This window comes from Chroicocephalus ridibundus, chromosome 5, assembly GCF_963924245.1.
Source record: "Chroicocephalus ridibundus chromosome 5, bChrRid1.1, whole genome shotgun sequence".
Lineage (NCBI taxonomy): Eukaryota > Metazoa > Chordata > Aves > Charadriiformes > Laridae > Chroicocephalus > Chroicocephalus ridibundus.
The window spans coordinates 71321393-71393481 of NC_086288.1; the positions used below are offsets into that span (position 1 = coordinate 71321393).

Consider the following 72089-nt stretch of genomic DNA (forward strand, 5'->3'; position numbering starts at 1 on the left):
AATTATTGTACATATGAGAGTAATTGAAGTTGCAACTTCTACTCCCCTGACCTAAGCTCCATAGTTCTCTGAGGTAGATAAATAGTGGCATACCCATTTTCTAGGTGGGAAATAGAGGAAGAGAGAGGTTGCATTATTTGCCCCATCTAATACAATGAGTTCTTGATAGGGATGAGGTTGGAAGTCACAGACTCTCGTGTTCAGTCTGTAGACATTGCTGCTCTCCTGAACATCCTTTCCTGAAGGGTGAGTCCTGTGAATGTGCCCTATAACATTGGATATTAAACGGTTGCAAAATTCACGGCAGCTGGTGAACTGGTATTGCAAATCATAGAATCATTTTGGTTGGAAGAAACCTTTAAGACCACCAAGTCCAACTGTTAACCTAACACTGCCATGTCCACCACTAAACCATGACCCTCAGTACTACATCAACAAGTCTTTTAAATACCTCCAGGGATGGTGACTCCACGACTTCCCTGGGCAGCCTGTTCCAATGCTTGACAACCTTTTCAGTGAAGAAATTTTTCCTAATATCCAATCTAAACCTCCCCTGGTGCAACTTGAGGCCATTTCTTGTCCTATCACTTGTTACTTGGGAGAAGAGACCGACCCCACCACTACAACCTCCTCGGGCACACTGCTGGCTCATATTCATCTGGCTGTTGACCAACACCCCCAGGTCCTTTTCTGCCAGGCAGCTCTCCAGCCACTCCTCCCCAGGCCTGTAGCGCTGCTTGAGGTTGTTGTGACCCAAGTGCAGGAGCCAGCATTTGGCCTTGTTGAATGTCATACCATTGGCCTCAGCCCATTGATCCAGCCTGTCCAGATCCCTCTGTAGAGACTTCCCACCCTCAAGCAGATCAACACTCCCACCTAGCTTGGTGTCATCTGCAAACTTACTGAGAGTGCACTTGATCCCCTTGTCCAGTCATTGATAAGGATATTCAAGAGAACTGGCCAATACTGAGCCCTGGGGAATACCACTCGTGACTGGCCACCAACTGGATTTAACTCCGTTCATCACAACTCTCTGGGCCTGGCCCTCCAGCCAGTTTTGAACCCAGAGAAGCGTACACCCATCCAAGCCATGAGCCGCCAGTTTCTCCAGGAGAGTGCTGTGGGAAACGATGTCAAAGGCGTTACTAAAGTCTAGGTAGACAACATCCACAGCCTTTCCTTTGTCCGCTAAATGGGACACCTTGTCATAGAAGGAGATCGGGTTTGTCAAGCAGGACCAGCCTTTCACAAACCCACGCTGACTGGACCTTTTTGCCTGGTTGCAAAGTACCATGACTTATGGGGAAAAAAATAAACCCAAACCAATAAAAAGGGGGCAGAGTGTCATTTGGAATTACGCCAGGGAACCTACCTCTTGGGTTTTTTTCATTAAGAAAGCTGCATGAATTCAGGTTTAACAGAGGTTCAAGGTAAGAAATGTTTTGCCTGGGGTATACGGCTCATTTTCATATTACAGGGATTTTGAGTAAAATGCTTTTGGATAAATAAAGTTCAATTGTATGTAGAACATGGTGAATGGAGTGCTTTGTTTTCAGCTCAGTATCTGGAGGCTGGGATTGACTGCACAAGAGCGAGAGCAAGAGATTGAGTATATTAAGGAAACATAGTCTCTAGGTACATTTCTTCTACAAGTGTCATGGCAACTAAACGGACCTACTAAACAGCGAGCATTTATTCACTGCTGTTATTGCACTGAATGCTGGCTGCGCACCTTCTGTATTCTGCAGTACCGCTTGCTTTACGATAAACTGCTTGTCTTTCCTCATCCTCTGTAAATGCATTTGCGATCAATAAATGAGTATGAATGTGTAGCATTGCCATAAAATAAAGCTTTTAGATTTCTTGCATCACCTTCTCTAAGCCACTGTAAAAATAGAGTTTAATATAAATACTGAACACTGCTCTGAAGCATGATATTGCAAAAGTGTGTTTAATTCAATGTTGGTTGAAACCACTTTGCAGGATAGTGATGCAGTATGCCCAGAAACATCCCGTATATGTCAACAGTGGAATTAGCAACCTATACTTGAGCATTTAAAATTATCGCAGTTGTAAAGGTTAGGGGGAAGAATTTTGCTTACCTTTTGAGGTTTTTTTTGTCTTCAAGGCCAGCCTCTGAGGGGCAACTGTGCCATTCTGGTGTCTTAGCCAACACTGGTCTCTGCCTGAACTGCTCATCTTGCAGAATTAAAACAGTCCAAACTTCAATGACCTTGACTCAGAATACCTTTGTTCATCTGAAAATGTAACTGGAAATATCCCGAGTGAAGAAAGAGAAATAAACCAATTAAATCACATCATCCTCGCTTTGCCTAGTATTTCCTGCTAGGGCAAAATAATTAACAATTACTAGGGAGCAAAAGAAAGCTAATCCATTCCTTGGAAAGCAAAGCACCGTTATGACAAACTTCCCGCATAACCTCAGCTGCCCCACTGCATTCCAGGCAAGACAAGCTGTTTCGGAGATAGCAAGGGATCAGGTTATACTGGAGCAATGTGCTACAAGATCTGCACTTTGAACCACATCCAGAAGTGAATAGGTCATCAAGGCAGCTGCTGAGGAGCTGGTGAAAATGTTCCTACCAGTTACACTGGTCTAGCTGAGGGGCAGCCAGATTTAGCTGAATTTGTAGTTATCTAAAATATGTAGGGATTTTGGTACATATTACCCAATTTCTACTATTCTCACCAAATTAAGAGCTAGAAATTTATTCAGTTTTCTGGTAAACCATTTTGAGGATGAAAAATGCTTCATAAATGACAGTGAGAATTGTATGATTAGTGACTAAATAAAGGGTAAGATTTTGTGTTTTCAGAGAGTGGAGATAATCCCATTTGTAGTTCTTCTCCAGTGGTTACAGTATTACACGCATAGAATCACAGAATGGTTAGAGTTGGAAGGGACCTTAAAGATCACCTAGTTCCAACCCTATGCCACGGGCAGGGACACCTCCCACTAGATCAGGCTGCTCAGAGCCCCATCCAGCCTGGCCTTGAACACCTCCAGGGATGGGGCATCCACAACTTCCCTGGGCAACCTGGGCCAGTGTCTCACCACCCTCACAGCAAAGAATTTCTTCCTGATATCTAATCTAAATCCCCCCTCTTTCATTTTAAAACCGTTACCCCTCATCCTATCACTACAGTCCCTGACAAAGAGTCCCTCCCCATCTTTCCTGTAAGGCCCCCTTTAGGTACTGAAAGGCCACTATTAGGTCTCCCCAGAGCCTTCTCTTCTCCAGGCTGAACAACCCCAACTCCCTCAGCCTGTCCTCAGTTGCTCCAGCCCTCTGATCATCTTCGTGTCCCTCCTGTGGACCCATTCCGACAGGTCCATGTCCGTATGTTGACGGCCCCAGAGCTGGACACAGTACTCCATGTGCGTTCTCACCAGAGCAGAGCAGAGGGGCAGAATCACCTCCCTCGACCTGCTGTCCATGCTTCTCCTGATGCAGCCCAGGATGCAGTTGGCTTTCTGGGCTGTGAGCGCGCATTGCCTGCTCATGTTGAGCTTCTCATCTGCCAGCACCCCCAAGTCCTTCTCCTCAGGGCTGCTCTAAAGCCATTCTCCGCCCAGCCTGTATTTGTGCTTGGGATTGCCTCGACCGACATGCAAGACCCTGCACTTGGCCTGGTTGAACCTCATGAGCTTCACACACATAGGCCCACGTCTCAAGCCTGTCCAGGTCCCTCTGGATGGCATCCCTTCCCTCCAGCACATCGACCACACCACACATCCACGTCTTACAGATGCATGGAAAACACAGCTCTGCACACCAAAAGTTTTATAAGGATGTTGTAAGAAACTTTATTCCAGTTTCTGTTATTACTAATCCCGCTGTAAAACTGCAAACCTGTGTGGAGCTTCTCTACAGCTACACTGAAGTGGTCAACAATAGAATTTAGCTCTATCAGGTAGCCTCTTGGTTGACAGCTAAGCATTTGTGATGTCTAGTTTGCAATGTTGGGTGAAATCTGTATCTTCTGTTTCAACATCTTTGCTGTTCTGGAACATGACTTGACTATTTTTCCTAATATATGTGTGAAATGGAATCCAAAGGATAATGTTTCACTCTGGCTTATTTCAAATTTCATTACGGTATTAACCTCTTTATTTTAGCCTGCAGTGATTTGGCAAAAAATATCTATTGGTCTCACCTCTTGAACTATGTTTGATCCTGGTAGGTCTCTCCATGCATCCTGGGGCAACCTGCAAACTCCAGGTTGTTGCCTCCTCTGCTGTTTCTGTATTTGTGGTGAGATGGAACGCACTGTTAGCACCAGGTGAAGGGTTTGTGGCTGGCTAAACTGATATAGGCAAAGAGTACGTTCACTTTGATAATGATCACTCTTTACAGTGGTGAATGCCACCAATGGCTTCCTTCTCAGCCAGCCCATCCTTCACATCTGAACCCTAACGTTGTGCTCAGAGCAGTAGACGCCTGCTGTGGCAAAGCAGACTGAGAGTGCCTCCCCCCAGTCATATAAGAATATGGGGAAGGGAACCATACAGAAAAAAAAAAGGAAAAGTGATTATAGAATCATAGGACTGTCTAGGTTGGAAGGGACCTTTCAGATCGAGTCCAGCCATAAATGGTTCTGGTCTGGTGTGCCCTGGGAAAAAGGATCCAGGAATATCCAGGTCTCCAGAGGGTTGGTGACCCCAAAGCCTGTGCCACAGAGGTGTCCCAGAGACAGCAAGGAGATGTGGCTACAATCTCTTTAGACTGAGGAAAGCTTGAAGCTCCTGGGTGACAACAGGGCAGCCAAATGAGTCATGCAGTGAGGGTCAGTGAACTTTAACAAGGCGGTGGAGAAATCTACTATTTGATAAAAAATTAATAAGTGAAGAGGAAAATTTTTCAGAACAGACAATTGAAATGTTCTGTTACCATATTTATATTTATATGTCTTGAAAATGGTTGTCCTATTTTTCTTCTTTAAAAATTTTTACTTGATTTTTAAATTGCACACAGACATTCGAGGCAAGTAACATCTCCAGAAACATGGTCTTCCATGTCATAAATTTAGTCATGTCTAATAAATGTTGTTCCAAGTCTGCTGAGTGTATTTAAATGAGGAATCTTATCATTTTCTCCTACCATACCTGAGTTTTCAATCAAGATGAAATTATATTTTTAGCATTTCTCCGTTTATCTGGTACACAGAACACAACCCAATCTAATTGAAAATGATTAATCTAACTCATACCAAAAAATACAGAACAGAGACGTAGGTAAACATCATACTGCTTCTGGGAAAGTGCATTTCTGAAGTGGGAGCAATTCTAGTGGAGCCCACGTACAGTGATTGTGAACCCTGCTCTTGGAAAACTTTCCTCGGTTTCTTTAAATGTACACTATAAATTTTATTTCTTTAAAATGCTTTAAAAGTATGGATTTGCGATTTATTAATTTCAGTCATCTCCTGTGTTTTAAATTTCTGTCTCCGTCCTGCAGTTAAAAGCTTATGTTCTAATAACCTAGCAATAAATTTGGAAGTGCTTCAAGTTTTTAATTTGAGAGGAAATCTGCAGTGTAAGATGTGAAGTGCTTTTCAACCTAGTCCTTTGATAGTCTGATGTGTCATAAATCTTATAGCATGATAGCTATAAATTTAACACGCAGTTTGACAGCTATGTTTGATTTTGGTTCTTTAAACGATTCTGAAGGAATAACAAGAATCCATTTAGACGAGAGTAAGAAACTCCAGCCTTTTATTTACCTCACTTTTGAGAAAGTAAATTGTGTTTGCTAATGAATAACTTCAGGAAAATGAGCAGACTACAGGAACCTCACAGTTCTCTGACAGAATTTTAAACCTCATTAGCAAAAGCCTTTCCCATTCCGGTAGTCACAGGTAAAAATCCCAGGCTTGGGAATCTTGTTGAAGAATCCCAATCCTGCAAAATGTAGTTCAATTCTGGCTGCTTTTTATTCTCTTCAGTTTTAGCTGTTCTCAATAACGTTGGCAAGGTCAGTGACATGCTTTAGCCAGGTACAGCTCACCCACGCAGCTGTGTGTATATTCCACCAAGACGACTCACGGACTGCATGCAAAATTTGTTCCCTTGAGATGCTTCGGAGGCAATTAGCCCAGGTGGTGAAGTATTCTCTGAAGCCGCTTAAAATGCAATGACTCCGTTAAATGAAATAAAACGGGAGCCTCAGCAGCCTTGCCAGCTGTAAGAATGCAGGTACCTGCCATTCGGAAGCATGTTGTGTAACAACCAACACCGACGGGCGGCCTTAGCCTGGCTCCAGCTGAATTCAAAGCAAGTTGAATGGAAGCAAGGTCAGCCAGGGAGTTTATTTTATGTAAAATATAAACATGTTAACAGGAGAAAATACTGTTTTCTTATGTTACAACCTTAATAACCAACATGAGATTTATCTTACATTTCTGCAGGTAGTGCAGGGTTTAATTACATGTACATGATTAAAAAGAGCAGATACTCAACTGTACACGTACACCGTGTATTGTACGATTTACTAGAAATTCAGTATTTTTATGTATCCCCAATTGTGTGCCTAATAATTTTACTACCTCTTACTCCATTTAAAAAGCTAGCGCAAAATATTTCAGTTGTTTTATTATGATTGTATCGTTTTGACAAGGTAGAGAGGGACTATGTATTTACAAACAGATATACATATTCAAAGCCTCCAAAAAACCAAGCCTTTCTGTATTTCTTCCTCTTCTCTTTCTTTTTCCCCCTACCCCACACAAATATTTGAACAGCGTATGGTGACTTTACTCCTAAAGAGTCATGGATAAGTTATGGGGCTTGTGTTATCTTTTCTTTAACAAAAGCCACTGAAGCTAGAAAATTGTCTCCAGGGAAAGCGCTTGAACCTGCAACGTGGCTGCCCTGATGTTGCTCTTGCTGTTAGGAGAGTTGAGATGACTAGGAAACAACTTAGAATGTGGACACAGTCTGCCGTGGGACATCTGCAAATATGAACACCTTTGCAAATACAAAGCTGATGTATAAGCTCAGCCTCTCCAAGGAATGTACACCTGTTAATGAGGTTCTGGCGAGCGGGAAGAGAGGGTTTGCAAACATTCATTATCTGCTGTGGCAAGCAAGGTGTTTTGGTGAACTGCAAGGTGTCTTCGCAAAGGTCTCCTGCGACTTTGGAACCCCTAGGAGAAGGGTTAGGATTACCTAGAGGATGGAGCACCAGCTTCAGCGGGTACAAGCTGCAGTTTAGGAAGCTGTGTGACAGTCCAGCTCCTCCTACAGACCTACCGCGCTGTCACAGAATAGGTCACTTACTCTGTAACATTCTTACGTACAGCGAAGTTGCCACCCGCAACTGCCCTCATCAGAAGCTCTAGGCTGTTAAATTGACCGCTGCGAATGGCACACACCAGCTAATTTATTTTACATTGTGCAATAGTCCCAGTCTTGACAACAAAAAGAAGCAGAGTTAGTAAAGAATTATAGCAACTCTGAGACCATGAATAAAGGGAGTTATGTGCGGTTTCATATAAAATCATTCTGGCAAGACCAGCAAGCAAATCTCCTAGGGGTAAAGAATCATTAGTGTGTAAAAAGGGGTGGGCTTAGCCCAGATGGCCCCATCAGGTGGGCACATACCTCCTGATAGGTGTTATTTGACCTTGTATGCAAAAGGAGGGTGTTAATCTGAATAAGCCTTGTGGACAGGTTCAAGCAATCTCTTTGAAGTAATGCATGTTAACTGGAAAGAAATTAAAAGGGTGTCTTCCCAAGGGCTATTTAAATACTAAGTGCCATGTTAAATTGAGAAGAAATGCCTCAGCAACAGAACTGATGCAACAGGAAAAAGCCCTGGTTTTTTTCATTGATCAAAGAGAATACGAAGTCTAAAAAACTAATAACCTTTACAGTGACAACACAGAAACTCAGTGACTTTCTGATATGATACCACAGATGTTGGCCTCTAAGAAACATCCAGTGTCTTTGATAGATGGTGTGCGTTTTTTTTTACATGAGCACCGATTCTACTTCATTATCTCTTCCCTTTATACGAGCCCAAGTGAAGAGAAGGAGGATGCAAAAAGACTGCTCTCCTTGCTAGCGCTCACGCAAGGGCCAAGAATAAATGCAGTTCTTGAGATTATTCATATTTGAGACTGTACAGAGGACAGGTAAAATGGCAAAGAGTGCAGTATCTGTATCATCAGATGATTGACAGCTCGCTCTGTGTTTGGTAAAAGAGAATTCTCCTGTGAGAAATGGAGCTTTTCTAAATTATAATCATTGGTAACTGTGCCACGGATTAAAGTATTACAGCAATTCTCAGCTGGGTTAGCAGGTAGAGGGCAAAACAGGCAGTGAAACATGCACTGTGAGTGCAACTCGTCAGGTACACACTCCTACGTGTAGCAGAGACATAGTAAACCCTTGTTATGTACGAACAAATCTGGGCTTCCCAAATTTACAGCCCAACTAGGACTACAAGGCTAAAAATGGAAATTGGGTTGTAACTAGAGAGGTTGGATCACAAGCAAACAGCTGCAAAAGCAAAAAGACAAAGGCGAAATGTTAATCTGATTGGAATTTCACAAGATTGACATTGTTGCTTAAAGTGCTTGGGTTGATTACATTTTAAAAAAAAATAAAGTACGTAAAAATTAAAACAGAGAACTAATAGTATTAACTACATAAATTATTATACAAATACAATAACAGAGCAACAAATAAATTAAAACACACACTGATAAACGGTACCAGCAAAGAACAGGTCCACAGCCAAAACTTGCTACAATTTCCAGCACACGTTCAGCTGTAAGATGCTGCTCTCACTTGTCAGCCGCAAGCAGCAAAAGAAGAGACAAAACAAGAAGGGTTTGCTGCCGAGAGCATCACATCCCTGGCAGCTGGAAGCTGTCGGCTCAGGTCCCAGGTACACGAGGCTGTAGCAGATGGGGGAATGCAATGTAATGTCTGAAGACCAAAGACAGGTTGTGGCAGCACTTTAGGACCCACCACGTAATGTAAATTTCAGTTTCGGCTTAGTTAGGTCTTTAATATATTTATTAAACTTAATGCAAAGGAAACACCTACAGCTTTATTTTCTTTACTCCAACTGCTAAAGGAACAGGACTTTTAAGATGTAATCTAATGCTCTAATTTAACTGTAAATTATTAAAATAAAATTGACAGGAGTAATTAGGGGACTTAATTTCAACAAGGTGTTATGCTTCACTGGTATGGTTTCTCCATCACTCCCCTCTTCTGCCTCCCTCTGCTACGTCCCAAAAATAGAAATTACATAAAATCCTGACAGCCTGTTCTGTGAAACATAAAAGTTGAGGTCTGAGCTCATCCTCTAAGATAACTGATTCATCAGCACTGCAGTGCTTCATTGGCTTCGATGGAAAAACAGCACAGGACAAAAATGTTCATTTTTATAAGGAAGAACACAGTAATGAGATTTATAAATGGGCAAATGCATCTCAGCAACTGTGTGTGAAAGAAGTAGAAAACTTCAGATGTCATTGGGCCCAACATACTCATAACCCAACACCATAAGAATAGTCATTTTAGGGAAGCACAGAATACTATTAGACATCTGTGCTACAATTTTGTTTTCTAGCTGCTGGCTGAAAAGCTTTTATTGTCCTAGATATTTTTCCATTCTTTCATAAGGGAGTGGAAATCTCTACATAAGCAAAGGGAAAAAGGATTATGTTTTATTTAATCAGCTGAAATACGTTACATCATATGACTGTTCCTATGAGGATCCCAGTCCTGCAAAACCCGTGTGAATGTGCCTAATTTAACAGAGAAGGGAAGTTCTGCTGCCTAGACTGGCACTCTTCATCCAGCCATGATGGAACGCTTTTGCTGGACTGAAGTCAAGAAATTCAGCACACTGTAGATTAGATATAATTTATAGAATTGTGACTGCAATTTTAGGTTTTTAATTAAAAGAAAACTCTCCTTTGTTTAGCTGGTGTTACCATAAAGCGAGTATTCTACAATTTTTCAGAGTTGATGTCGGACTACTGATGTTGGGTTGGTGTGATACCAGTGCTGTGATCTTCTCATCGGCTACCATGAATTTAAAATGGATTTTCATATTTTAGGAAAAGATTTGTTCTAGTAATTTTACTCTCATTAACATACTGCAATTATCTGTATGTTTTTACAACCTAGAGCTGTCTTGCAGCTGAGGAAAACCAAAGATTATTATCCTGTACTTTAGCATTTAAATATTGATTCATAATCCTAACACAAAAAAAGCAATTTTCAGGTAAGTCGATCGAAATATGGAAAACATTTCCTAAAACTGAACTGATTTAAAAATTATTTTTATGAAAAAATGATTTTCATATAAACATGAGCCCTAAACATACAAATGATACCTCAAGAATATCTTTTTTGTTGCTTGTTTTAAAATTGAAGAACGCCCTAAGAATGTTCAGCAGTAAACTGTGAAGTACAGACCTTTGGACCAGCATTGGTTAATGCTGATCTAGAAAGTGCCTTCATTCACGAGGAAACCGTACCCATTTTAAAAGGCAAATGATTATTATATTTTTATATAGAAATTCTGAATGCTTATAAATAAATCCATTAAAGAGTGATTTGCAGGTTTAGCTTTTCAGTGGAAAAGCTCTCGGGCCTCAGTGAGAGTTGAAGTCACCTGTAAGATGTCTGTCTTCTGTCTTAGAGACAGAACATTTCATTCTAACATCAATAAAAGAGCTGGAGCTACAGCCCAATTATGCTTGTCTTGAGCCTGCACACTAACCTTCGTTCATGTGAGTGATCTCTGCTTCACCTAAGTAAATACTCTAAGGTTACATTCTGTGTCTGTTTTCTTGTACCGGTATTATAACAGGATAAATCACAAATAATGTTTGATGAAAAGTCCACTTCTGTTTCTCATTCAGTTTAAAGTGCTACAGTTCCTTAGTTTACAAAATGGCCATTGATAATCCAACTGAACTTCAATTGACGTTACACTAGAAGCTAGTACTTCATTTTCACCATTATTTAACAAAAGTTATTTCACATTCACAGTAGATTACAAAGAAAAAAAAGTTATCCTCTTTCCTACACAAGACTAAAATATAAGACTTAGCTGCACTCCAAAAGCCATTTCTTGAAATGGAGTGTCGGCCATAAAGTGGCAGGCAGGCTTCTTAAAGAAAAGAAGGACCAAAAGCAACATTGTCTAATAAATACTTAACAAGAGTGAATGAAATACAACAGGTAGAAATAAATTTTGTAAGATGAGAATATTTCCTTGTAAATACTAGAACCAACTGTCAGCCCCCCTGAAGACAACGAGAGTGGTTTTGACGTTGACTTCATTGGAATAGGAATTAGGCTACTGAAGTACAAGAATTTTATGATGGAGTGAAACTGTCAAACCAAGCAAGGTAGTTACCCAGCGTCACCACTGCCTCAACCTGCTATCAATCCCTTCTCATACCCTATCGATACTTTCTTCTACATTCATTCTTTGCCAAATCCCAATATGTGAGCTCAGCAGTTTTATTTGCCAGTGCATGGCTAGTGCCAGCCAAATTCACCCAGTAAAATCACAAACTAAGCCTTTTGATGTTTTTAAAATCAGATACTCCAGAGCCCTATCTTTTTCTGTGGTGACCCAAATGCTGTCAAACATGGCCAAAATGTTAGAGAAGATCTATACGTGACAGTGGGTGTAAACTAATGGCTGTTATGTACTATGTTATGTTGCTAAGAAGTGGACTCTGTCTTGAGAAATGAAAATGGGACCTACAGATATTCAGAAAATTGCAGGATCAAGCCATGTCTTATGCATTGTAGGAACAACGCTTATTAAAATTGACTGTGTAATTTCAGTCCTGATGGATATGTTTATACGCGAGCAGTGTTGCAATCTGCAAACTCAATTAAGTAAACAACGTATGATATCTTTTTAACAGAAAGATAAGCTCAACCTCTAGAAATGTAATTTATCTCTTTGTCATGTGTGTCATCTCGCTCCCTTTATTCCAGTGCTCTGTAAATTCTGAAATCTCACCTCATCTGTACTATCTCATGATAAACAAAGTGACTGGACATACAGAATTACTTAGATCCACCATAATTTAATCCCCTCTATGTGAATTTCAGGCCTGAGGTTATGCACTGAAAGTTTTTAACAACGCAAAATTTAAGTGATTTTGGAAGAATATCTTCTTTTGCAGCAGAGAGTAGCACGTAAAAAAATCCCCTATACAACCACAATCCCAATCATCATGAAATAGATTTTTTTCCCTTACACTTAAAATGGGTAAGTATACATCAGGACGTACTTAAAGGAATGCTTTGTAAATCAACACACCCCAAAGCCATTTAGAAAGTTTTAAACAATTTTGCCCTAAATGCAATGAACACTTCCATATAAAATACTACTCTAGCTGGATTGGGTTTAACAGTTGACATCCAAATCTTATTATCTGTAAATGTTAGTCCATATAAATTCCACTAAAATCTGACTGCAATTAATTCTTCAATCAGACTTAAAAACTACAAACAACCCCCCCTTCCCCAAAACAGAGTTCTGTATGTCAAAAATGGACGGTTATAGTCAATGTCACATAGATCATTTAATAGGAGACAGAGTGTTTCGTTGTTCAACCATACAAGATGTTGTCAGCGTAAAAGTCAGTTAAGGGGGGCCATCACCTTCTTTTGCGTGCAGCATCATTGTGCGCAATTGTCACAGTTTGCCAAGTCACTCTCTTGACTGATAGAATAAAATATAGCCAGACTCGGAATTTTTTGATATGTCAGAGGTCAGACCATAGAATTCTTCAATAGCTTGAGCATCTATTTTCTGCAAAATAAATAAAAAATTTTAATGTGCTGTTAGGTAAAAGAAATACCAAACATGGATTAAATGACTGTATAAACACAAAAGACAAACTCAGTTATTTGTTTCAGGGTAGCAATTAGCAAATCCTGTTTGCAATTTAAGCAGTGAAAGGGTAATGTTCAGGAGCTAAGCCCTACTGGTCTCGCTCATGGAAGTCAATAGGAATGCTCATCTTAGTGAACCTAACTGAATTCGGCTTTTTCCAATAAGAGGGAGACTCCTTGGAATACAGTGGTGAACACGGTTAAAACACATATGTGACCCCATCATCCCAAGATTTCCAAAAACCCTTTTGAAGACATGCCCCATCCAGTGTCCCAGTGCTTACTTTCCTCCTTTGGATTTACTGCTGGGAAACCAGACTCAAGACCTCAACTTTGCCAAGGTGCCGCAATGACATAGAGGATTTGCTTAGGAATGAATTGCAGAATGCTTAGACAGAATCTGTAATAACTTTCAGCCAGATCCTACTCTAATTTACATTCAGACAAACCCAGATCGACTACAGAATCCAGACTTTCTTGTAACTTTCCAATTGTTCAAAAATTAAAATTCAACAGCAACGCTAGCTTTCCCAAGACCAATTTTGCCAAGTGATATTGCCAAGGATTGCAACATAGTTCCTGGATATTTTAGGGTTTAATGAATTAAATTGATTTTATTAGATATAGAAAACATTCCAAATTAAACCCTTGAAGTCTGATATTAAAAATGTCTGAAATAAAACACCCCCTCTGACATTGACAGAGTAAGAACTACAGGACTAAAAATTTTGGTTGCAATCTTACTTTTTAACAGAGTTGAGCTAAATGTCACATTACAACCAAACTGTGGCTTTGCAGACTAATAATCTATACCTAGATCTGGATCAGAATTTTAACCCCAAGTAGATACGAGAACATAAACACAAAAAGTTGTGCTCAAGACCTTCAGTATACTGACCTCTACAATGTCATCATCAAACAAGAGCCAAAATCCATGACTTTTCACGATAGTAATATAATGCCCCCGATTTGGTCCACTAGAAAATGAAACAAAAACACAACCGGCAAAATATTAGAAGATACTATTGAGTGTATTTTGATGAGTCACATTTCTATATGCAAGCAGACTGAATTATAACTAAATGTTATGAAAAACATAGTAAACCCACCCCTGAAGGTACAACAGACATTTACTCCTTTCCCCTTTTTACAGACTTGTTGCAAAGATTTCATCAACTGAAAGCTAAATGTCTTGTTTTCATGTGTGCCATGACCATTTGCAAATTAACCTATAGAACACTTAACCTATTGAACATGCTCATGGCATGACTATTGCAAATACTTTAAAAACATTATGAGCTGAATTTAAGGGGGCAAATTGTTTGGTATCCACCCTGAATATTTAGGTACGTACAGTCTTTGAGAAGAGGGAGAACAAGTCATATTCCTAGAAAGGCAAGGATTTTTCTGTTTGTTTCATATTTGACAATACCCCATATGTGAGAAGCTTTATTAAAGCTATCATTTTCATTGCCTTGACAGGAGACCAAGGTGATCTGTTGTAAGGCCCACATGCTAGCGGAGTCTAGCATTCACAGTGTCCTGGCTCCAAGCTCTCTCAGTGGGCCGATGAGGAGGGAGACAGCTCCATTAATTTAAGCCAATCTTGTGAATTTGGAGGCCTGAGATGTTATTTTTTAACCAAGTACAGATTTCCTATGAGTGGGGATGGATAAGAGGTTCAGGCCAAGACACAGGCAAGTTGGTGCAGCTGGAGGCTTTATGTCCTCCCTCCCACTCACCCCACATTTTGTCAGGCATGCCTCTGCCCTTGGCAAATGTCTGGCAATAGCTCAAGATATACATGAAAGTATCTTACCTTCCACAGTGAACAACAACAGCTACCAAGTCGTACATCCGATCTAAGTTGACAGCATCGCCAGATGTGTTGAAGAGACGTAACTCCAGAGGAAATACTACACGGTACGATAGCTTAGTATACCTGTGCAATTGCTCCATATACTTGAATCTCTTGAGGTGTAAGGCAAGAATCATTGGCAGTTTTTTTACTCTCATCCTGTGAAACCATTAGAGCACACATGGTAAAGACTTGACCAGTTCAAAGCCATTCTGTCTTTCCTTAATGACTAACCATTTGCATTATAAAAGCACTTTGTGAGTCACCGTAGTCAACTAGCAGTAGCTTCTAGACTAAGATGCATGTAATAGATTTCAATCTATCTGTAGGTTCTCTGGCCCACACAGAGGATGCGGCTGGGGTGTAAGCCTTCTAGGTATCTAAACACAATAAATACCAAGAGGTTTGTCAAAGCCCAGGAGGGACATGGTGAAATAGCCTGCTCTTTGCTTACCTTTTCTGTGCCTCTTGTTTACTGCAGCAAGTTTCACAGTAGTATTTCTGTTCACTACATAATGTCTCTGTGTTACTGAAGTCTCTGCAAGTAAATACAATTGTCAGTTCTTAAAGGATCTTAACACTTTTGCCCCACTTGGGCTGATGAACTGGAACCCTAAAAAGACATACAGGATGAAATCCTCTCTCCACTGAGTCCTGTTTTCTAAAACACCTAAAGCAACCGCACAGGGTTTGCAAAAGGACTTAAGGTATCTGGCTGCTATGACAGCCCTGTATTAGGAGGTAAGGACTCCATATGATACAGGTCAGGTGTCTCAAAATAGGACTTATATCCTGGTCTCTTACATGTCAAGAGGTTGCCTAGACTTGGGTGTATTCACTCAATCCATCCAGTCCCTTTTAAATTATTTGCAGAAAGGAACAGCTTCAAGTGCACTTGTATCATCCCCAAATAACTCACATTTGTGCTGTTCTTCTGTAAGATAGGTTTGAATCCTCTTACACAGAAGAAATAAATTGAACTCAGTTTTCTGCATCCTCTGACTTCTTGAACTGTCATCCAGCAGTTATTTGATTATACCTTCTTGTTGTCAAAAAAGGAAAGTGTCAGCTAGTATAAAAGATTTTGTAAATCCTGATCAAGTAAATACGCTTGGAAATGTTTCTGGACTGAGCTTTTGAAGTGAGAGGCAGAGGAAGGCTGGTTTGATAATGTCTCTCAATTCACATAAAAGATTTGTCGGAAGTCACAGTGCTGATATGCTTTGGAACAGAATTTTAGGCACCTAAAAACTTAACGGTAAAAAAAATTACAGTAATTTTTTGCCACCTCTAGTGTCACATTGCAGCTGAGCAGGTGTTTTCAGAACTGTAAATGCAGACACAAGCACCTATCTTCCACTTGAACATGGAGGTTTTCTTGTGAGTTTGGGCCTTAAATAGATATATCTGAAGTACAGAACTCTTCTGTTGAACACCCACATTGTACCTAATAGACCTCTGAACTCCAGACAAATTCTGACCCATTTGGACCAAATAAACTCCATTCTACCATTGCAGTTCACGCACACAGAGGCTGAAGCTGCACTGTCTGCAAGTTCAGCCTGCTCTCACAGTAGGCAGCACCAGAATCATCTGACAAAGGCAAAGGAAGGATTCTGGACAATTATTTCTTCCTGGTATCATCACCACAGGGGTAGATGGGAGAGTTGAAGATGACATAGATTGCCAGGGCAATTGCCAGGTATTAGAACTAATTTACGTAACTTCATAAAGGGGGAGGATTTTCCATTTTCAAGTTTTAAGTTCTTTAAGGTTGACAAAGCGTGACAGAGAGGCACTTCATATGGATGAGTAATATTTATACTAATTGAGAATGCTTTTACTCGAGTTTTTTCTTTAAATAATTTGATCAGAAAGTTCTGAAATTTAGGACAAAGTACATCTCTTGAAAGGTAAGTTGCAACAAAACTTTCATCATAAGTATAATTTTTAAACTAAAATAAAAATAAAGCATGATCACTGGAAAGTATTTGCTTCAGTGGTAAACATGGACCTCAAATATCTGATTTCACATTTGAATTTAAAGACAAAATGAACTGAATTCAGCCAATTCCTCCAAAAAACACGGTAACCTTTCAGGGAATCATAAGTGAAGAGACGAAACATTGGAAGAGATTAGAGACAGGTTATATGTGCGGGGAACATAATGCTACAAGATTCAGTAGAATGTCCTTGTGTAGGTTTTAGGTCTTCTGTTAAGGAAAGAGTCTGATGTTTATTTTCAAAGCCTAAAGTCTCAACTCAAAAAAAAAAACCAAACCCACAAATAAACTTGTGGAATTTATTAGTTTTCTTCCCACCTCAAAGTGAAGCAATGGAAAGAATATTTTTCTAATATAAAGAAACATGTACAGATGGTAGAAATTTGATAGATATCAGTTTGTTCTATGCCAAGCCTCCCATGAAAATGAATTAATCTCACAGAGTTTCTGAATTCCTCCTAAAATGTAGTAATTATTCTGAAAGCAATAATATCTAACATTTTAAATGATAAGTTGACTGCTATGGGAATTATGTCTGTGAAAGCCAGAGAAATATGCAAATACTTGATAAGCTGAGGGGCATTCCCTTACGTGTCCCTTAGTGTTTGTTCTGTTGTTCCTTTGTCTTCTACTTCCACCTGACAGGCTGTTACCCTGTTCTACCAAAGCACGGAATGTAGAGGTGCTCCTAATTAACTTATTCAGCACATACTAATTCCTTTTTCTGTACCCGGAACAGAACTGGTGGCATAATTATAAGCAATAACTCTTCCCTTGGGGGAAGGGAGGTACGTGGTTGAGAATGAGATGCTTTTGCTGCCCTTTACAACTGCAACTTCAGTAGCTGTTTCATCACTTGAGAATTTTCAGCATTGCACTTGTAATAGATGTTGAACAGTTAAAAACAACAGATCATTGACTGGAGTTCACGCAAAGTCTGAATGTACAAGAGCTATAGGCTTGAGGGACTTTTCTCTATACCTGCAGAGCTAGTTTCAAGACATTTCTAACTCTTTCCCGTTCCATTAACAGGCCAATCAGCATTCTGTTTATACGGTATTTTAACAGGAGAATGGAATTTTTTTGTCTTGCAGAGTTTTTCTTTAATTTACCTTTTTGATGCAGTAGCACTTAAAGCTGTAAAGACACAGCAAAGCACTTATTAAAAAAAAAAAAAAGGAAACAGCAAAGTTTACAAAAAGAGTAACAACTTACGTGGCCGTTCCTATTAACAGAAACCACAAAAGCATTTACACTTTGTTTAATAATGCATAATTGTGCACCACAGAGCAACAAGAGGAAATCCATATTCTAACTGGATATATGTTTTCTAAACAGAAGTAGACATGCTGCTAGTGTAAAAGACAATCAGAATAGACGATAGGTGATGACTCTTTTCCTGTATAATCTGTAAACAGCAACCTGCACCTCCCACTCCAAGAAAAGAGAAACTGGGGTTTTGCTTCCCTTTATTTCCAAAAAGAACAATGGGTGGGCTTCAAAATGCACGTCAAAATGCTGGACTAAAGGCAGATCCTGTACTGGGATGTATAAATAAACTTTTAGAGCATCCATTCTTCACAGGGTTGTGTAGATCTCTGCTGGAATGCTGCGCCTAATTTTAGGCAACTGCACTTCAAGAAAGATAGAATTCGAGAGAGAGGTTCAATCAGAGAGAAGGCTGAAGAGTAAAGAACATGAGCAGAGATGTAGAGGAGATAGCCTGTGAAGGAAAGGTTGAATGACCTTAGGCTGTTCAACTTAATAAGAAAGTGATGATGTTCTTCCTGTATGTAAACAGCTGCTGTAAGAGGAAGGGGAGCAACCCCTGGTTTATGTCCAGAGTACACAGAGCAGGTAGAAATGGGCTTCAACTGAAACAAGGAAGATTCAAGTTACACGGTGGGGAAAACTTGTTAGTAGTAAGAACAGGAAGGCCTGGGATGGGCAATCAAGCTACTACTGCAAAAAGATCTTTTGGAACAGGTTGGACAAGCATCCCATCTGAGGAGGAGATAGGGGCTACCCTCTTGGTGTCCCTTTCACCTCCACCATTCACCTGTTGGTTGCAGTAGTGCAGATGCAGTTCTTCCACATCTTAAGTTACAGCCACTGGCTGTCCAGTAGTAGGAATGCTATCGGCTACTGAAGCACTCTATGCCTTTGCATAAATGGCCTTTCCAAATAAAACATTTCCAGGAAGCTTAACGACTAAGAAATTAAATTAAAAAATTGAAGTTGGAGGACAGATGGTAACAGCAGAGGTTTCTAACAAATTAACCAGGATAACCTGTAAGAAGAAGTCAGTGCTCAGTCTCCAGTAACTGTATCACAGAATCAAATAACAGCTCAGGTTAGAAATGACCTCAGAAGATACACACTTCAGCGTCCTTGCATGTCAGTGTGATTTCAAACTGACTTTGAACCATAAGGAAAGGTAAGCGATGCTGACAAAAACAAGTTCAAAGTAGTGGCTACAGCGAAGAACTTAAAAGTATGCAAACAAAAGCCTGTAGTACCAATACTGGTTCAATTATTGCTGACCATGAACAGACAAAGAGACAATGGGGCAAAAGAGAAAATAATTCACTCCTTTCCAAAGCTGCTTTTCAGCTTTCTCACCCTTTAATATGAGTCTAGTTACTGCAGTGTGGACTACTTGAGGTCTAAGGACTGCTATAGTATCCTACAGGACACCAAACAGAAGTTGAGAAGGAAAAATCTTACTGGATCTAGCACTTAAAAGTGTACCAGAAGTTACCTACTACAGTTGTGGTATCCACAGAGAAATCACTGCTTTCTGACTCAGGAAATGGTTAGTACCTCAGATGCTTTCTCTTTCTGTAACTCTCAGCTTGGGGTGAGATGCCAGGCAACCCTTCCTAGGCATTCCAGAATAACTGCTAAATGGAATATCAAACCTAGTAACAATTTTGGAACTTGAAAGAGCAATCTGACCAATTGATAATCATTACATTAGAGCAGCAACGTATTGTCTTAAATCTAGGTACCGGTTTATTTTATCAATGTCAAAACTCCGGATATTTTAAATCTCTCAGAATAATCATCCATGCAAGTCTGAAAATTATGTTGATCTTTGGAGTATTTGTTTTATAGTTTATGGAGCAGAACTGAAACTTAGAATAAAAGACTTCTCCCCATAATTTTGGGATAAGACACAGAATAAGAAACTTCTACGTCAGAAAAGTAGCTTTTTGAAATCTTATGCCCTCTAGGGACTCTAGCACTCATTCTGCAAAGCACACACTTAACTTTTAATATGCACATAAGTCCTAATCAACAAAGCACTTGAGCAGAAGCTTAAAGATAAGCACACTTAAATCCCTTTGAAGCCAATTATTATTCTGCAGCAATTCTTCCTGATGACATGGCAATCAATTATTTTCCCCCAGAGATGATTTTTTTCTCTTTCAAACACATACATTGAGAGAGAAAGTCAGTAAAACAAAATACTTTAATGTATATTTTGTCATTAGAGGAAACATCCAGTTTACAGTCTTTTTCTTCTCCTTAGGAAAAGCTCAAAACCCAATGTTATTCAACTTCTCTTTTCTGTACCTATTAGACTTGGGAATTAAGCAAAGTCAGACAGAACTATCTGCCGAAGAGATGCATTCATTTACCTTAGACAGTGTGTAATTGATGTGTTCTGCTCCACATCAACAGAAAGGTCAAGAAAATCTTCATCTTTGCTACTAACCTGTTGCAAAAAATATACATGTGAAACAGAGACTTAGTAAAATGCCATACTTCTAAATGTGGTTCCTATCTATGCAGAAATAAATTACACAAAAATAATTAATTTCAATGGTTTTACATTTTTTTCTAGTTCAGCATGACTATATTTATTAGTAATTATTATTTATTGGTAGAGACCAATCCAGCTTTCATATAATCTGACTTCTGTCTGTTCCACTTAACGCATGCCTACCCACCATGGGCCAGTGACCGCAGTCTACTGTTCATTAAAGGGAGACCATCATCCCCTATATCAGCTGTGACTGGTGCATTACGTATGTTCTCTTGTTATGCAACACAGCCTAGTTTCTTATTTTACTGCAATCTTCTTTACCCTTTGTATAATACATTACACTATATAACTAGAGTTTATACCCTACATAATTATTTCCACTATTATGGATGCAATGAAGATATTTTCCAAATAAGCATCTGTCAAGAAATATCATATTTAACCATGTCATGTTGTCTCTCCAATAAGCATTCAAAAGGCTGGCTTTATATTTCTGGTTGACACAGATGGATTTCGCCATTGAATATTGTTCCTGGTCAATCATTTTGATTAAAAAATTAAAAGATTAAAGGTAAAAATGGCAAAGTAATAATATTTTGCAAAATCATTTCAATTTTGCTGGTTTTTTTTAGAGAGAACAAGAGGAGAAAAATTCTAATAAAGATTTTTTATTTTAAAAAAGTAACCTCAAACATTTTCAGAATGACAAATCTTGATTTTTGCTTTGAAAATGATTTTTCACTTAGAGTGTTCAATCTTGAAGACGAAGTAATGTAAAAAAAAAGTCATCCAAATGGATAATTGCTGTAATACTTCAACTGAATCAAAAAGACTGCAGAGTTACTTACTGAACATGAATTTAGTCATCTTTATAACAATTAATTCTGTTTATAATATGCTGCAGGAACATTCCATATTTTGCCTCCTATGACTGCATTTTCTTAGAAGAACTAAATCGAACTAAATCTAATAACTACATAGGATAGAGAAGTTCAAATCAAGAACTTCAGTGAGGGGTTGAATCCATTGTTCTGATGCAAGTCCCTCCTGCTCAGATTTCTGCAATTCTAGGGATGTGCAAGTTATGTACTACTTTCAGCTCATCTTTGTGTTATGTCAGGGATCCTATAAACACGGCGAATGCCGCCCATATCAGTCCAGATGAACACTTTTAGCAGGATGAATTTTGATATTATCAAAGATGTACAGAGGCACAACGTGCACCCAATTAAAATGAACAGCAGTTCTTCAAACAAAAATCCTCCCCGTGACATGATTGGGCCCACAGGGGACAGGAAACCGCAAAACTGGCAGCAATCAGCCACAATATAAACACACAGCTAGAATTCAAAAGATAGAGCAACAAAGCTACAGAGAACATTGTGTCTCTATGGCTGGACCTAGAGTTCTGTCAGACACGCTGCATATCAAGAAAGAGCTTAAATACTTGGAAAAGTCTTTGGCAAGTATAGTGTTTTGTCTGAATACCACAAAGCAGCTCAGAATTTTGTTATTGATTTCAGCACATCAAATATTTACTGAAAGCAGAAGATGAGCTCGTTGGAGCCAGAATAATACAGACCAAAACTCAAGGCAGCTGGAAAATCAGATTCAAACTGCACTCTTTGTAAGTGAGAATAACAACTGCTGGAATACGAATGACTTTTCATGCACTACATATGAATATTTTAGTGAAGGAACAGCTTTTAATCCATTTCATTATCTCACAAAGATTTCAAGATAAAATAATAAAAGAAAAACAAACTGGAAAAAGCATCCTGAGTAGTATACAGTATTTCTGCATTCACAGAAAGCTACAGACAAGTCTTCCTACAGGAGCAATACCTAGGAATATTTTTTCTATAAAGCTTGGTCACTTTGAATTACAAAGAGGGTATTGTGCATTTTTGCTGTTACCCAAGGACACATCCTGACTTCAGTACAGTTTGTCTGAGTAAACACCGGATATTAATTTAGAATTAGGCCATGTTGTTTAAAGAAGCTTGTCAGTTAAAAAATAATTTTACCCTTTCATTATTTTAACTTGCTATTGTTACTCGTGGTTTTATAATTGAAATATATTAAAGAATTGATTTTCAATCTCTCATGTTTTCACTTATATAAGCTTATTCCAAACTTGGTTCAGCCCCCCTTTTTTATGCTGACTATCACTGTAGCTCTTTTTCCCCCCTCTCTGACCCAAATCCCTGGAGAAGTCATATTTTCTTGGAGAACAGAGATATTCTTTATGATTAGAAATATCAGAATATGTTCTTTTACTCATCTGGTAGGACCTGGGTAGGGTTCATCTCACCTAACCTCAGTTGTCTAAAGTTAGATATGTAACCGCAGCTTGCTGTCTGAAGAGACCTTCTCTGGGCACCTTCTCCCATCTTAATGCAGATAACCTAAAGCTGCATTTTCTTTAGAGAAAGTCCTCGGTAGCGGCACTGGGCTGAGTGGAAAACGTTATTCTTAGGTCAGATCAGTTTGCTGGCCCGGTTCACAGCATTGCTGCACCAACAATTGCAACAGCTCAGTAACACCACGGAGCCAGGACAAGCCGTATGGAGCAGAATACCTGATACTGCTAAAAACATTCTGTTTCATGAAACAGCCTAGAGACAGATGGAGAGAACTTCCTGCAGGAGCTCCTTTGCAATCTCCATTGTCTACAGAAGGAGCTGAGAAAACTAGTTCATCCTTGACACCTACCTTTTTACAAAGCAAAGGTTCAGTGAGGTTAATTCCAACCTTTTTGGAAAGTCAGTGTCACTGTTCTCACCAGAACAGATTTTTTTCCTGACTGAGTTACTCTTTCACATAGCAACCTCACAGAGAGAAACTTTTTTTATTATTATTATTTCTTTTTCCTTTAAGTAGGAGTGTGTGATTGAAAACCACAGAACTAGATAGGAGATTTGCAATCAGGTTTCCTAACTAAAACTGATTTTACTTATACTTCAAACATAAGAGACTTCACGTTAACAGCATCCTCTAGAAAATACTAGGGAGATAAAAGAAAATACACGGTTTGTTAATAACAAACCTTCTGTATGCCAGTCACATTCTTAGGATTGAATTAACACAAATGCATCTTAACATTTCACTTATTCGTGGAATAATGATATGAATATCTTCTCCCAAACTTACAGTAATAAGGAAGTGTATTGATTAACTAGAAAGGATTTTAACTGTAGAGATATATATTAGGACAGCAAGACTTGGCATAGGTTAGCCAAGTCATGCTTAGAAAAATAAATTTTTAGAAAAGAATATACTCACTTCAAGAAGTAAAGTCTACAGGAATATCCACAATTCTCAGATGTCTGAAAAGATTCATATATTTATATATATAAAATGTATCTATCTATTAATGGGCAACAACCAAAAAAAAAAAAATCTATCCCAATGCTTACGGTTTCACAGTTCAAACATCTAGTTTCGTTAGTCAGTGTTCCCTGAAAAATCTCATGCACCCAGGTGAGTTCTTGTTTATTGTTCTCTTCAGCTTCATTCATGTTGCCATTTTTCAGTTTGCCATTTTGCTTTTCCTGTTTCTTCTCCTCCTGCAAAATGTCTGCGATGGTGTTGAGCAGGTAATTTAAAAACTCATGTGCATCCTGCTGCATGTAGTTGTCAAAGAGATCTGTGAAGAAGAGAGCAGAGGTTTCTAAAGCTGAGCACACCCTTTCCTTCAAGAAAGCAAACTAAATTCATTATTTCTTTCCAAATACGTGTACTGGCCCTTGTTTAGCAAAGCATTTAGAATCATGCCAAAGAAGAGCAGTTCTGCAGTCACACTGGCTTCAGGGAAGCTGCTTTGGGGGAAGGCTTCATCTCATCTAACTTTAGCTGTCTGAAAGGTTACGCTTTTCTTTGGAGTCGGTTGTGTAGGCTCCCAGTACAGTCAATGAAGAAAGCAAGAGGGTGACTTATCCTAAATAAATTCCTTAGACTAACTTTAGGCAGCACTGACTCCCACCCATATATTCCCAGTCCCTCAGACACTTAGGAACATCACAGAGTTTGGCCAGTAAGACACATGGCTGGGGAAACTGAAGACACTGGATGGAGTTACCTTTCCTCATAGCAGGCCATACAGTGCTGTGTTTCATACGTGTGGCTAGAACGGTGTTGATAACGCACCAACATTTTGGCTATTGCTGAGCAGTGCTCACACATCAGGGCTGTCTCTCCAACATGGGCCCCACGAAAGGCTGGTAGGCTGGGGCTGGGCAAGAGGTTGGGAGGGGACACAGCTGGCCCAAACTGGCCAAAGGGATATTCCATGCCATATGACTTTGTGTTCAGCAATGAAAGATAAGAGAAAGGAGGGCAAGGCGGGGAAGGCATTCATTAAGATGTTTGTCTTCCAAAGCAACTCCTATGCATACCAAGGCCCTGCTTCCCAGGACTGGCTGGAAATCGCCTGATGATGGGAAGTAGAGAATAAATCCCCTTTAATTTTGCTTTGCTTCCACTTGCGTCCTTTGCTTTTTTTTATTAAGCTGCCTTTATCTCAACACACAAGTTTTTTTCATCTTATTTTCTCTCCCGGTCCTGCTGAGGAAGGGAGGGAGAGAGAGCCTTGGTGGGCACCTGGAAGCCAGCCAAGGTTAACCCACCACAAATAGTAATAATAACACCATCTAACAAAGCCCATTTTTTACACACAAGTCTGATGAGCAGAGACTTGTCCTCTTCAATAAGAAATGCTTGCAGGAGGAGGGGAGAATATCGCAGCGGTGATTTAGTACAGACTTCTCCAGTGAAGGCTTAATTTGCCCACCATGTTGAAGAAAAAAGAATCCGTGTTCCCAAGAAATGTGTATTTTTATCCTCCTGCTCCTGAAAAAGCTCATGTGGATTTCCTCAGAAAATATTGCACAGATCCTTCGTCTTTGCAACGTCTAGCCTGGATGCATGAGCAGGTTAATACACACCGAGCCTGGCCCTAATTTAAAAAAGCTGAAAACACAAGATCCAGCCCCTAGAAGTGATCCCCAACAGTGTGGGGGCATTTACCACTAGATGACTCAGAGCTAACTTTGTCATACTTTCAAACGTCTGCTCTGGAATGAACAGTCTGCTCATTTATATGCTGTCACCAGGAAGCAATTTTTTCCAGGTGTTTCGCTCGTACTTTGTCTCTTCATTCAAAGCTCCCCTGTTTCTAAGCATACCACCCACAGTGATATGAATCCAGGCCAAAATGGAGCTGTGTGGCAGGTTTCCTTATTTCGAGATGTTCCTCATATCCCTTAGACAGAACTGCTACAAGATTGGGCATATGCTATTGCCAACCTAATGCTCAAAAAAGGCCTGATGCTTCACAAAATGAGACTGTGCCCACCACTATAAGAACAAGGGCAGTAGTTGATGTGTGGGCCACTGAATACCCCCACATAGATACAGTTACCTGTCCTCCAGGGTGGTTTGGGCCAGTGGTGCCTGTAACACTCAGGTCACACAGTTTCTACACTGCCAACTGCCTTCAATTTTCTCTCTACCACACTCCACAAAAAAATAACTAAAAAATTACAGCAGAGTGTCACCCTATTCCCAGCCCTAGCTCCCTGTACAGTGCAGTCTGTCCCACCATCCTGTGAAAACATCATTAATTCATGCACTTCTGGGAACCGGTACGGTTATTTCAAGATACTCAAATATTAATATCTAAACCCCAAAAAGTAGTAAAAGACATTTACAAATCTAACCTGAACATCTGATTAATATGACCACGTTGCCCAATATTTATTTATACTTTCCTGATCAATGTATGAATGTATAAGAGGATTCCAGTTTTTCACTTACCGTTCTCTTTTCGTAACCTTGATATGAACTTCTTTGGTGGAATAACTCCAACTTTCTTCTTCTGAGTAGCAATACTGTGGAAAAGGTCTGCCAGGCAAGTCAAGAGATTTTCCTTCTTTTTCTGTTGGGCCTTGTATGATAATACATTTTCCCGAAACGGCCGGCAAAAATACAATGCCTGCAGCACGGAGTTACAGTAGCAGGTGTTCCCAAACTGCCATGTAAAATAAAAGACAATCTTAATCTCTGTACATCACAATAGAACTAGTTGCTTCTTTCAACTTCTGGCCTCTGTGCCCCTGTCACATCCCAGCCATTTTGCCGTGCAGCTGCTGTAGGAATATATTTCCACACCCACCTCTGATAATTCACAGAAAAAACCCTATGGTGTTCTAAATTAACCAGGATACAAAGTAAAAGTTTCCACTTGCAAGAGATGTATTTATTGTAGTGGATCTCATTAAGCTTGTTTCCATATATTAATATACTCTTGCTGGGCTCTATCTTACTGCTCAGTAGCAGAATGATTGATGTTTTCAAGGAAAGAATTACTATATCTGTTTTATCTATATGGGAATAAACAAGTGATTAAACAGCCTTCTCACTCATTCTTTCCTTAGTCAGATAAAAAAGCTCCTCCTAAGAGAGTCCCCAATGCAAACTGCTGTACCTAAGCTTGTCCATACTTCCATCACTTCCTCCCTCTAAAATAGATTTTTAACTTTATTGAAGTGTAAATTCTAATTCCTGGAAACTTTCATAGGACAGTAAACTGTTTTCTCTGGGGGCGTATGAAGCTATCTTCAAACATCTGATACAGCTTTGCAACCCACTTTGCCTAAAATTGGAATGTGAGCAGCACTTCTTAAAAAAAAAAGACAATCCTACCTTAAAACAAGATTGGATGGGGGGAAAAAAAAAAAAGAAGAAACCAAAGTTTAAGTAACATCAAAACTACAGTTCTGTATTTGGTTTGCCTATTGAAAATGGTACTTACATTGACCAATCCAAAGTAGTGTTCATTGATTGGAAACTGCTCTGGGCCAATGTCTTTTTCCAGAGCAGAGGCATTGGTGCCCTATGGAAAAAGAGGGAAGAAATTATTTAGAACATTAAGATTCTAAAATAAAGTTATGGACAACATCAAGACAGAAACTAATTTTTTCCTTTCAGCTGCAATTAACCACGCTAACTCTGTCTTATTAATGAGCAAGCATGACAGTCACGTAAGCCAATAAAAATATTTGCAGTTGTAGGTAGTGGAGCTGGCCTGACCTGGACACTCTAGTAATGGCTGGTTTGAAGTGAACTGGTCACAACAACGGTGGTTCTCCCCACACCCACCTCCTCCTTATTTTTACTGTGTATGTGAACGGCTGGATCCCATTACCCTCCCGCCTCATAAAGATACTTGTTGATCTTACGCAAAACCCTTAAAGTTATCTTGGATAAACCAGTTTTTAAACGTGAGGCAGGTTTTCTAAGCATTACTGAAACTTCTCTGAACCCCTTCTAATTCATCAGCATCAGATGACCTGGGCTCCAGACTGGCGCCCAGTTCTAGTAACAACATCACGAATGTTAAGATCCGGTGTACTATATCTGCCATTTTGTCCTATCTAACGCCAAAGGGTACGTAAGCCCAAGCACTGTCACATCCCTAAGTCACTGCCTCGGTGTGGCAAGTTACGTTCAGCTGTATCTTCACTCCAACAGTAAAACTGCTTTCACAACTACTGGTCTGTAAAGCGCAACCACTACTTTTGTACGTTACCTGTAGTTTTGCTATATTGAAATGCCCATTTTTAAACGAGCTTAGATTACCAAGCAAGCAAGCAAGCTAGATTGCTGCCAAAGCCCATGTCATCGCTCCTATCTGCTCTATAAGCATATGGATCCCTGTGGGACCTCACAAAAAATGCTCTATTTGAACAAGTATTCTCTACCTACATTTATGCAAGACCTTTCAGTTAGCCAATTTCTAATTTGTGTGATAATTGCTTTTCTGACATCATACATTTATTTCCTTACCGAGCATGCTCCGCAAAGCGAAGCATTAATCTATTATGCCCTAGAATTTCCATCGAACAAGAACAGCACAATTGCTTGACCTTCATAAAACCATGTAAAATGCCCCTGTAAACATGCCAACACATAAAACACCTGAAAATTTATTCCCTGTATTCCCGAGGCTTGTTCAATATATCATTTGCTCAGAGACTTCATCAGCTAAAATTTTCAAAGTTACTAGTAGTCAAATTCAATAATTCTGGTCTCCCCTCCCATCTTCTTCCCAAAGCCTGATTTGTGTTTCTTCACTGCACCTCCCATCACCACTGCTTGCTACATCAGATTATTGTTTCATGTCAATTCATCAAAAGAAAATTATTTTAGTCAATAGAATCAGTGGTGTGAAACTCAGCACAGGTACTCTTTGAGAATTTGCAAGCCTTGAAAGTAAAACAGCTCCTTCAAGTTAGCAGCTTCCAGAAATCTCCAAAGATTTTGTATTTTGCATCCCCTTAGCAGATCTCTTTGCAGTCTCTCCCTTTCTCTCACATACACATAGCTGGTTGCTCAAACCAAGTGTATGTGATTTCCCAGACATTCCCTTTGAGACTGAAGTACTTTACCTGCACAAGGCTCCATGCAAAGCTTAAGGGATACATTATATGTCCTCATCAGGCTCTGCTGAGCCTCAGTGAGAAGCTTGGAAAAAGGAACTATCTATACAAATCAATTGTTGGCTACCTTTCAACAGAGATGACAGTGTGATACCTGCTTTGGCAGGGGAGTTGGACTAGATGATCTCCGAAGGTCCCTTCCAACCCCTACCATTCTCTGATTCTGTGATATGTATGTAAGTTCCACATGAAGATTAGTTCCTTTCCTTGAAAAGCCAGCCTTGCCAAAGATGTACAGATTCAGCAAAGCATCCGACTTCCCGAGAGGGAGGAAACTGGTAGATATTTGTCTATCTGATATTAACAGTGAAGCAAACAGCTGCTGTTACTCTCAAAACCCTGGCTGATAAAAGAAAAAACATGACTACAGAAGATTAATGCAGCTTCTGAGAAAACCGTCTTCATGTTAATACTCATTGTACAGCTACATTCAGATCAAAGCAAAGGTTTTCTTCAATTACACTTTTAGTGTTCAAATCAAGTTTCCTAAGATAAGAATGAAATGGATGCTTTTCCAGTTTTGCAGGAAGTATTTTCCACACTGAAAAAAATTCTCCCTCTAGAATTCATGGAAAATAATATATCTGAAAAGTAACCTCCTACTCTTTCATAAACTACAGGTTTGTGTATGCTATTACACAAGTAGAATGCAAGTGCTCTGCTAACTAGTTGCTCCTACATTACTCATTTGCCTTTCCTCCAGGGCCTGGGTTTCTTACTTCAGAGGATGCCAGATGGTTTGACAAATCCTTCTAGTATTTAAATTGTCTTGTAAATATTGTGAAAAAGAGCAAGGATCAGGATTTACGAAACAAAATTATCACTGAAAACCAAACAAATCCATGATGTGCACTAACTGATCTTCATATAAAAACTATACATTACATGGAAATCTCTAAAGTACATGCTGTTGAAACAACATAAGCTTAGTAACAGCTCCTCATAGAGCTTTTCCTCGCCAAAACCAGGTCTTGGCTGTTGCAAATATAAAACTAAACATTGTGTGCTGGTCTCCCAATAAAAAGGAGAGGTTAAATTAAGTCTTTGAGTGAACTGACATAACTCCCATGGACTTCATTAGGAGTTGTGCTTTCTTATATCAAGGGCAATTTCAGTCAGGTTTATTTTAAGGTCTCCAAAAAGATACTGTTAGATTCACAGAAAATGAGGAGTAGGAAAACAGAAGCACAGAGACCTAATATTTCAAGGCAGGATATATTTCCTCCATGGAGAAAAAAAAAATGTAGACAGACTATTTTGTAAACTCAAACCATGCCATGTTGCATATATATTACACGTTTTGCATAAGAAGTCTTCTCAAGAAGGAGTTGACATGATGGCAGAAGAAATGATTGGAAATTTTTCCAACCAAACTATACCAGGAACTGTACACCCAAGCCAGGTTTAAACTGGAAAAAGTATCTTATTAGAGATGTGTTAAAGATGATTCAGAACTCAGTTTAAATGAACCTTATCAAATAGAGAAAACATGTTAGCCTATTGAGGTTAATCTACATTAAAAATCAACCCTGGCTATTTAACATGGTTTTAAGCACGGTTCTGTTTATTCCCACTCCCAGCAAGTCATTTGGTCACTTCTGCAGTGAAAATTTGCTCAAACATTTCTTAGTGCAATCCATTCTCTATGGTTTTATAAACGGTCCTGTGCTTCAGCTGGGAGAAATAGCCTACCACATCTAAATCGACTGTAGTTTCATAAAAACCAGCAAGAGTGGCAGTGTGGCCATAGAGCCTGAAATGAGGAGAGACCACATAAGTCAGTGAACTGGGATCTGGGACTATTAAATAAATTCATATCAGGGTATAGAGACAGTAAAGGAGACGGCTCATACATAAAAGAGTACACTAAAGAAGGAAATGCAACAAAGTGACTGTGGTGGCCAGACCTCATGAGAACTAGGTCAATGTGGAAACTCCTACTATGTATTCTGTGGTGTTGGTGAACCTTGATTTCTCTGAAGTTTTACCACTTAATTCAACAATCAGTATTCAGCCCCTATAAAATGGCAAAGACATACAGTTGGAGACTTAGCCAAGCATGGGTCAGTTCAGGCTAAGCCAAGATTTCTACCACACCATCGCTCCAAAAACATTCTGGCCATATGACCTATATTTTTTCCTCTTGTTATTTTGCTCCAGGCCTTCCAATGGAGAAGGCTGCCAGTTTTCTTTTCAGCTGAAATTTCTGATAATGTTGCTAAGAGTTTAATTCGTGCTTGGTATCGCATGAAACAGATTAAGTAAAAAAACCTCCTGTTCCTTTGCACTTTAGCATGTAAACAAATTAACAGTGTAGAGGAAAAACAAAGACATCAGATTAGATCATAAAATCACATGTAGCAAAATAACCTAAATATAATTATTCTATGGAGGATGAGAAATGGAATAGAGCTAATATGAAAGACACTGCAAACAGAAGACAGCAAATCAGACTAGACTTTCTAGTGTAAGGAAGCTATAGAAACGGAACTAACTTTCTAGAAATATGCATGTGCTTAATTTAAAGTAAATGAGTGCAGTAAAGAAATTAGGACATTTCGTAAGTCACCTATGGAAAACCTATTAAATAGGTATCGCCAAACAGAAAGACAGTATGAATAACCATCAAACAATAAAATACAACGTAAGAAATAACAAGAAATACCTTGTTCACAGGAAAATCTAAAAAAAATAAGAAAAAACACATAAAAATTGAATTATGAAAACAGAAATTTAACAGGTATATAAAGAACAGAGATCAATGAAGGAAGATTGCTGGTCCATGACGGAGGGCTTCAGATCATATACGGCTGTGAACTAGATTTTTTTTTCTTAGTATTCAGGGAAAGTGAGAGCAATGTGCTAGAAATAGACTTGTTTCCTGAAGGAACTGAAGACTTAAGACAAACTAAGGGTGACATCTGGACTAGTAGAAGAGAAATTAGAATAAAAATAGAAATGGCTTCAGGGCCAGGCAGCCTGAGTTTCAGGATTTTTGAAGGCACAGCATAAGGGAAGGAAGGGAAAAAGAAGATAAAGAAAGATATGGAAGGCCTCCTGGCCAACAAATTGTGGTCATGAATAACTCAAAAAAGAGGAAGTGATTGTAAATAAAATCCAAACCTGTCTTCAAGAAGCAACACAAAGAAAATGAGAGTAAGAGCAAGCAATATCCCACCACGCAATATAAATTCAACTGCTTCCAACAGGCACATCACCTGTCCTCAGTGTTGGACTTCAACTATCCTCAGGGACAACCTCAGCTTTCAGAGAGGTATGGTGAGCAATTGGAATAGCAGAACCAGCCTTCTTCCAAACTCACAGATATTAAATGTCAAACCTGAAACGTTTTTGTAATTTTTAAAGTCCCACAAGATGGTTGAATTTAACCAGATTAGCTTTTTTTTTCCTTTCTTTCTGCAAAGAAATGTTTTACTGTTCCTCCAGCAGAGTTATTTTGGGACTTTGTTGCCACAAGATAAAAGAGGAAAGAGAGGGTTCTATGAAAAACATAGGGGATCATAGTAAACAGCAAGACACACAGTGTACTCATATTTTTGAAGGAAAGGTGATTTAAAACAATGTATCTAAATGAATTATTTTTGTGCCTTTTTTCCCAAGAGTTTTCTGATCATTAAGGCAAATTAAAAGAGCTTGAAAGAAGATGTCTAACTTGCTTTTTGCTGGATGTACTAATCACAGATCTAAGTACTGTATGCACCATAAATAACTTTGCCTTTTTACTGTGTGGTTACCAAGAAACAGATAGAAATTCAGAGACTTGAAATCCTGAACCACTTAAAATCTTGGACAAAGTGTTTAGGGACTTAGCCTTATATAGCTTAAAGAACCTGGTTTTCTCAAAGCACAAAGCAACATGTGCTGGAAGTGAGGTTCTGGTGGTGCGTTACAAGTTCAGTATCTAAATCAGTAAGTTAGTTTTTTAAAATATTCATCTTTAAATTTTCTGTGATTAGACAATCTTTACAGAACTGCAACTTGGTATTCTCTCATGAGTCCGTCTCCATTTCCAGCTTAATTGTTCTTGGATTAGTGGCACTCGGGCTTTTGCTGGAACAAGTAGCAAAAACATTTTTTTTTGGCCAGTTTCCGTCTTCAGAACACATAACCTCAAGATGGCCTCACAAGTGAAAAAAAGACTCAAGTTTGCTTACAGACTATAATTTCTTCAGTGACATTTTTGTCTGGGCCACCCAGAGTGCATACGTGGTGCCTCAAAACATTCTAAAGGCAAGACACCTTCTAGACTTCACCACAGCCGCACTAGCTGGAGTACTCTCTGATAACCTGGAGACAGAAGAAAGAATATCTTCATTAAATCTCAATATAGCGTGAGTTATGAGGGCTGCAGGACAGGTTTATAATTCAAAATTATTTTTCACAGTCAATTTTTGACTTCTTTTTTTTATTCTAGAGAAATGCTCTAAAAACTGTTGAAATTCAGCTAAGACCAGTGCAAGATTCTGCACATGAAGAGAAGAATCATCTGTACATGTACAGAATGGGAAACAGCAGACTAAAGAAGGAGAGAAAAGAAAAAAGTCTGGAGACCGTATCATAGTGTAAGATGAATAAGCATCAGCTATGTGGTGCTATTTCAAAAAAAGAGAACAACAACAACAATTTTAGACAACATAATGAAATTCTTACAGACAGGAGTCTACAAAGTAGTAATTTTCCTGTTTAATTTGTCACTGGTAAGACTTCAGACAGGACCTTACGTCCAGGTTTGGGTGCTAGTTTTCAAGAAAGATGAAGATAACTGGAGAGAATCAAAAGAAGGCAGTAAAAATGACAAACACAATTCTAGAGAAAAATGACCTGTAAAAAAAGGGTTGAACAGGGTTGTGTTGCATAAGACATAGAAGTCTGAGGCAGGGCATGACAATATTTTCAAGTATATAGCTTTTTGCAGAAAGGAACTAGTCTATTCTTGATCTCAGGGATGGTCAGGATGAGAAGTACCAAGCCCAAATTGCAGTAATGGAGATTCAGGTTAAGAAATTAGAAAACATTCTAGTCATAAGGACAGTGAAGCCTGAGTGCCTAGAGAGATGACGTAGTCATTGTCACCCAAAATCTTCAAGTTAGACAGACATACATCAGAAATAACACAGGTTTATGAAATGGAATTCCAGTGGACAGTTGGAGACTTTACTGTCATAGAGCAGTTAAGATGCAACTGTTATTAGGTCATTAATTGTGAAATCAAATTAAATAACCACAACACACAATATCCAATAATGGCTGGCTTGAAAACGTCAGCACAGCAGCCTTCACTACAACGGCTGAGCGTACCCAAGAACATGTTTATAATGGAGCATGTTTATAGTGGACATGCAGGCTCATTTATTCCCCAGAAGTACTGATACCCTGTGGCATTAAGAGTACACAATGTACATAATTGTATATAAGTGTATATACCAAACAGCCAACCAAGGACAGTTTCTTGAGGAAAGGAAGATCAGCAGAAGAGATTTTGCTGTCTGCATCTCTGACTGGCCATGGTTTACACTCCACAGACTGTGGCTCTTCAAGCCACAGAACCTCACCTCCTGTGTGGCACTTGCCCACCGCGCACAGTTAATCAGGGTCCAGAGTCTGCTTTTAATCCCATCTCTTCCACAATTCAGACTCACTCAGCCTTGCTGAGCTGTAATTAAGACGTTCCCTTGTAAAGGTATTTAGCATAACCACTGGTTTGCTTTTAATTCAGCAACTTGAAGCCAAAGACTGTATGCATCTAAAAGAAACACACTGTATACCACACACTGTAGTCATGAATTGTCCTGTTGTGCTTATCTTCTAACCGACTAGTACGTGCACGATAACCGCTTTAGACATTAAAAAAAAAAAAAAAGTATTCAAGCAAGACAGGCCTCAGCCATTAGTTCAGGTTATACATTGGAAATGATATATTAGGATGTTTCTCACTTTGTATATCCTCCTGTATCCAATATAAAACATATCTTTTGTGGACTTCAGTTTGTCTTTTGATGGAATGCACACTTACTGCTTGTCAGTCCAGTTCCCATTTGTCAGCCATACTCTCAAGTTTCTCATTACTTCAGAAAGCTATTACAATAATTAGACTTTACATTCCCCAAATTTTTCATATTTTTTTTTCTATATTTGCTATATATGTCATACTGAAGTTGGGCACTCTTGAGACTATGCTTCTAAAATTGCATTGCCTGAACTGCCTGTAAACTAATGTTTTCAGTTGTAAAAATCTGTTTTCCTTTATCAATCTAAACATACCTTCAGATAGCTCTTTTACTGTCTTGGCATGTATTATTCTGCCTTAATGGCTGTTCATGAGAAGTGTTAAAAGTCATGAAGAAATGTACGCTGCAGGTTGTCCGAATGAATACATTCAGTTGCTAGTCATAGTGATCAACTCTGTAATCCAATAACACTCTTACTATACGAAGCAGTTTGACTATTTTTACAGCTTTACAATTGTATTTTTTTTTTATATCAAGCATTTTCCAAATCTATGTTTGCAGTTTGAGTCCTCATTCTGCCAATGCCCTATATTCAAACAAATCCTGCAATGATTCTCTAAACCCATGACATTAAAAACAAACAAACAACAAACAAGAAATCCAACAGTTATTCTTATTTGCTTCCTGAAAGTAGAGACTCCCACATTTTTGTGTTTTTCTCTACAACTAGTTTCTAGGATGGTTAGAAACTTTTTTTGTTTTTAAAAGTGAAAGCTGAAATTCACGGGTATTCACATAATTCCCAGTGAATTGCGTGAATGTTTTCCTGAAGAAAAACACCAATTGTTATGAAACTCATAGAGACTATGAGAATGGGTAACATGAAAGCCCAGTTAATAAAAACCAAAATTAATCCGAGGGACTGCAACTTTTTTTTCCAAAGGATACAACAACTACAAGGAGCAACTGTGAGGTATCTCAGATGATACCTTGTATCAGAAGCAATCCAAGTGTGCTCAGAATGCCCCATTTATTAAATTGACAGAGCTCTCTGAAGCACAGATCAGATTATTTGAAATATTATTACAAAATTATGAAAGGGGGGATTAATACCTGTTCTCAGCAGAATATCAAAAGGTATTTAGGAGAAATACAGTCCACAGAGCTTGCTAGACATCTCTGTAAAAATATATGTCAATACATTCTGAAATGGTTAGATGTCCTTCACTGCACATAACAGTCATGTCCCTAGGCCACAGCTGCAGCACGAGCTTAGCTCAGAACTCAAGGCAGTACCAAAAGCTCATCAACAGGGAAACATACTGCAGAGGATTTCAGCAAGCAACAATCCTAAAACGCCAGCATGCCTATCTACCTTTGAACCAGCATTTTGTTCTTGAGTCATCGGGCTATCCCACAGAAACAATACCAAAGAGGATTACAGCATCCTACATCCCTAGTTTATGTCTATAGTCCACAAGGGTTACATGGCACTGGGTGTTAGTATTCCCTCAAACAGGGTTCCTTCGGGATATCTTATGTTTCTTCACATCTATTGTACCTGTCCTACATAAAAGCTGATGATCGACTATTGCGTATGTCCTTCTGTGGCAGACCTGGCATGCAGACAGAGGGGATGAACTTTCCCAGTGTCTGAAAGGCAGGCAAGAGGGGACATCTTGGGGACTAGACCTCCCTTTTCCATGAGGGTGGCCACTGCGTCCACATAAGAGTCCCACCGATTCCTTCAGGCACAGTTGCCTTCATCCCCTCCCCCCCAGCAGAACAAGTTTTAGCTCTTTGGTCTCATTAACCAAATCAGTGAATAATAACTAGTACTACTGTTATTATGAATAAGGGGACAAAACTGGTAAAACACAATAGAGGAATTCAGTTTAATTCTAGGAGTTGTACATTTGAATATTTACTACAAATAAATGTGCCAAGTGGAAAGTTTGCACCTAACATTTTTTTCTTACTGCTTGGCTCCTACTGTGTCTGCCTGAGAATGTGAGAGCTTATCCAGTGAATATATGGTACTAGATCTCTTTTGCAAGCAAGTTAAATATTGTCCCTGGCTTCCTTGCCTCACTGCACTTGTTTTGATCCTTCCTGGAAAAGACTGAATGCCTACCATCTTCAGGAGACCAAAGTTATAACCTGAGATACTAGACCTCAGGCAGTCAATTAAATAGCAAACATACATCCTAAAATGCTGACTAGCTAGGTTGCCTTGGGCTAAATTCATTCAGCTAAATTTCATCTATTTCTCCCCTCCAGGACATAAAAGTATTTGGACAAACAAACACAAAAAACTTTGTCAAGAAAGGACTACTATTGAAAACATAATCTGTGTTGCATTCAGAGAAGGACAAGTATTTCAGGACCAATTCCTCCCTCTGTCTCTGTCCTCCTACCCCTTTTCCCTCATCTAAGGGGACAGATTTTTGGAGAAGCCATAATACAGTGTTGCCAATACTTCCGAGAATTTATGTTTCTCTTACAGCCCCAAATTCCTGCAGCTTTCTGAAAATCTCAGCTTCATTTCCTAAAAGTCCCTGCGGGTTATCCAAAAAAGATTATATGTGACTAGCACAACACAACATCTCTAAAAGCTAAGTACACAGACCCCAAGGAATATGTAGTTTTAAGACATCATTATCGTTAAACCAGCTTCACCTTCTGTCACAGTACTGGAACCATAAGCTAGAATTGCCTTGAACTATGGGCCCTTGTATGCCTTTTCTGCCTGAGGCTCTAATTCTTCCCTTCAGTCTCTCCACTTCTTGGATGCTACTTTTGCAGGATATACTGGCAGCAGCAGCTGAGCAGCTCACCATTAGAACACAGCAAAACAGGTTTTGCTGTGAACCTGTTCATTCTTTGGGAGAAGCGTACTGCATGCAAGTGCATCTGTCTGAAGCACACGGAAGAAATCACGGAGTTCTTAGTACTTTATGCCAATGCTAAAGTCTTACAGCCACTTAAGAGTCTCCAGCTCCCCTTCATGCAGTGCTCACTTACGCAGTCTGCAGGGCATCACACCCACCATTCATCAGCAATAAAAAATGGAGCCTGCCCAGAAGGAAAGTACATGTGCCCAGGTTTTCTCCTCAGTCCTGTACTGTTTCCTAAACCTTTCTTTGCAGTATCCCTGGCCCACTGGCCCACAGGACTGGAAGTTATCAAGAACAATGAAAAGTTTAGAAAACTACTTACTGTTGGTGAAGAAAGGTGAGCACCCAGATTATTTTACCCCAAGTCTGGATTTTGTATTAAATTGTTTTAACCCCAAAATTCAACCCTCCCTTTCTGCATTTCAGAGCAGACTTTTCAAAGGGAGGACTGAGGCTTAAGTCAGAACTATGCGTGGGATGCCCTGGACATCTGGTTGGAAACAAAAGAGCAAGCCCACTTAAGTGGAAGTGTGAACACGTGGAAGGGGAGCAGGCTCACAATCCACACTCCCACTGAGCCCACAGGAGCCAGGCCTCTGGGACTGCGCCTGTTGCCTTACCCTGGAGGTAGGCTCCATTCTCCAGGGCAGATGAATGGTATGTGTGGCATCACCAGCACAAGGCATGCTGGGGCACCACATGGAGGGAAGCTGGCAACTGCGTGTAGCTGCTCTTGAAGAACCTGGAAATAAGGGGGAAAAATACAGACTAAAACAACAAAATGTGCAGAAATAGGCTTCTGTTCTGTTTGCATTGGGGTGCTTAGCACACACCCATTTCTTTGGCAAGTTTATTACTGCCTCACTGTATTCATAAACCTTTGACAAAGTTTGAGCTCTCCCTGCCCCCGCTAACAAGTTTCAGAAAATCTAAACCCAATTAAATGCTCCAAGTTTGTTAGGATTAAAATTAGACCCAAGCACAATGCTGAAAGTGTCCTTTCAGCTGTTCCTGGGGAGGAAAGTGGCAAAGCCTGAATATAACAAACAAAAATATTAACGTTTCCTTATTCCTTCCTAATTGCCTAGTCTGATTTAGAGAAAGCAAAGTGATTCAAGAGCACTTAACGAACAGCCATCCTCTGAGCAGCATGCAGTGCAAGCTAAGCCCTGATGTTGCCTCTTAAAGCCAAGACTTCCTAGAGCAGGTACCTGGCATCGGGATCCAAAAGCATATTATCAGGCATCTAAACATGCTCATTTTCTGTGTAACCTGGGGTGCTCCTGGCCCCGTGAGACTGATGTACCATCGACTGGGACAAGACCACAGGGCACCTGCCCGAGAGGGTTATATGGGGTTCACTGACTTAATGTGGATTCGGAACCCAACTTTGGGGTCCTTTCGCAGGATTATTAGGACAGGAGGAAGGGCAGAGGGAGGAAGGGCAGGGGGAGGAAGGGCAGGGGGAGGAAGGGCGGGCTGCGGCTCCGTCTGCAACCCGTATCGGCCGGGACCAGCCCCGCTCCGGAGGGCCCCGCACCGGCTTAGCATCTCCGTCCCTCACTGTCCCGCTCCCGGGCTGCTCCGGGAAAACTCCTGGGGACATCGCCACTCTCCGGCGACCAACTCCATCCCGGCCATGTCCCGGCGCAGCCTGCCCGGCTCCCCCACCGCCGGGGACAGGGATGCAGTCGCTTCCTTTGCCCGGCGCCCCCGGGGGACCCCCACCCCAGCCGGGCCTGCCCCCGGAGGGGCTGCTGTGCCGCCCCCGCCGGCGCGCCTGCCCGCCAGCACTCACCATATTACAGATGGAGGCGATGTTTCTGACAGTCATTAGTCTAAAGGTTGCAGCGATCCCACACCGCCATCTTTATAAGGTGAAAACAGCCCCGCTCATGGTGGGAAGAGCGCAGGAAGGGAGAGGGGGCGGTGGCGGCGGCGGCTTCTGCTCCTGCTCCGGGGCTGTGATAAAAGCGAGAGGAGGGGACAGCACAGGCACCCTCTGAGTCCGCAGAGCAGCGAGAAGGACGAACCTTCCTGCCCTCCCTCCTCCGGGCGAGTGACCGGGAGGTTTAGCGGCGCGGGGAGAGCAGTCGCATCCCCGCTCCTTCCGCCTCCGACTCTCGCACGGTGCGCAGGGCCCCGCGCTCCCGCTGGAGCGCTCAGCCGCGCCTCTGCGCCAGCCGCCACCGCGCTAATCTCTGCCTTCCTCCCCCTCCTCCTCCTCCTCCTCTCCTGGCGGCTGCCGCTCGCCGCTCCATCGCAGCGCCGCTCCCGCTGATCCGCTCTGACAGGGCCGGGGAAGGAAAGGTCGGAGGCGGTGACCGGCAGCCGGCGGTCCCGGCCCGGGAGAGGAGGAGGGGGCCTGCCCGGCCGGGCAGAGCGGATCAGCGGATGCCTCCGAGGGGAGCGGGGGGGTTCCAAATTGCCAGGCCTAGAACGGCCACAGGGCTGTGAAACTCGGGGTTCGGTGTGTGCGACATGGTATTGGCAGGCAGCGGGGTGAAGGACAGGAAGGCAGAGTGCAGGCAGGGTGACAGGGATGTGTGGCAGGGACGGCGGGACTGTGCTTTGGGACATGCTCTCTCCACCTAATTTGAGGTGCGCAGGAGCACAGGGGCTCGCAAAGCCCAGAACAGTAGGCTGGGATGTAATTTACTGCCCACAGCAGGTGCTTTGCATTGCCACTCATGCAGCCAATGTTTTATCTTCTCAAACGCTGTTTGGGGACCATGCCCACAGCGCACATCTTAGTGCCGAAGTGCTCACTCACAAGTTTACAACACATGGCACCGTTAATGCAATAAGCTCAGTTCCTCTTCAAACACAAGTAAGCCGAGGCCCATGCCTTTCTCTAAGGCAGAGCACTATGAGTGTATTAAATTTACGCATGTGATAATAGGCACAAGGATGTTAAATAGCTGACTTGAGGCCACACAGCATCTCTTTGAGAGAAGCAAGAACAGAGTTCAACTTGGGCAATGCCTCATCTTAGAACTCCCCTTTTCCTTAGCAGATGTCGTAGTTTTCAGCAGAAGCTTAAGGCCCATATATTGTTCCTTATGCTGAGGAAATAATTCAAATGAAGAGAGCGAGCTGCTAACATTTCTATAGGCACCTCTGCTCCTGGAAGTATGGCACACTCACACTTGGCCATGCTTTTCACTTCATGATGCTAGAATATAATCATTTCAGCCTATAGAGCCTGGCCCCACGGGCTTTATTTACAGGAAACATTCTGAAGTTGGTAATTTTTTTTTATTTCAAGAGAAGGTCTATGATTATTAATAAAAATCTGGCATCAGCAGTAGCATCTAAAGATAAATTCCTACCCTGTGGATACTGTTAGGTAAGTGGCCTCAATCCAGCTCATTGTGGACAAGTGCCCACTTTGTAAAAATGGTATCAAATTTAGCATTAGTTGGCATCCTATTGCAAGTTCAGCAAAGAAACTCGAAACGGAGTTATCACAGAGACAGAACTTTCTTTCCTCAGTAAGTTGGATTAGTTGTATGAAATCATTGCAGGTATTTGAAATACAGGATGGAGAAAGACTTTTGGACCTTACAGAGTGAAATCATCAGGGCTGCTAAACCGCTTCATAAATCCACAAATCACTATGTAAAAGAGCCATCAAATAATGTAACACTGAGTAAGAAATAATCTTTGGTATAATTCTATTAAGTTCATGGTCTTACATTACGTGTGAATTTGATTCCAAGTGTTTAATTTTCTTAAACTCTGAGGACTGGATTATATGTAATATCACAGGTTTTCTTGACATAATCGAGGGAAATGGGAGTTAAGCCGAGGTGTCATTGCGGGACAGGCCATGCTCAGGCTCAGTTCGGAAGCTATCAAGGCCCGATTGGTCCCCAGTGCATTTCTAAGTAGCCTACAGAGACTGACAGTGCTGCACGATAGATGTTTTTTAATCCCAGATTCCTTTTATTCTGGAAGCCTAATTGTATACTCTTCATTGCAGCCCATTTATTTCAATTTACTGTAGAGAATTGTGCTTGCTCTCAGTGAGAATTTATGAAGCAAATGAATGTGTTTGATGGGTGATTAAAAATTCAAATGGAACAAAATGTGGTAACTAATAAAGCTATTTACCTCACTTACACTTTAATGTCAAGGACATTGTTCCCATAATATGAACCCCACAGAAATCATACAAAGTAGGAACAAAAAAAAGTAAGAAAAAGGTAAGTGGCTTTTTCATACTTTTGCGTTGTCACCGATTCACTGATCCTAATTACTTGACTTCAGGGTAAGGTTTCAAGTGGTTTCTGTTTGTTGAACTTTTTTTCTTTTTAACAGAAAATTAAATTGCTATTAGCTAAGCATTTATTGGTCACTCAAGGAAATGATTACTGTTGAAAATAAGCATATTTAGAAATATGCACATGAATACATACACACACATCATTCTGTGAAGAATTCAGTATCATTGTCCTTAATGCTACCAAAAATACTTTCATTGAAGGGTGGACCGCTTTCATGTCCTATGAGGTTTCATAATAAAAATAGGAAATAATATAGAAGTGTTTATGTGCCAGTTTAACAATAGTTTAGCACTGGCTTTTTTGCTCTTCAGTCCATATCAAACCGGGAAAGAGGAAAGAAAATTTCACACTTGAAATGGGCTGGTGAGTGTTTTAGTTTTCTTCTGGCCTTGTCATTTTCATGACTAGAAAGTTTATTTCTGTAGCTTTTTGAAGATAAAAAAGTGCTAAGAAAAGCAACAAATGTTAGTTACAAACATTATAGGAACTGTATAAATAAAGAACAGTGAACAATTGTTTCCACTCTAAAGCATTGCCCTATCTCTTCATAACAAACAACCCTGTGTTTCTTCTGAGAGTTAGACAAAGAGAAGGAAAACAAAGGACTATTTATAACCTAAGAGTGCTTATATAATTTCTGTTGAAAGGTCAAAAAATGCCTCCTGCGTATAATTTTAGATCAGTCTTGGTCTCATCTGGTTATACACTTCAACATTTTTATTTCACTACATAAAATAAGAACCTACTGTAAATATCCTCTTTGGCTAGCAGAGGCTTGGATTTTCATAACATTTTCCATCTGACTTTCTCAGAGTACTTTGCAAACTTTCACTCAGACTTGTCAAGTTATTGGGTGGCAAGTAAATATTAGCTTCTTTTACAAAGCAAGTAAACAGGCAGAAGAAATTTAGCAACTTGTCCAAAGTTACACAGGAAAGTTAGTCGCAAAGCAGGGACTAGAATATCTGCCCACTCTGTGCTACAAAGAGGATATTGCATTTCCTCTCCAGAAAACTTGGAAAATTCCACGGGGGCTTCATCTATGTTTTTCTTGTAATAAACTCTGGTACAGAAATGGGTAACAGTCAGTCAGTTTTGCTGAACAAGTGTTTGGAACAGAATCAAATTTAGGATAGATTTCCAGACAATTAAAAGAGCATTTTAATGGAAAATGCAGTTAAAACAATACTCAGGCTTTCTGGAAGGTGGGAGAATTTTATAAACGCTTTTCTATGTTTTGTATCTCACATTAAATTATGTTCTACAAAAAAATATCAATATGTCTTTAACAGAATGGAAAACATGTAGACACAAGCATGAGGACTAAGAATTTTCCATGAAGCTTGGCCCCCCACTGCAGAACAGATTGTGAGCTTTAGTACAGTGCCAAATGCCAACTTGCAGCCCATGGGCTGAGACTGTAGCACACGGCTCAGCAGGTCTACGGAAGCCACTCTATTTATACCTGAAATTCTAATGGTAAGAGTGAGTTGCAGTCCGTGAAAAAAACATGGCAATCCACAGAAAACATGGGGAGTCTCCTGAGGGCCCCTTAGTTTAACACCCCCCGCCTCAACACACACACTTTGGAATCACCATTCTTCTTTAAGACTGTCAGTTTCAAAGCAACGCCTACCCAACTTTTTCAAATTACCTGATTATCAAATCATCATATCAAATTATCAAATTATCAAACTATCAAATTACCATATTTAAAATATGGTAAAACTTTATCTTTAGAATACTAACAAGTCATACTGTCACCTACCAAATATGAAGCACAGAAGATAAAACTTTGCATTAAATTAATCTCTGAATCTTGCCTATCTTTGCTAATGTGAACATTATACTAGTTGGCAGAGATGGAATACCATGTCCTCCTTTTTCTCAAAAATTGCTATTTTACAGAAGAAAACAAAATATTCTTAGTGTCTGACTTCAGGTTTTGGTTGTTTTTTGTTTTAGTTTTTGGTGGGTTTTTTTTTGTTTTGGTTTGGTTTGGTTTTTTTTGCCAGACAAATGCAAATACGTTGATGTCAAATACACCAAGAGCTGACTGAGTAGATAAAAGTGGCTATTAGTTCTATATTGAAAACCATTAAACAGTTTATTCTATGAAGAGGCTGTTTAGGCCTCTACAGACAATTTGATGCTTGATAATAGCCTAGAGCTGTGATTGTTTTGTAATATCTTACTCTTGCTCTTTTCCTTCTGCATAATTGTTTTTCAAAAAAATTAGGTTTGAACAGTGACACTAAGAGAACTTCTGCACATTGCTTCCTCAGTTTACATAATATTAATCTTACGTGACACTATTCAACTGAAAATATTCCCACATTTCCATAAGCTAGAAGCTTGAAGAATGGCCTCTTTATCAGGTATTTTATTCAGCAAGGAAGTTCACCAGCAAACTCTACTGGTATTTTTCTTACCTATAAAAATGTACTTTCAGTCAGAAAGATACTATTTAAGTTCTAATCATACATACTGGCTAGAAAGAGATAACCAAAATTTTTAGCCATGGAAGTGATTTATCAAATAAGAAAAGACTCACTGAGCAAAAATAACAGAAAACTTAAGTTTCTAACAGAAATGTATTGCTATTTCTGCCTCTGGAAAGGAAATAACAATTCTGGCTTGCCCTCCTCTTCTTCTCCAAAGATTTTATTTTTTTTTTTTCTATTCTACAGGCTCTAATTTTAACAAACATACGCTCTGAGAACAAAACACAAAGGATATTTTGACAGCAGACAGGCTGTAAGTGGCATTTAGTCTATTTTCAGCATGAATTTAAAATAGCCTTTTCATTTTATGTAAATTGTGGCATAAATTAATCAAATTACATGTTTATTACATTAGCATCGCAAAGTTTTAATCAAGACAGTCTTATTGCATTGGATATATAGTTTAAAAAAAAAAAAAAAGGCTTGTACGTTCCCAAACCTGCCAACCTTTTAATGCAGATGGTTACTGTCATCCATCTGCAAAAACTGACGGTCACATCAAGATTTTACTTCCCTGGTTTTCCTTCATATCAGTGTGGAGAAAGACAGTAAAATTGAAATGAATCTTTAATGCAAACTGGGCATTGTGGTGAACCCAACATGATGTTTTTAAACAAATGTCTTTTAAAAGTCTTTCAGCTGAGACAGGTGACTTTAAGATTAAATTCATGCATCCCACAAAGACAGACTTGGCTGATTAGAGCACCGCTCTTCAAGATTCGAACAATTGAGTTCAGATCACCAAAGACTCCTTAAAAAGATCAACACTATATCCACAAAGTAACCCAGCTGCCACTTAGATAACTTCAAAACACACAACTTCAGATATTCTTCTCCATGACTACCCAAAGTGGAAGTGCCCTAGTGTAAACAGACCTAACACCGCCTACTTGCATGGTTGACCAGGTGCCTGACAGTTTTTCCTGGGCATGTGTAGAACCTGCTAATTGCGTGCTGAAAAGCATCAAAGGCTTTTCTTTGACATGAGGTAACCCATGTAGAATAAAGGTAGCACATTAAGTATCTAATTCTTAAGTGTAGTTCTTGTAACAACAGTCCACACTCCCCCTTCAAATATTTTCATGTTCACTAGTCAAGCTCCCATGAGAACTGAAGTTCCCGCAAATCCTGCTCTTGACCAGACCTGCATCTCTCCTGGTTAGTGGTCCAGGATCTATTTCAAAATGGAGCTGGGGAAAAGGTAAACAATGCAAAGTTTTTATGGGGAGGACAGGAGAAAGATTGTGCGGGGGAAGAAAAAGGAGTAGGATTTTATCAGAATGATTAAAATGATCATCTGGGATGGATACTGATCACTGGTTTGCTGTACTACAGAGATGCCAGTTTACATTCTGTACTAGAAAAGAAGAAACTGAGCTTGAGGTACATCCCACTGGCACAGGTGGTAAAAACGTAAAGGTTGGATGTCACTGCATCTTCTTGGCTACAGTACAAGAAAAGGCTGATCTGACCTATGTGTCTAACTGTAGAAAATAGTCATTGCAGAGAACCCCATCTGAAGTAACCTGAAGTTACATGCCTCACAAATTCATATCCAGAGAGTGATTTACCTAGAGCCTTGAGATAGTTTTTGGGTCCTGTTGTACTCACAATAAACATGCTGGCACCGGGATTACATCTGCAACAATGTTTTAAGCAAGTATCAAGAATTAGACACAAGAGGTAACTAGAAGCGATAAGAAACAATTTCTAGTGTTATCCCTTGATTGCAACTATGTCACTGTTTCCAGGCTGAATTAGATCAGTTTAGATCTGCTCTAATTTAAATTTAATACAGGGTAATTGCATGTAATTTAAATGCAGGGTTCAGAAAATTCTGAGGGACAGTGGGCCAACCTGTTATTTTCTTTTCACATGCTTACAGGTGCTGTGGTGGAAGCAACTTAGTACAAGCCAAGAGATGCTCTTTCTCCCCAAGACAGGAAGCTGTGAATTATCATCAGTGTATTCACCTCTTTGTGAAGCAGGGACTTCCGTTGGATTCAGAACTCCATGGGAACCAAGATGTTGTGGTTCCTCCTACTAGTTTCGCTGGGCAACATTCAAAGTCTCTGCTGCAAATTCCTAGTTTATGCTGATCTGCTTGTACTGACCCTAAAACCTTTTAGTGTCCTCCCAAGTCAGGCAGCACATCTGAGCTGAGGCGGAACAACAGCTGTGTCTCGCACCCACGTTGTGCGGTAACTCAAAGGACGCCAAGCCTGGTCCCACCGTGCTGCCCTGTGAGCTGCGGCCCAGGACTGCTCGAGAGTCGGCTGCATGTGCTGCAACCTCAGCCAGGGTATTAGCGCCGGCTTGAGGCTTTACTTCACTATCCTTACAGACAGATCCTAAGCCTCCTAAAGCAGGGCTTAAACGGGAGTTTTAGACGGAGATCAGCAGCATTTAGTTCCTCAAAACTGATACACAGCTGTTACTTCACACCGAAGACGCTTTTGTTTCTCTTAAGTTAAAAACCTCCGGGGCAACAGCGTTCGGCCTGGGCTGAGAAGCCCCGCCATGACCCAGGCCGTGGTTCCGCCCCTGACTGACAGGGAAAGCGATCGAGCAACCGAGGAGCCCTTCAGTAAGGCAGAGGGGCCGCCCCCTCACTCCCGACGGCAGAGGCCCGGGGGCCACCGGCCGTCCCTCCCGTTCCGGGGGAGGGGCAACATGGCGGCCGCCTCTCAGCGCTCGCCTGTGGTCAACCGCCCTCCCGCCTCAGGAAAGGGTCACGTGCGCCAGCTCCACCAATAGGCGGCGGCGCCCTTGCCGCGGGTCTCGCGACAGCGGCGCGGCGGTATATAAGGGGGCGTGAGGGAGAGCGCCTCCTCTTTCCCCGCCGCTGAGGTGAGGTGGCTCGCTAAGGGGTACCGCAAGGCGCCCCGGCGTCCCGACGGGCGGGGTGTGGGGTTGGCTCGGGACCTCTTCGTGTCTTCCCTTCACATCTTGCCCTCTCGGCGCCTGGCGGTGGCCCGAGGAGTCAACACAGGGGGATAGAGCATATTTCCCTCACAGAAACCCAGTGCGGAGCCCACCCCTCCGCTCTGCATCCTGTCGTGAGGCACAGGCGGGCCCCGTCCCTTCCCCATTCCCGGCCCCGCCTCGCTGCTCCGGGCTGACTTCTCTCTCTCTTTCCCCTCTCGCAGTGCGTAGCCTGGGCCGCACTCGCCCCCATGGCGGCCACCCGACGGGGAGGGAGGCGGCAGACAGCGCCCCGAGGTACCGTCAAGGCCTTTCAATGTCCCCCCCGAAGGCTTTGGCCGCTGGCCTGCCGCAGAAGGTGATGCACAGTAGGCCTCGCCAGTGGGGAGCGCTGGGGATCGGGAGTCGTGCCTTTAAACGCCCATAGGTAAGAGGGCATAAAGACCTTGTCGCATCTCTCACAGACTGGGGCTAGTTGGATAAGTCTTTGGGCTTCAGAAGCGGAGGGCTTTGAGTCCTGAGGCTTTGTACCACTTGGAATATATCTGAGGGTACTGTTCTGTATCACCGTGATACAAAGAAGTATTTGTGTACATTTGTACCTTTCTGTTCTTTTCTAAATTACGGGCATTGAGCTGCACAGACCTTAAACGTGATTCAGTGCAATGCTTTCTTTTTGTGTAGGCTACATCAAGAAAATTACAGTTATAACCTGCAATGTTTGGGGTACTGAATGCTCTAGGCACTTATGGTCAAATGGACTTAATCTTTCAAACGAAAGTCACTGATTACATTAGGCCTTTGCCCCAGCCTTCTAGTATGTCTGTAACAGTGACTTTTGATGTCTCTCTTGGTTGAGTTATGTATAATTTGTTACAGGGTATATATAAGTAGGCACAAGGTAGCAATAAAATGACTGGTAAAGATCAGTCTGTTAAATCTAGAAATTTACAGCTTACTTCAGGGTAGCATCAACACTAAGCAATTAAGGCTTAATAAACTTTCCATTCTTTCTGATTAGTAGTATATTTTAACATATGTTTTATGTAGTTTAAAAGGGTTGTTTAGAAAATCTTTTCAACAGCTTGAACCAATTACTACTTTTTGCCCTGGGTCTTGATTTGATAATAAACTTTACATAAATAACTTCTGCAACTTTGTAGAATATGCTTTAAGAAGGTCTGTAATTAGACATAATATAAATTACATTATTATTTAGTAATTTTTGTCTGTTTTGTGCTGTTTAGGGGTCCCACTTAACAACTCCATGTTTGAAATATTATAGATATGGATGATCACACTAAATTAGAAGCAATGCTCAGGACTTCTTAGGAATGAATAATACCTGCTGATAGAAGGTAAGTATGCTCTAATGTAATGACAATTGCAGATCATTTAAAATCTTAATTTTTGATTATTCACAAATTTCAAGTAAATTGTAATACCTCTTTTGAGTAAATGGTAAGTTCAGATCATCTTAGTAAGAAAAAACTGATGCTATAACCTACTTCCCGTTTATGCTTTGCCCTCTCTAAGTGCTGTAACCCTACTCCCCTTTTATGCTTTGCCCTCTTAAGTCTGGCGGTGTCTTAAGTGGCCAACACAGAGGGGTATAAAAGTTCTCTCTCAAACCCAGAGGTGAGGTTGAAACTCTTCTTTGGATCATGCTGAGAGGAACACATTCATGAAACTACTGAACTTTAGGAAATTACCAAATCAACTCTGTTGCATTCAAAATAGCTTGTAGGTAGGTTTTGAACTGTCTTCTGATTATCACCTTATAAATAAGAGTCTTAGTATCAGTTTCATGTAAATCTTATTTTCCAGGTTTCTCAAGTGTGTTGATGGTTCATGAACCTTTGTGAAATATCTTGAGTGAAAACAGTTCCTTGCAAATTGATTGATCTCCAGGTATGTAGCGTAAAAAGGATTATCAGATGTTAGTGGTTAGATTGTTTTCTATATCTAGAGAAGTTTAAATTATTCCTTACCTGAAAACTAAAATAAAAAAAAAGGAAAACCAAACCTAAAATTAGTTTGGGCTAGTGGAAGCCTGTGTGGAAATTGTTAGAACTGTTACCTAGATTTAGCCAATCTAAATTGGAAAAGATCTGAGGAAAGTTTGTAGCTATAATAGCTATTGGATCCATTTACTCTAATGTGGATGGACCTCTGGAATGGAATCTGTGCTAATCATATGGGAAAGGAAAATCCTGTCCTGTGCAAATGAAAAATTTGTATTAAGAAATGGCTGACTTAAGGGTTAGGGTCATGTAGCATGTTCATACAGCTCAACCTTAGGCTAGTTACCTTTCTTGTGTGTGCAACACTGACTGCAAACTTCTTTTACAGGGAGGAAACCAGCATGTGCACGGGGTTGGAACTGATATTAAACATCAGCTTGTGATTTGATGAGAGGATGATTTATGAATCTGTACTAGATGACTCCAGTTGCCTGTAATGTCTTGAAAGTGAAATTTGAGACAAGCAGTGGCTAAAACTACATGCCTTCAAAGATCATGTTTAAACAGGAACCTTGCTGTTTGTTGAAACTGGGGTTTCTTAACAAACTGCTGTAGTTTATTTCTCTGTCTGTGTGGATTAATTGAAATAAAACATGAAAATGCTACCAGAAGTTTGTGTGTTCTGAAGTTTTCTCATTTAGGTACTTCCTGTGTGAAGGATTTGTTTCATGGATGTGAATACTTATATATTGTCATGTGGAAACCTTCTGTTGCCATGTGCAAATTTAATGTTTAATTTTCAAATCTATTGAAAATGTCCCTCTTAACCGTCATCTCTTATTCTGATCATCTGGTCATAGTTCTCTGAAGTCTTTTAGAATGTAGAAGCACTTCTAAGATTAACTGGCCAACTTTTAAGTCATTTCATTAGGCTGTATCTATTATTTTCATGTTCTCCAACTAGTTGAAAGATTGTCTGAAACTTTAAAGACCAAATATTATTCCATCCTTAGCAAGAATCCCATTACCTGTCTGTTTCAAATAAGCCAAAAAGAAAAGGTTGCAATATCCCATGTAATTAAAAAAAAAAAAGTGTGAAGATCCTTGAAGAGCAAGATCAATATTGTTGGGCAATTGGAAGGTTGTATGTGCTTTTCAGTTGCTTATGTCTAAGTAAATATTAACATTTATTCCTCAATGGTAGATTCTAACATGAAGTGATTTAAGTGCATCCTATTGCTAGCAATGCTTCTTTAGAATGCACAGACAAGAATATAAAATACAGTTACAAGTAACTGCCAGCCAGCCTAGACAGGAAAGTGAGTTAGTGTGGATTTAGGACCAAACTTTTAAATACTTGGTGAGATTTAACCTCCATCTAGTCAGGAAGTGTTTCTTGTTATCTTTGATTAAACATCTGCCAAACAGGGTGAGTAGTGATAATTATATTTGTAGCCTGCTAGGCTCACCTAAGTGTTTCTCTTCCTCTGGACTTGTGTTTTAATAAAAGCTGAAACTAAATTTGAAGGGCATACAGAAGTACTTTATATTAAATCTGACAACTGTCTAGTTCCAGTTATGAGAAACAATGAATCATTTTCCCCACAAGCCTTGTCAGTTATTTTGTAGAGTTCTGTCCTCAGCGGTCGTGCCCAAGGATGAAGTTTTAGTCTATTCAGTCTTGCCTTACCTGAGTGCGGTTTCACATCTATCCATGCTGCCCTGTGCAGGTTTTCTAAATCTTGCTTCTCTTGTGTTCAACACTAGTTGATGGTCTTGAGCACAGATGATTTCTAAATGCTGTCTGCTGTTGCCCTGAACTAGTAAGCTTGTTTCCATTTGATAGTTTGGACTGATATTTTTGGTGAGATTTCTACACTTCCAGAACTTTCTGAAGGGAGTAGAAGCTATTCTAGAATCAGGGTTGGAGTTTTCCTTCCCAGATTAATTAGTCAAGCAATAAATGGCATTAAATTCTGTCTGTGGTTCTGCCTACAAGGATCTACAAGGAACTAAGATTCTCTTCCAACCATAATGATTCTATGATGCTATGAGATCTTTTGGAGTCTGCAGTCATGGTTAGCTTTGAGTATTCTGCTGATGCTGAAAAAGGAGCTTTGAAATCTTTTCACTTCTGAAAACTAGCTAGTTGTCCCTCTCCTTCCTGAATTAATGGCCTAGGAGTACGCTAAATGTTGCTTCTATTTCATGGTAGCTATCATGCCCTTGAAAGACATTTTGAAAATTAGCGTCTTTCTTTGAGGCATCCTCTGTGACTCCTTCAGACATGTTTAGGGCTTTTTTGAGGCATTACTACTCCTCAACTTCATGCTGTGCAGTTGGTGATTAAAAAGTACCATTAAATTCTAATGACTTGGTCCCGATTCAAATATTTGTTCTAAAATGTTTCAGGCAGGCTCATTCATCCCTAGTTTTTAAAAACTTTGGGAAAGTAATCTCTATCACAGACAAATTGTTCATCGGGCTGTTGTGAGGTAGCCTTCAAATTCTCGAACGCTCCTTTCCTACTTGTTCACTTCTTGGGCTTGCAAACTCTTTTGCAGACTGCTTGCTTCTGATTAATTTGCAGAGACTTTAATATTCTTTTAATCATATTGCTCCTTAAGCATTTCTGCTGCTTCAGTATCGTAGAGATTTAAAAACTGAGTTATTCATTTTTACTTTTCTTTGTTTTGGCATGACCTGCAGTTACGGAAAGATAGAGCTTCACTGTGGAACACATTCACTGTTTAAAAGTGTTATCGGTTTTGTGTGTTTTGATTCACCCATGAGACTGATTAAAGCTTGTCTTTTAAGAAACGTTTTATCTATTCACCTATCTGCACCTTTTTAACTGGTACTTTAAAGTAGTTTCGTTGCTCATTGCTTTCCTCCTTTTTTTCCTTAAAGGGGGAAATTTGCCTTAAATTTCAAGAAGTTCAATATAAAAATGTTTTGGGATGTACTTTCCATTGCTGACAACAGAAGTTTTGTTTCCTATCGGTCTTTCTGTTGCAGAAGATAAGATTTTTCACATGTGTATACTTTATATAATATATATTTAGTTTTTGTAAGTATGTAAGGCTTACACGCTTAACACTGTATACTGGCAGTACGTTATACAAGTTTCCCAATAAAACTGCAGTGTTGGTGGAGTCCTGATTTCCTATAGCTATTAATGAAATGCCCATGTGTCACTAAGTGATGGTGTTGCATCTAAGCCTGGCCTTTGCTGTTCTGTCCTTCTGAAACATCTGGTCAGAGAAGAGAGGCTGACGAAGAGAGAGGGAATCCATCCTAAACATGATCTACTATTCTGGTTTCATACAGCACAAATGGATTCAGTTTGCAAGAATGAAAAAAGTATACTTGAGACTCTGTGTTGAATAGTTAATGTCTCACCTTACCTTGTTCTTCAGGTAACTAGGCAATCTTAAGGCACTACTCTTTAAAAATGGAAAGAGCTTTTTCAGTACAACTGGTTTAATACAAAATCAAAGTAGAGTTTGCATTTTAAACTAAAGAAATATCAAATTATTTCATGTGTTTAGAAGGCTTATGACTTTTTACCTTTGACTGTTATCACCCAGTTGGGGCCATTATTCTGTGCTGAAGGCTCATTTTGAAGAAATGATGGTTGGAAAGATAAGTCACATGAGAGTACTCTGTTCTATGACTTCTCATGAGCAGTTATAATAAGAAATCTCTTACCAATTAACTTTGACTTGTTTCTATTCCATTTTTAGGCTTTTTGGAATACAAATACGTCAGTTCAGGTATCGTTCACCTAATTAATTTTATCATATAACATGTTAAAGTAGCGAAGCAAAACAAAGGGATTAGTATTAGTCTAGGAATATGAAGTAAGTCTAAATCTCATAACTTTGTTGTAAACTGTCTTATTCACCCTGACCACCACCCTGTGGGACTGTGTACTTGGGGCTGTGCAGTTCCTTAAGAGAGAGCTGGTTTGTATGAGTGCTGTCCTCTAAATGAATTTATAACATTGCAATATTCCCTTTTATTACTCATTGGAAAAGTGAAGACTAATGGAAGAAAAAGAGCCAGGTTTCCTGGAGAATAGTCAAGGGCTAACTAGTTGGCTTACACCATCACAGATTTGTATTAACTAGCCTTGTTACAGGCTAAATGACATTAAACCAAATTCTGCCATTTTATAAATGTTTGTATGTATGGTTTGTACAACAGGGATTTATATGAGAGAGTTTGGGGAAATAAGGACGGAAGAAAGCTATAATATAGCTTTTAATCTGTACATTTCTGTTTTTTCCTGGCTATTGATTGCAAATTTAGGAATGCTGGTTCAGTTTTTCATTGACTAAATCTGCAAGAAAGTTAAATTTGTTCAGCAAGACTGAAGACTGTCAGAGAGAAGGGGGAATGTTTTCCTATCTTTGTATTTATTCTGTGTTTTAGCAGAAACACAGTTGAAAAGCATTCCTTTTAGTAAGTTGTTACAATTGTTGAGATTCAATGATCAAAGGAAATGCAGATAAAAAAGCTGAAGAATGAAATGTACTTTGAGAGTAACATGGGCTAAGCCTTGGACTGTTTTCTCCACACAGGGCTACAGGCAACAACATTGTTTTGTGTTCTGAGCAAGGGTCTCAGCAAGACACAAAAAAGCTTATTCTTCCCTCTTTTTTGTATTGGGAAGAGTTTTTGGGGGACCACCTTGAAAGTCTGGTACTCCCCAAGAGTTTTAGTTCTGAGGAGCCTGGCAATATCAGAATTTGTTTGACTACTTCTACTTAGTAACACAAATTTGTGACCTCTGAGGTTTGTACTGCTTTAAGAATCTAAAGTGTGGATGCAGGTATTAATTCATTTTAAAGTTAAGTTTATGACTCTTTGTGGCCTTACGTTAATAAATCATACTTCTTGATCTTCAGTGGGAAGCTTGGAGGCAATACTCAAGTAATAATGATTACTTGTTTTCCTACCTATTATTTTGAGTTAATGGTTAGTTGCCTGCATCTTCCTTATTTTTCGTCATGCCTTCCCATAATGTTACGGTCATATTTAAGATTCTTGAGTTTATTCAAAGAGCAAAATAGCAGTGGGGTGAGAATATAGGCTGAATGCATTTGTACCTAAGAAACAATGGGTGTGCAACCTATGTATTCTGGTTTGGATCAATGCAGGCAGGCATTTCTTACAAAACTACAGTGTATGAGATGGAATAATCCTCTTTTCATGGTCATTAGATATCAGATCCATAAAGAACACATGTTCTTAAAACTTTCTACACTTGGTTTCAGATGCATCTCACATTGGGTTTTTCCACACATCAATACTTTTGCTTATCTAAATAAAGCTAAAAGCTGCATGACCTTCACTGACGTTCAATGCTGCAGAGAGGGCCTTTTCTGTTCAGTGGGCTTTGATGTAAAGATCAGAGATTTCCTCACATGCTTTCATATTTAAGGTCTACAGCTTTGACTCCATGCATAAACACTGAACACTATAATACTGAAAACACTCATCCTCTTTCAGATTAAAAACAAAGTATGGAAGCTGACAACAATGACTTGCCATCCTCAGATTGTTTTGTATGTGTTTACTGTAAGACAAAAAGTTAATTTAATTCCCAACCTATTCTAATGAATGTATTTTAACTTAAATGAACTTCATTGAAATCCTGAGCAGGAGGAATTGGAAACAGGCGGAGTCTAGGAAGAGCAGTGCAAACAAAACCAGGGGATGAAAAAATGCTGGGAGTTCCTGCTTTTAGCATTGCTTGGGATTGGAGACAACAGGTCGTGCAGATCCCTAGTTTGTCTAATGCGGTAGCAGGTGAGGTCGTTTTATTTCCTTCTTGGTGGCGTATTGCACATCAAAGCAGAGTTGGTATGTGGCCTATGATTCAGAGTGTTTTTCAGACTTTCTCCTGATAAGTGAAGGGATTACGTGAAGGTAATTTGTACAAAGGAATTTGGCTTAGGTTTTATTAGTGCTCCTGCCATTGAGTCTTATTATAGGTGACACAGGAAGACGAAATCCCAGCTTCTGTTTGGCTGTGTCATCATCTAAGCCTTAAAAATAGAAAATTACCTCATGCAGTTTGGAAAGTGAAAGAAAATAAATAGCAGCTCTATAGAAAAATTTCTCAGCAAGCTGCTTGGAAAAACTGCTAACTGTAATGTTCTCAGGATTTTAGTAATGACTTCTATTAGGTTCATCATTTTTTCTTTCCTCTGAAGTGTAAACATAAAATACATACAACATACTTTATTGGTAAAGTAACCAGAAGGGAATAAAGCCAAGTATAGCATATAGAAAGATGGAGTCTGTTTCCAGAAATAATGTGTTCTCTCCCACATACCCAGACTCAGGACAGTGATTTCAGGTCCAGTATGGCACAAGCTTTTTAGAGTTGCTGGTATGCTGTGACATACCATGGGGTTTTTTTCCAGATGCCCATGGATTTTCTCAAAACTGCTGGTTTAGACCTTGCTGTTTCAATTTGCGGATAGGTTATGTCCTCTCGGTCCTATGTTGTGTGGTATAAAAGAAAAAAAGGAAAAAAAAAGAGTAAGATAAAAAGAAATCAGTAGAAAATATAAAAAAGAAAAGAAAAAATCTCTTCTAGTGCTCTACATGAGATCTGGAATTTTCATCTAGATGTACTCCTACATGATATCAAGAAAAGCTATTAAAAGAAAAAATGGGTATAATGATAGAACTCATACGTGCAATAAAAATGTTTTAACTCCGTGATATATTTTTATGGTAACAGTAACGTGAAAACTATTAAAAAGCAACCCCAAGAAATATAAGATGACATTATCACTCCCATTGCTGGTTCTTATACTGCATAATGAGTATGTTTGTTGGAATCGTGTTTCAGCTGCAATCCTTTCAGTTGTCCACTAGTCCTTGTTAGTATATTGTTGATGGCAGGGCATGAATAATTTTTGGCCTTACGCAAAAAAGGGGCTGCCAGATCAGTGTTTTCGTATCGTTTTGTTGTAGGGAGAGCACCCCAGATTTGGGTCCCTAATTGTAGGACATTTCTTCTGCCTAGTGTTGGAGATTCTGCATTGGCAATGCTGTCCGATTCCCACCTGTGTAGGGTTAAGGCTGAGAAGTGTCACTGATCTGAGCTAGGTGCCATCTGCTCTCTTGGTCTCAGCTGGAAAATGATGGTTCCATCTGCTGTGGTTCTTCTCCAGCATTGTTTTACCACATGTGTTAGTTAAAGGAAACTAATTATACAAATAGGTAGCAGACTCTTTATACTCCTACTGGGGTGCTGTACCTCTAGCTTTTCTTCCAAGCTTATGTTTTATTGCTCTATCTGTTTTGATTCACAATGAGTATTTAATCTGTTCTCACCTGACTGAATACAAGACACTGCAGCGCGTTGGTTTCCTGTGAGTCAGAGCAAAAAGATCTCAAGGTACTTCAATAGGTTGGCCCTATTAAGCTCTACACCAAGTTCCTCAGATTGCCACGTTCTTCCCAGGCTCCTCAGGCTGCAATCTTCCTCCGCAGTAGCCATGATTTTCTCTTCTCATGGGGCTTCCTCCCTTCAACCAGTTTATGAACACTCACTAGATTTATTATAGTATTTGAGTTTTGTTGTTCCAGCTTCTCAGAAATGCTAAACAAAAAACCATTTTAAACTGACAGAATATGGAGAAGCAACTGCTGTTAATAAACGCTATGGGGTATGAGCGTGTCATTTGAAAGAATTACAAAATTAGACAGATTAAACAGAGTTTAAGATATGGAAAAATATTAGCTCTGCCTTGTAGGTATCTGTGTAACTGATTAATACTTACAATTTCAGATAGTATTAAACTGATATTTAAAAATTACAAAAAAAAATTATTTTTATTTCTTGCCTACACGGAGCATATTTTAGAGGTGAGCAGGAAGAGAAAAATTATTGTCATTGTCATAATTCTGTAATGAATTTAGCACCACCTCGCTTATGCGCTATTCACTGTGTAGTCCATAATTTTTGTAAATTCTTTCCTTGAACTGTTTGCTTACTTTCTTCGGAAATTTCTAGGAAGAAGAAAGTGAGCCAAGAATTCATCATAAAACATTGAGAACTTGAGTGTCTGTATTTATGCCATTAGAGAGGGGCTGAGGGTTTTCCTTTTTGACTAGAATTCTGATTAGTAACTGAATGCAGCTTCAGCTACCAGATGAGTACTCTCTCTCCATATTTGGATATAAGGTTTGGATATGAAATAAAAATGTAAAAAAAAAAATAGTGAATATATTATATACCCTCTTAAATATCCCAGGTATCTCAAACAGCTTCACAACGCTATGAGTCACAGTGCTACTGTCACTTTGGGAACTGTAAGCAGATACAGCATTTGTTATGTAGTTATTAACAGCCCCCATGTAACCCTTGGACAGAACTTGATTTATGAGGAAGAAAATATAGATAGAGCACTACCGTTGCAGAATGGGTGGGTTTTTTTAGAAAATTGTTACATTTTTTAAGTGGAGATGTTATTCCATGTAAACTGTAGCATGATAGAAGAGCTGCTCTCAGCTCTCTCTGACTTGAGACCTATCAATTAGAGTCTGAAAAGGCTGCTCAAATCTAGGTAGCTTTAAAACTTCCAAAACTTGGAAGTCACAAGGACCTGTAAATCAGGATGGTAGATGACAAGCATACTAGTACAAATGTAGGGCAGATCTTCAGACAATTTCACCAAAATTCAATGGAACTCTGCTTGTTTACTTCAGCAGAGAGTCAGGTCGCCCCACTCCTCTCTACAAACCTCGGTTATCTTTATGAGGTTGCTTTTCATAACCTACTGTCTAAAATTATTTGATGTCCTGTCCTCAGTCTTGCCTCTTTGTTATCTCAGGAGTTCATCTCACCATTCCTATTCTGGGCTGTGCTACCAGGTGCCCTGGCACAGTCTGAAGGTTTGGGGTTATATAAAGTTGGGTTATTTATACCATTTCTCACTAATCCCCATGCTGTTAATGTGAACTCATCTTTGATCGTGTTCAGCAGGGTGTCACAAGTTTCTAGCTTGACTCATACCATTTCTCATGTACTACCTTTGGTTTTCGCTTTGCAAATGATAGTCTTTATTCTTCCGTGTAAGTGATCTGTCCTTCCATTGTGGCTTCTGTAGTTTAATCATGAATTATTCCCATTTCACTGCTTTTTTTTTTTTTATGCAGGGTAATTATATTATTACTGAGTATGCCTTAAGAAAGTTATTTAATAAGTTCCCAATATTTTGTGCATGTTTGTGTGATGACAGAGAGAAAAAATCCCTTGCAATTTGTAATCAGAATCTTTAAAGTAGTTATAGACAGTGATGTAAGTGCCTTTGGTTTTATTCTGTTAGACTTTTACATAGTTTAGGTATGTCTTGAGATTTGAGTACAAGTTGGACTGCTTGAGAGGGTCTTGCATAAAATCCAGTAATGCAAAATGCTGTTGCCATTTTCTTGTGGAAAAATAAATTAGTGGTGAATATTTCATGTATTGAAAAGTGGGCAGAGAGGGATTTTTTTTTTTTCCTTCCAAGTAAGTTATTTTCAGTTGTCAGATTTCAAAGCTTCAAGTTAGAATATCACACGGATCATCTGTTTGTTTATATTCTCTGCTGCCTTTCAGATCCACTCTGGAAGAATTTTTCATGCTAGATTCTATAAATTGCATTTTTCAAAGTAATTGAAAATAAAGATTTTTAGGGTAGGGTAGGGTTTTTCAGAAGTATTCAGAACTGGATTCTTTCCAGTCTTTCTGAAATTAGAGTTTTACTGTTAATGTCAATAGAGCAAAATTTGGCCAGTGCTGAATAGTTTGAAAATCCCTCTGTTGGTTACTGAAAGCAAAATCATTGGTATTCCTTAAACTCTTCAGGAGGCAGGGCATGTTTCGTTCATCCAAGTGAATTGGATTGGCCACACTGAAACTATGGATAATGTAATTCCATATTTATGTCACAAAGCCAAGAGGAAAAAATCAATTTGTTATCCTGTAGGCACTGAGTGAAATATAAAACATACAAATGTAGTTGTAGACTGTCTTTCAAGAAGCCTTAGTCCGTGCCCTAGGTATCACCAAATAGAGCCATTGCACGATATAAGCAGTCTTGCAAAGATAAACTATTTTAGTAGGCAGGAGCTTGATTTGAGGAAATTGTTTTTGTTACTCACGATGCAGTTCTTTTAAGAACTTGAGCTAGTCCTGTGTCATACTAAACTCCCTGCCTGAATTTTGTTTCCTAAAATACAACTCTAGGGATAGAGTCGCTATTTACAGTTTGTACACATAGTCTGTAACACGCTTCAGGGCCAACCTGTAAATGAAAGCAATCATCGAGGTAGAGAGGTTTAGGAAAAGATGAGTTTCATGCACAGAATGGTATGGAAGACATGATTGAGAATACACAATTGATCTCAGATTTTTGCGTGCACGCTTTAGTGTCATTGTGGTAGCATCAGTGGGGTAAAAGAAAATCCTATTTAAACTATATGTAATTAATTGTAATTAAAAAGCAGGTAGAACATGTAGTTAAAACAATGAAACAAATCTGCTTACAAAATGATAGCTTGAGGGAGCACCATGAGATGACTGAAAAAGAGAAGGAAAATAGCCATCACATACAGGGGTGTTGTAATTCCAATTTTATTTTGAAACTGTAAAGCTACTGCAAATTTAATTTACATTTTTTTGGCATGGACTGGAGAAAAGTGTAGATCTGATTGTGTGAATGCTTCTGAAAATTGAAAGCAGAAAGTGAAGATGCAGTGCTTGGTGTTTCACACGTTGTGCAGGAACATTGAGAGCTGGGTTTGGTTGCTCAGTTTGGTGAACAGTTCAATAACCACCGCAAACCGAATCCTACCTATTGTGGTAAGTCCATTTCTTCAGTCCCCTAAAACCACTAACTGGGGGTAAAAAAAAGCTAAGCCCCATGCTGGAGAGATGTCAAATATTGTTTGTGACAACACAGGCTCAGTAGCCTGTTCCACCAACAAAGTATTGATGTAAGATAAATTACAAAATCAATGTGAGAATTAGTTGATGATCAAAACTTCTGCAGAGTTGATGTAAAATTGTCAAGAACAGAACAAAATATAGAACAAAATGTAGAGATTTTGTAAAACTCAATATGTCTAGTGCACATCAAAACTAAACTAGTCTTTCTTTTTGTTTGATAGTTTATAAATAACAACCAGAAGCACTTCACACACCTTTCACATTCCTGATCTATAATTTAGCGAGAGGTGGGATATTCAGTACAGGTAACTGGTTATTAGTGTCTGTAGGTGAATAGTTTAGGAGTCTGAAATATACTGTGTTCACAATTGTAATCTACTAAAAAGACGTCTAAAACACAAGCCGTATGATTAAGAATGTTACATATCAAGTCAGTAATGTTGCTCTAGAAGCTTACTTATCTTTCCAACCTTGCGTAATTTTCCCCCAATAAATTTTAGGCAGGCAGTTTGTCCAGAAAAGGAATTGTTCATTTAAGTAATTGCTGTTAATTCAGCTGAAAAAAACCCCAAGGGTAACATCCGCTCTGCTTGTTGGAAAAGCTGTGCTCAAATTCGGCAAGAACATCTTTGAGTTTTCAAATGAGATTGGTTTTATTGACTGCATGGTTTTGATCCTTGTCTAACTGGAAACAGAACTGTTTGAGACGACAGCCTGCGGCTCTTTGCTCGTCATTCAGCTATGGCTCAGCTGAACGCAGTGCTGGGGGTTTTACCACATTTACTTGCTGCTTTTGATTCCAAGCAGTTTGGAGGAGGTTTGCTAATGTAAATATGCATACAGAAACAGCCTGTACCAGAGATGGATGGTCATCCAAGATTAATCAGAACAAAGACAGAAGACTCATCAAGAATGTATGTCCCAGCAGGCCCAGCTTCTATGGGGCATTATGTCTTCAGGAAAGAGTTAGGGAGCAAGGACAAAGCTAATCACTTATTCATAGCGTGGTTTGGGTTGGAAAGGACCTTAATGAGCACCTAGTCCCAAGCCCCTGCCATGGGCAGGGACACCTCCCACTAGACCAGGGTGCCCAAAGCCTCATCAAAGTGGCCTTGAACACTTCCAGGGATGGGGCATCCGCAACTTCTCCGGGCAACTTGATCCAGTATCTTACCACCCTCACAGTAAAGAATTTCTTCCTAATATCTAATCTAAATCTACCCTTCTTCAGTTTAAAACTGTTACCCCTCATCCTATCGTTCCACTCCCTGATCCAGAGTCCCTCCCCATCTCTCCTGTAGCCCCTTTAGGTACTGGAAGGGGCTACAAGGTCTCCCCGGAGCCTTCTCTTCTCCAGGCTGAACAACCCCAACTCTCTCAGCCTGTCCTCACAGGAGAGGTGCTCCAGCCCTCTGATCATCTTCATGGCCCTCCTCCGGACCCGCTCCAGCAGGTCCATGTCCTTATGCTGTGGGCTCCAGAGCTGGACGCAGTACTGCAGGTTGAGTCTCACCAGAGCAGAGTAGAGGGGCAGAATCACCTCCCTCAACCTGCCGGCCGTGCTTAAGGGAAATGATGGGGCCTCATTACAATTTGCATACCTGTGAAAGTATACTCTCAGGCATTTGTAGGGCAAGAGAAGGATACAATTCCCTCACTCAGGAGTCCGTTTTCTGTTCTGTCCCTGGAGCTGCAAATCTACAAATGAGCCCAAAGGGATGTAATCAGTGCAGTGTAAAAAAGTCCAGTGTCATTTATATACAATCGGTCCTTGTGGTAGCAGAAAGGAACATGGTAAATAAGCCTATAGGGAACACCATAAAATTGCATTTGGTCTTCTTACAGTATGCAAGTTAATTTATTTAGACCTAATTTTGTGGAGGAGTTTGTGCCATGGGGTCTGGATATATCCTAAGGGACCTGGTTCTCTATGGTGTTGGGTACCCAGCAGCAGTGCAAGATATATAGCATTAATGATTATATAATAGTCATAATTTTTATCTTCTTCAACTGTTTTAAATAGCTGGAATTGTGTGTAAAGCAATGGGAGCAAATACGTCTGCTTATAATCATATTTCTATAAAATAGGGTTTTTACTATATTGAGAAAATGAGTTCATTCTTGTATTATCCATTACCTCATTGTACCCACTGTACAACAGCCAAACACCTTGGCTACTCAAGGACAAAAGTATAATTTTGTTTAAAGATGTACTCGTGTTCCATTTATTCAGGGCATCTTAATTGTTAGATTCTCTTCATACGGTAACAGAGCTGCTTTTTGCCAGGTGACAGCTTATAGCAGGTTTACCCTGATTCATAGCAACATGAAAGAAGCTTCCATGAGTCACAAAAATGAGAAAATTCTAGTGAAGTGTTATATATAGGTTTTTGAAACCTCATGTATTGTAAAAAAAAGGCTTTTTGTCTTGTGAAGGCAATGTTAGTGTATCAAATCCAGGATATTTTGTATAAGGCAGAGACGTTGTCTTATTCAAGTTGCAACATTTACAGCACTGGTTGGCTTGAAAGGAGGAAAAGACAAAATAGGGCAAGTGGCAAAATGTTGGAGCATACTGCTGAAAAGCAAAACCACTGCATTGTATCATCAACTGAGGGGGGGAACCAAACCAAACCAAAACAAAACCAACACAACAAATTACTCTAAACTATTATAAAAATTTGGTTTTGAAACCTGGGCTTCATTTTTTCAGTTTTGAAAATCTGAAACTTGCACAAAGCAAGGGGACATGGGAAGAAAAACATCCAGAGGGTTGCACCAAGGTCTCCATGAGGCCGTGTAGGATCCAAACCCACCATTAAAAGCAGCTAAGGGTTAATAATGAGCACTGAAGCAATGTGTACCTCGTAAGATGGGAGTGGAGAAAAGACTAGCGGCTTTCTCCTCTTTGACTGTTTTTTGTAACTCAAAAAAAAAACCCAACCCAACCTGATAGCTGAGACATTTGCTAAATAGTTGCTGTAATAACCATATCAATCTCATTTTAGAATTAGTGCAGATTAATGGCAGGCCCTGGTGATTCTTTTATTATAGAGCCAGGCAGCTGTTTTGTACTCATCTAATCTCTCAGCATACTAGGGAAAAGCATACAGGTACATTTTGTTCTGGGAATAATTTTTAAAGGGGTTTTGAAATCATTCGGCTATAATCTTTCACCATTGGTATTCAAGACCGTACTGGCCTAGCCTCTTACTTATTCTTTTCTATGTATACAACATTTAGCAAAGAAATGGAAGGAACACCACCGAGCTTTCCTTCTTGTTCCAGCATGAGAGCAGGGAATGTAACGCCACCATACCGTAACACTTAGGATGATTTTCAGCTGATATTGGAACACTGACAGACAAAAATAACTGAAAGTAAGGTGTCAAAATATCCTACCTTCAAGGCACTTTGTTACTGGAAAATGGGTCAATTCGCACTATTTTTAAGGATGATCGTGACCTTTCTGCTAACGATCTTATTGGCTTAGCAACATTCAAATTACAGTTCTGTTTAAAAAATAACACCTGAGTATGTTTGCTGTTAGAATGCCTAGGCGGAGGACAAAAATCTTACTGAACGCTTAATTGAATGAAACATGTCTGGTCCACATTTGTGTTCCTGATGATCGATTATTCTGGCTTAGCATCTCTGCTGGCTGCATACGTATTCAGGGTACCAGAGGCCCTCTTCAATAAGCACGACAATTCAGTTAAGCTGCCTAAACTTCTTGTACCTTTTCCACGTTCCTAATTTAAATTGGCAGTGCTTATGAACGGTATCAGGTTGTCAGCACTAGAGAAAAGAACTGTTCCTTTTGTTCCCAGAATGAGTACAGCGTGAGCTTTCTCATCCGACGGCACAGGATGACTGGGTTGAAGAAGAGGGAAAAGTTCCCATCCTTCATCTAATGCAAGAGCCACAAAGGACAACTGGTTTTATAACTCAGCACTAGGCTTAACAGAGGAGCTGCTGCTGAATCCTATGGCTACCAGTTTATGCGGGGAATATCTCAGTTTTTTGCTGTAAGTACAGTGCACGGTAACAAAACCCTTTCTACTACAGAGCAAAGATTGATACAGTGTTCACCTCACTTGATCATATGTAGATAATTCTTGATGCTGTGCTCCCCAGAGGAGATAGTAACACCACGTGTATCTTCCTGTACTCGTGCCTTTTTATGAACCAAGCGATCTAATTTATGTTTATTAAAAATATGGATAGTCCCATAGTACATCTGGAGTACCTTATTCAACTGTTAAAAAGTAATTAATTTATACTTGAATCATCTTCACATTACTAATGTAATCAATATGAGTGGCCAAACAAGTACGTTCTGAAGTTCTTGCTGTTAGGGCAATCAAATTCCATAAATCTATTATCAAGCTTTCTTTGTTTTACTTACCAAGAAACATTTCAGTCCTACAAATTATCCCATCGCAAAACCTTGCTACCTTGTCATTTAACAACAAGCCTTATTCTGTGAGTGGAAAAAAAAAACAACCCAAACCTATCTGCTTCTGATAGGCCAACTGGAAAAAGCTCTGTCCCAAAAGTGCTCCAAACGGCTAGGTGGCCGTAGTGCCCAGGAAGCGTGTGAAGGGAGTGTTCGGTTGCCAGCGTGATGGTTTCAGCACACTGGACGTGGTGTACTGTCAGGGCTCTTGCAAGCTTCTGGTTGTAGTGCTGGATACAGTCTGCCTGGATAAAAATCCCATTGAGCACCAGTTTGAAGAGGGAGTGGTTTTGGCAGTGGCCGTTGAGATAATTAGTCTAATTTTCTTGAAACCATTGTTTGTCCCAGTAAGGAACAGGCTTCCTGCACCTCCTCACATGAAACCAGTTCTTTGTGCAGCTCCTCCTTAGCTGGCAGGTGACCTCCTCTGTGCCCCCATCTCCCTTCCCAGAGCTGTCTCTGGGGGTGTCTCCCTCCATCCTGGACTTTTAACATGACACTTCACCTCCATCAACACCTTCTCCAGCTTTTGCAAGGCTCCAGTAGAGAAGGGAAGGTGAGTAGCAGATCGAGTTAAAGTCTTTTAATGTTTCATGCCCCTGCCAGGTCTTCTTCCTGCTGCTCACCTTCATCCCTCCTCTTCACACGGTGAGACAGGGGAACCCATAATCCTGCTGCTCAAGGGACAGAATGCTTTGAAAATAAGCAGTGTAGTACAAACCCATACATATTTTTAAAAACATGTACTTATTGCACTTTTTACAAGGTGGTTGTAAATTGTTTCATTGTTTACCAATTCCACTGTGTATTTTTCACATAGGTTCGCTCAGCAAAGGAATGTTTCTGTTTCAGTCTCTGGCAAGGCGAAGTGAAAGCCTGGCTTGCAAAATCACTTCTGCTCGCATTAGAAAATGCTTTTTACTGTTATTTGTGGACTTTGGATCAGAAATCCTCAGTGTTGTATGTGTTCCCCCACGACTGCTGTGTAATCAGGCCCTGGTGTTTCAGCAGAAGAATGCTCCCCGGCCTGCCACCGGAGTGGCGTGCTCCCCATGCACCTGCACAAAGCTTCCTGATAAGCCCGCTCTAATCGGCACCTGAAGGAATGTGCTGTAGATCAGCAGCAAGTTGCCAGCACAGTGGCTCCACTGTATCCTCCAGTTAAGCTGTAACCAATATATAAACGGGAAAAAAAAGCCCACTTTTTGTTTACAACAAGCAGTGCATAGAGTTGGAGTGGATTGGATTTGTATTTTGAAAAGAGCAAAATTTCAGTGGCTTTCAAACACTTGGATCTGGTTTGGATCCTGCAACGCTGGAGAAACTTTGCAGATCTAAATCCAGGCAATTTTACGATTATTAGGTTGTTTTTTTTCTCTATGATCTGCAATTCTTCTCATAGATAAGACCAAATTATAGTTTTCCCCTTTTTTAAATTTAGGAAAGAATTATAACCATTCTTTCAAAAGCCATATATTTTTATAGCACTTTCTTTTGAGTGTGCGGAGTAATTACTTGTCATATATTAACACTTAAGTTATCAGCTGAGATCCAAGCCACATTCTGCTGAATTCCGCACACACTGGTTGTGATCAGGCAGTCTGCATTTTAGTAAGCTATTCAAATAAAAAGTACTAATCGAAGGAGCGAAGTACTTTCCTCACCCAAATACAGGTCACTGCAGGCTCACATGGACCAATAGTTTGGCCCATGCAATTCAGTGGGATTGAATCTCTATCTGCTGCTCTTCCCCCTCACTGTTACACCATGGATCTTCATCAACTGCTGCAGGTGATAGACCAGCACCTAGGAGGGTAATTGGTATCCATGGCTCCCTTCATTTAGACAACAGGCTGATCAAGACAGATATTTCTAGGAAGACTAGATTGTTCCGTGAGGTTATTCTTCTCAGACATCCCATATACTTCTACCTGAATGGTTATCAAGAAATCAGAACAGAGTAAGAGCCAGAATGGGCCCTGCTGACGGGTTTCACAGCGGATGGATGGTGTGGCTCCGTTAGCAGGCTGCGCGTGGTGTAATGCTCCTTTATTTCACGCCCTGCAGCACTAAAGAATATGCAGACCAGACCAAGACATTGTCTTGTCATGGCAAAAACCTATACATAAGAGCCTTTTTAAAGTCTCAGCCTCTAAATTGCTTTTTCCCCACTTCCAATATCTTAAAAGCAGATAAGCTCTTACTGAATAGCTTTCATACAAACTTCTGCTTCTGCTGTCCAAAGAGACAAACAACAGAGCACTGGGGCAGTGTCACCATGAATAAACCGTATCTCCCGGTGACTTGAAGAGCTTTCCCCACTAAAGATGTTTTCCTGACTCAAGTCCAGACGTGTGATAATGCAGCCCCTTTTGCAGCCACTTTTACTGTGACATCTGAGTAGTTTTGGAGTCTTGAATCTGTTTATCTCCTCTGTGATAGAGCGGTGCTGCACACAATTTACCCAGTTATAGAGAAGAGCTGCGGCAGCAAGGGAATCAGACTAGAATCTCAGAAATCACAGACTATCAAGCATTCCTCGCCCTGTTAATGTATTACTAATGGGGTGGATGCATTTTTTCCCTTTTTTTTCACTTTTTTTTTCTCCTTTTTTTTGTTGTTTTGTTTTGCTTACATTTCCCAGGTGTCTTGGTTTATCACACTTTCTTTGAGAATGTGTAGACTTAAAATCACAACTCGAGTTAAATCCCTGACCATTTTTAGCTTGCTTGTTGCCGGTACTGAAGTATCATTTGATGCGTTTTGCAATGATTTAATTGTTACCCTCTCCCACGAGGGGAAGGAAGACAACAGATCATGCTGTTTTCAGACTGTTACTCCCAAGATTTCGCAAGAGCCAGCCTCTGACCCAGGCTGCATCTCCACCTTGGCAGGATGCACTCTTGTGTGGGGGAACCTATAAAGGAGTCCCACCGTGACATGATCTTGAGGTCACCACCACTGCGATCTCAGAACATCCAGCTCTGGATAAATTATAGCCTCGCAAACCTTTCGTCTGGCATATACATCACTGCTGCAACAATGGGTTCACAGTGATAGCAGCAGCGGAGGAGATGGCCATAAATGTGACATAGCGTGCGTGCTGCATGCCCTTAATGGTGACATCAGTTCCCAGCAGGGACGTTGGTGAGAGTCTTCGGGTTCTTTTGAAAACATTAATGAGGGAAGGGAGACTCCAGGATTGCAACTGAATTCCTGAGTAACCCCTATCAGATTACTCATGGTTCTCCTCTTACTGGGGGCATGGGGGTGTAATTGAAGCGCTTCTCCAAGACCAGCTATGTCCTCCTGCATTATTCATAGACACAAACTGGCGTACTTTAGCCTGAAAGACACGTAGGAGGAAAACTCGGTTTGGTCACGGCATGAGACTACCTTAGTTTCTAACGCAGCCAGCGTGGCTGCGGAGTAACTGGGGAAAGGCTGTGTGTGGTTCTCAGGGAATGCTCTCCTGCCAAGTCACTCACAAGGGCGTGGGCAGAGCGATGCTCGCATGTTCTTCATTTGTGGAAGAGGTGAAATGAAAAAAAAAAACCCAAGCCTTTAAGTAGGGGCCTGTTTTTAATTTCTGACGTGAGCAGTTTGAGTTTTCTTTCTTTAAGAAGTATTTATAGTGAACATCCTAGGAAGATCCAGCTTCCCTTGGTTTTAACGACCTGCTGTGTTTCCAAAAAACTCAGAGATGGGAGATGCAAGGGCAGACCCAGCTCAGAGCTCTGGATGATTCGTGTCCAGCCCCAAGGCATGGTCCATTTACAGAACCACTAATGCAGCTTGCTTTACTCGAGTCCTTTCTGGAATCTGGTCCCAAGTGAAGGGGTTATAAAAGAGCAGCTAGAGACAAAGCCAGTTTGAAAGTGCAAAAGCTCTGGAAAGATGTTTCAATGGATTTTCTTTCCTGAGTCAACAGGAGCTTGGCTAGAAGAGCCCAGCGAGGAGGCGGGGATATGTGCAGCAAGTATGGTCTCTGTCTGGGTTACTAGTAACACCTTTGCGTTGTTAGGCAGAAAAAAGAAAACTGTCTTTTGGTTCACTTGTTATGTTTTACTTGCTTTGTTTATTTATTTGCACATCAGCTTCTCAGTCTGAGCAGAGGAAGGAATTTCTCCTTTTTCATTCACGTTATTGGTGACAGCATCCTCGGGTGTCCATCTTCAAAGTGTAATATTCATTTATTTAAAAATAGGTGCTTTTAAAATGAAATGGAAATTATTCATACCTATTTTTATTTAGCTTAGGGTTTAAATATTAGACAAAGTTGGACTACGTAACACCTTTTAGACAAAGAAGCCCCTGCAAATATCTCTTTATATTAGGTACTGTTACCCAAAGTCTCAGTGATGTGGCAGTCAATAGATACACGTATCTATATCCACTTTCCCTGTAGTTAAATAAACTTTTAAAGCAAATGCTCCATTAGCTCCTGACCATCAATCTTAACGTAATAATGGGGCTGTTTCAAGCCAGATAGGCTTTTCCCCCCTATTCTATTAAAATATTTACATTGTAATAACTCAGTCGGGTTTTTTTTTTCCAAATGGAAGGCCTGTAAGTGGGTGAAAAGTATTTTAAAGCAGGGTGAGACTGAAGGGACGTGACATGTTATTGAATTAAGGGCCTTAGAAGGTGAGGGCTGTGCAGTCATAAATTCCAGGAATGCGGATGTGACTTTCTGAGTGTGTATATGAAGTTGACAGAGTTTGACAGCTACCATCTGTGAACAATAATGTATAGAGAAGCAGGGCTACATGATGCAGGCTGGAATGTACCTATCAGGCTCTGAGGACTATAACAATTTACTACTCATTATCAGCAACCGTGGTCATGATTAGCTGCAGGGGTTGGAATGAAACTTGGAAATTATGAGAACAAAGTTCCTCTTGTTAAAGCAGAGTAATTAGTTTAATACATACAAGGAGAAAACAGGCAGGAGACTTCCTTTTTTTTTTTTTATTTTTATTAAGTGTTTACCATCCCGGCCCTGCTCAGAACACTAAAACACTGCACAGTGAAAATGGATAGACTGTTACTTCTTTCTGCATCGCTTGAAATATGAGAAAATGGCTATTTTGTATTCATGGCCTTACTATTCCAGGCTTTCCTCAACTCTACAATCTTTGCAGCAGAGAATGGCAGAGACATAATTATGTGATAACGGTGTTTATGCTACATTTGTTGATCAAAGCTCATTTCTTGTGGTCTGTACTTTTCTGTACTCCATCAGAGCATAGCATTTTGGCCAAAGTATACCTTTGAGCCACAGCATCTTGTAAGGAAAATCTCTGTTTCCAAAAAGCAGTCTTTGCTGTTTTCTCAGTAGTGCTTATTGCAAACAAATCTGTGTTTTCCCACAGTTTTGTATTTTTTCTTGGTAAACACCATCATGTACAGTGCAGCTGGAGCCCCAGAGAAGTATTGTGAATTCTCATTTGAGGTTGCTCAAGTAGACTGTCTGTCATGACCGAGAGACAGCTTATTGCTTAGCGTAACCTGGCATGGGTCAGTCCTACATGAAATCGTGTTTATACAAGCTGAGAATCTGTCCCAGAAAATCAAGGAAATTATCAGATAAGAAACAGAAAACATACCGTCTCCGTCATGCATATCTCAATGCCCACAATAATATATATTCCCATTCTTTTCCTGCAAGCATTTGCTTTTCTTACAAAAACGACATCAATCCTAGTCTACATGCAATAGCAAACTCCGACAGCAGTTTTAGCTCCAACAACAAGGTGTCCAGATTTCTAGGAAGGGCATTTGACTTTGAAAAACATCCAGCAAAAACAACACATAGAAAGAGAGAAGCAGCAGGAAGTCTATTGAGCAAGAAAGATACCATCCATCCTCTGTTAGTTGAAAGAGAAAGGTTAAGGTTTGTTTAAGAAGAATGTGTGAGCAGACAAGGAAAGTATAGTAAGCAGTTCCTGTGATAGATGGCTTAAATTTAGTTGTTCCTGCCTGGGGTGGGGGTGGTGGGGCTGGACTATGTGACCTTGTTGGGTCCCTTTTACTGCTGTTGTAGCAGCAAAAGATGAGAGTTTCTCTCAGCTGGAAAGGTTGCATGTTATTTCATTAAATATTTTAGAAAAACATACACCCGTGAGGTTATCAAGAGAAAGCCATTAATATAGAGGTGTTGCCTCCACGTAAAGTGACTGACTTGCACAGACACGACTTAAAGGTGTGTCTGTTGCAGTCATGGACATGCATCTTATCTCCTGGACAAACCCACCTACCCCGAGTTTGGGATTGGCATGTTTCTAATATCCAGGTTAGCTTGGTATGTTTTTTCTGCCTTGAGATGACTGCAGGCTGAACATGCCATTACGATGGCAAAGAGCTGTGACAACTGGGATAAGGTAAGCCTCTTTTCTTTTGTGTTCCTCAACTGGATTGAAAATTTGACTTACACCAGTCAATGCATACATGGCCTTGCTAGCAGATCAGGACCTTTTTCCTGATCAGATCATCTTCAAGTAAATATAGTGGAAAGAAATCAGTTTAACATGTCCTTCAACATTTTTTTTTTATTTTTCCTTTGGACAAACTGTATCTCAGAAATGGGAGATAGATGTGTAGGTTAGATTTTTAATGGAAACAATTTGTTTTTCAGTGGAGAAAAAATATTTTTTTCCAACTAGCTCTAATCAGCATTGCTGAAAAGTGCAGTTTCTGAAGGGAATTGACACGCAGGTGACTGGTGTTGTGGAGAGGGGCAGGAGTGTAATGATTCAGTGTTGTGGTGACTTACGTTGACAGTGATAAATTCGGGTTGGATCCTGTATAATTGACAGGTGAGTGATAGCCACTGGACTGGCAAAGCATGGACATAGCAACCTGCTGTTTCTAATGCTAATGATGTGCCATTTTGTGCCTTGTTTTCTTGTTCAGAGCCTGTTCAGGTGCCTGCCAACCCGAATTAGTGGTGATCACCTCCCTCCTCCCCTTACACTAGGCTCCCCTGTTGCTTTGCCGTATTTGTACAACGTCTGACACAATGCAATTAATAGTCTTAGTGATGATTGTTTAAAAATAAGTTAAACAATAGTGA

At 40.1% G+C, this 72089-nt stretch overlaps 1 protein-coding gene, 1 long non-coding RNA gene and 1 other non-coding gene across 5 annotated transcripts; 2 read left to right on the forward strand and 1 right to left on the reverse strand.

The window, feature by feature from the left end:
- Positions 1-8016: 8016 nt before the first annotated feature.
- On the reverse strand, positions 8017-40225 carry USP46 (ubiquitin specific peptidase 46). 2 transcript variants are annotated; one of them, XM_063335695.1, is made up of 9 exons: positions 39712-40225; positions 27361-27441; positions 26364-26577; positions 23966-24195; positions 20419-20495; positions 15226-15309; positions 14733-14930; positions 13812-13890; positions 8017-12830 (listed from the first exon to the last, which is right to left on the reverse strand). In XM_063335695.1, the coding sequence occupies exons 1-9, from the start codon at positions 39745-39747 to the stop codon at positions 12729-12731; spliced, it is 1101 nt and encodes a 366-aa protein (XP_063191765.1). In that variant the 5' UTR covers positions 39748-40225; the 3' UTR covers positions 8017-12728. The 2 variants fall into 2 exon arrangements, with proteins under 2 accessions (XP_063191765.1, XP_063191766.1); XM_063335696.1 differs by lacking the exon at positions 39712-40225 and adding an exon at positions 38534-38628.
- A 7200-nt stretch (positions 40226-47425) lies between these two features.
- LOC134516588 (uncharacterized) lies at positions 47426-50266 on the forward strand. 2 transcript variants are annotated; one of them, XR_010071369.1, is made up of 5 exons: positions 47426-47556; positions 47856-48058; positions 48879-48989; positions 49459-49542; positions 49984-50266. It is a non-coding gene; the product is annotated as an uncharacterized LOC134516588 (long non-coding RNA). The 2 variants fall into 2 exon arrangements; XR_010071368.1 differs by lacking the exon at positions 47426-47556 and having other exon boundaries at positions 47563-48058.
- Positions 49196-49313, forward strand: LOC134516774 (small nucleolar RNA SNORA26). The gene has a single exon (XR_010071429.1). It is a non-coding gene; the product is annotated as a small nucleolar RNA SNORA26 (small nucleolar RNA).
- Positions 50267-72089: the final 21823 nt, after the last annotated feature.

What these genes read in the sequence shown, in the direction of transcription:
- USP46 (XM_063335696.1), bottom strand. Translation starts at nt 38,614, where the DNA reads ATGTGGTGCCCCAGCATGCCTTGTGCTGGTGATGCCACACATACCATT. An exon ending in GAATGGAGCCTACCTCCAGG is followed by an intron (nt 27,442 to 38,533) that starts GTAAGGCAACAG and finishes CTTTTTCCATAG; the next exon opens with GGCACCAATGCCTCTGCTCT. An exon ending in TCAATTACACACTGTCTAAG is followed by an intron (nt 15,310 to 20,418) that starts GTAAATGAATGC and finishes ATTTACTTGCAG; the next exon opens with AGACTTCAGTAACACAGAGA.